At 40.7% G+C, this 64,093-nt stretch overlaps 2 protein-coding genes and 1 long non-coding RNA gene across 3 annotated transcripts; 2 read left to right on the plus strand and 1 right to left on the minus strand.

Moving 5' to 3' along the window:
- Positions 1-2,340: 2,340 nt before the first annotated feature.
- LOC146678965 (SUN domain-containing protein 2-like) lies at positions 2,341-4,809 on the plus strand. Its single transcript, XM_085411772.1, has 9 exons — positions 2,341-2,431; positions 2,846-2,936; positions 3,064-3,218; positions 3,321-3,376; positions 3,492-3,627; positions 3,715-3,842; positions 3,945-4,118; positions 4,214-4,303; positions 4,499-4,809. Exons 2-9 carry the CDS (start codon positions 2,848-2,850, stop codon positions 4,619-4,621), a joined length of 951 nt encoding a protein of 316 aa, XP_085267898.1. The 5' UTR covers positions 2,341-2,431; positions 2,846-2,847; the 3' UTR covers positions 4,622-4,809.
- Positions 4,810-20,697: 15,888 nt separating this feature from the next.
- On the plus strand, positions 20,698-51,356 carry LOC146678966 (SMAD family member 3). The gene is made up of 8 exons (XM_085405377.1): positions 20,698-21,341; positions 43,185-43,378; positions 43,711-43,845; positions 45,137-45,262; positions 46,102-46,314; positions 46,514-46,651; positions 47,510-47,654; positions 48,734-51,356. The coding sequence occupies exons 1-8, from the start codon at positions 21,139-21,141 to the stop codon at positions 48,855-48,857; spliced, it is 1,278 nt and encodes a 425-aa protein (XP_085261503.1). The 5' UTR covers positions 20,698-21,138; the 3' UTR covers positions 48,858-51,356.
- A 1,045-nt stretch (positions 51,357-52,401) lies between these two features.
- LOC146678967 (uncharacterized) lies at positions 52,402-54,327 on the minus strand. Its single transcript, XR_014912492.1, has 3 exons — positions 53,398-54,327; positions 52,911-53,039; positions 52,402-52,821 (listed from the first exon to the last, which is right to left on the minus strand). It is a non-coding gene; the product is annotated as an uncharacterized LOC146678967 (long non-coding RNA).
- Between the last annotated feature and the right edge of the window lie 9,766 nt (positions 54,328-64,093).

Raw genomic sequence — 64,093 nt, forward strand, 5'->3', positions numbered from 1 at the left:
CTGAACAGTGTCTGGGAGGCTGTGGTTGCTGCTGCACGCAATGTTGATAGTGAACAGATCAAAACACTGACAGAATCCATGGATGGCAGGCTTTTGAGTGTCCTTGCAAAGAAAGGTGGCTATATTGGTCGCTGATTTGTTTTTGTTTTGTTTTTGAATGTCAGAAATGTATATTTGTGAATGTGGAGATGTTATATTGGTTTCACTGGTAAAAATAAATAATTGAAATGGGTATATATTTGTTTTTTGTTAAGTTGCCTAATAATTATGCACAGTAATAGTCACCTGCACACAGATATCCCCCTAAAATAGCTAAAACTACAAACAAACTACAAACTACTTCCAAAAACATTCAGCTTTGATATTAATGAGTTTTTTGGGTTCATTGAGAACATGGTTGTTGTTCAATAATAAAATTATTCCTCAAAAATACAACTTGCCTAATAATTCTGCACTCCCTGTAGTGAGAAAATAACAAAAGAAACATGCAAACAACGCTGCTACAGCCCACAGAAGGCATTTATACTAGTGTATCCACTGGAAATAGATTTTTCTAAAAGGAGCAAAAGAAATGAATTTTTAAAAAATTTAATTCTTGTTAAACTTTATAATGTCTCTATTTAGAAATAGTTTCACTTGTTGTATAAACTAAACACAATCCAACCTTTAATAGTGTTGTTAGTAATACTTATGTTTACCTCTACTGTTTCATATCAAAATGCTGTCTAAGAAATGTTGATTCATGTAAATAGACACTGTTAGTGAGTTTTTATCTTTGTTCAGCAGGCACTTGCTGCTCACTGTGCAACTGGCGAGTTTTTGCTGCCACCATGTGGCACGAGTGTAATAAGGCATGTAATGTTTCCGTCTCAACAGCAGACCTGTGTGGTACACAAAAACAAAACAAAACATTGTTTAAGTGTATATCCATTTTCAACCTCTTACAGAATTTCCCAGATAAACCTTAACCCACAGCTGAGATTATAATTAAATTAACAGCTAAAACCTTGATATGAACATAACAATTAATAATATGTCACCACCTTCCCCATTAGGCATATAACAGCCCTGCACACTGGGCTTACATCATACTTTAATCAAGATATCATTATTATTTAATCACATTCGCTCAACAGTGTCACACAAATATGACACATACTTGAAGTGACCTGTTCAGCATTTCATAAATCTTTTTTTTTTTAAAACAAATCAAAATATAACAAAACATATTAAACATGAATATGTACCAGTTAGCATAACTTATATTTGGTTTTAATGAGAGTTAGGCATGCTCAATTGCTCAATACTGGCATGTTAAATAAAAAAATAAAGAAAAATAAATATGTTTCAGTTAACCAGTATAATGAATCAGAAACGGAACGGTGATTCTGATAACAGGCCTCGCTCAGAGCTTGTTCACAGTCTGATCTTGCTGTGTTTGGTTGGTCAGAGCAATATACTGGAGCCACTAATCTCAGAGAATGTCTGACTTATGAAATGTATGATTTAATAAAAGGAAGTTGCAAAAAATAAATATAAATAATTAATTGGTGTTTGACAAACACAGAGTGCTAAGAGTGCACTCACACTGAGGCATGTCAGCAGCCACAGATCTGAGTATTCCAACCAAATCGACAGCCTTTGTGAATAAAGAGAAAAAGGTACAATTGCACTACCAGCGGCTATTTTCCTTTATTACAATCATATAGACCTAACAATTTATCTTTCTGACAATGTAGGTTGCTTACTCAACCAAATAAAATATTATATATCTCATAAAGTAATTAAAGCTCATTAATCCTGAAAAATCTTAATCTTTTTTCTTCTCCTAAAGACGAACAACATACTTTATGTCTAAAGTCCTCCTACCCTGTGGGATTTTATGAGCATGTCTGCTGTACATCATACGCTGCAAACAGAAAAGTGGATGAGACTGAGAGTAAAATTCCAATGTGACTCATAATTGCACATTATGTCAAATATACCAGCCTGCTATTTGCATTTACAGGGCAACTAAAACCCTCAGAGAACATATGCATAGAAGAGCAAGCATTTCTTAGTGGCTGATATCAATTCTCACTCGCCTGAGCCCCATTCACACACTCATGACAATATGCAAACCACTGTATTGCTGCAGTTGAGCAATGCGAGAGGTATGAGCACTCTGGTTGTTGGAGTTGTTATCAGACTATATAAATCATGGACACAAACAAAAGAGATCTGCCTCATAAGGGTTCTGCATGGAAAAAAGAGGACACTAAATTGATTTCACAGCTCATCGCAATTTATTCCAACTTTTTTTCCTCTTTCCTGCTCGTAAACAAACGGTCACCTAGGCAACCGGAGCCTCGGACATCCGCATGGGACCGGCTGGCAGCTGCATAGCGATGTGCGAGGACCAAATAGCTTCCAGTGTGTACGCAGCTTAATGGTAAGTAGTGTCGAATCACGTCAACATAAGAGAGATTAAAGCTGGAACATTTGAAGAGCATTTCAACCCAACCCAGATATTGTACCTACCGTTAGCGGAGTTGTTTACCTTCTGTGCGCATGCGCTAGGAACACGTGTACGTCATAAGGTGGAAAGAGCAAAGCATTTCGTATGACGTCAAAAATTCGCAAGATTAACTTAGCAGCAAGAAGTCTCGATAGGACAGCATTAACTGCAACGAATCCCGTTTATCTGACTTTACTGATTATTCTGATTATTTGGTGAAAGTAAGTACCAAATCTTTAAAATATGATTTCCCAAAGAAGGCAACAAGGTCTGTAAGATTTTGTTGCACAATATATGTTCTATATTTGTATTTAAAAAAACAATTCTTTCCATATTTGTCTTTCACAGCTATGCTGAAAAGAAGCAGTCGGTTACAGTCTAATGACTATTATAATAGCACCGGCGAACCAGTCATCTCCTATAAGGAGAGACTGTATAGGTAAGTGTTTGTATGCATATTTTTTTGCTGTCAAACGTGTGTATACACCCATGTCATGTATGCTTTCATTAAACAGTCAGCAGTTCTCAAGCAGACTTTTGTTCTCATTTGGTTTTATTTCATTCAGAGTTTTCAAAAGGCGTCGATTTCATTTCCGAAACGGCGAAGAACGTCACTTTGAACATGACTTGGAGCATAAAATTTGCACAAGTGACGCGGAGCCTGGATGTGGCTCAACAAAAAGAAAGGCATTTCTCCTCATCTTTCTGGTCTTCTCTTTTGGTAAATGATCCCTTTCCACAAACCATTACATCCTCTCCAGTAGCAATATGTGATTTTCTTTTGAATTAACGTCTTATCACATGATTTCTCTTCATCCACCAGGTCTACTCTTCAGTCTGGCAGTTTTCACCGGCATCCCCTCTGTCATCATGACAAAGGTATGGCGTACTTATGCAGTTTAGAAGAACAATAAAAGGAAAACAATCCTGAACAGAAAGTAATATTGTAAAGGTGTTTACATTAAACATAAACAAATTTTTTTTGCAATTATAGATATTCACTACAAGCTCCAAGCAGGCTTGGAAACAACTCGAGGAGCTTCAAAGTGAACTGGCCAGTCTGAAAGAGAAAATAGACTTTCTAGTTCCGGTGGCAGACAGGATGCCAAACTTTGCCCTGGAGTCACTCGGTAAGTCAGAAACTCAAACTGTCAGTTAGGTCCAAAGAAAATATGTTGTTGTTTTGGAATTTCTTTCTCACTGTTTTTTATCTATAGGAGCTAGAATAATTTACGATAAGACGTCAGAAAGCTATCCCCCTGATAAACCGGTGCTACGAATCTTTGGTTTCACGTTGATTTGTCCCAACCAGCGACCATACAGAAGCCCAAGAATCCTTCTTGAGGTAAAAAAAACGTATTCCACAAAGCAAAATATGTCATGATATAACAGCCCGACTGCTTTGCCCTTTACTCAACTCTATTTTCCTTTTGGTTCCCCTCTTTAGGGCCGGGCACCAATGCTTCCAGGTCAGTGCTGGGCATTTGGTGGTAGCCAGGGACAGATTTCAATTGGCCTGGCCCAATACATCACGATCAGCCACGTTTCACTGGGGCACATACCACAGATGCTATCTCCATATCTGACCGTGTCAAGTGCGCCCAGGAAGTTTTCAGTATTTGTAAGTCACAGATTCCTCAGTACCACACGATTGAACTTCTGCATACATTACAGTGTGTTATAGAAAAACTTGATATGCATCTCTTTGTGTCTCAGGGAAATCAACATGCTGAGGATCCAGTCATTTATCTGGGTACCTTTCAATATGACCCAAAGGGAGGGCCGCTTCAAACATTTAAGATAGCCGTGAGTCCACTGTGTCATTGTTCACATGCACATACACTTTTTTTTTACCAACTTTTTAGAAAATAATAATTGTAGATTATCCCCTATATCCTCTTGTAGTAATGATAATATCTCTGATTTTACCATCTTGTCACCTTTTTAACAGTCACATTGGTTTTGTTCAACTAACTGTTATTTATCTTTCTTGTCTCACAGGAATCTAACATCAGTGTGGTGAAGTACGTGACACTACGGATTCATGACAACTGGGGCAACTCCCAGTACTCGTGTATCTACAGTTTTAGAGTTCATGGCAAACTAGCATGGCATGAACACTAAAACTGTGGAGACATGCAGGACTGTGGTGGAGTTAAGTATAAATGGAAAAAGAGAGAAACATCCGTCCTCCACGTAACTCTAGTTAACAGTTTGTAGTCTGATGCGCCTCACACCCAGCCGGTCGTCATATTGTTGGGGTTTTCTCTCTTTCCTTTTTCTTTTTTAATTAAATATTTTTCATTTCATTTCATTTCATTTCATTTATTTAATTTAATTTATTAAAACATTGCTTTAAAAAAAATCATGTGTGTCCTTTGAAAGTTCTTAAATGACTGTGTATATTATGATACAAAATTACTAATTACAAAACACCTCGAACAATCTGTTTAGATTTCACGTACTGAACAGTAAGACAGATGAAAAGCACTAGAGCCACACGGTTTTCCCCTTAATAAAATTCAAGTCTATGTTGAATGTGCTCTGATATGACAGACTTATACTGTGAAATAGGATTTAAGGATTAATGAGGAGACTTGAGGTTTGAATGGGTTTTCAGGTGTACAAAGGTGGCTTACTACTTACCCTGGGTACCACTGTTACCATCATAACTTTTGCTGCAGATTTATTCTAAACAATAAGAATTTATAGATGTATATATCACTAAAAACTGATATTTGATATGTATATCCACATAATTATGGATTATTATCATATATATATATAATATTATGCAAAAAGACAGACTGTATTTTAAAAGAAAATACGTGAAGAAACACATTATATTAGATTTTTATTTCAAATATGACAAAATGCTGATTTTACAGCAGTAAAATTATTCTATCTCTGCACTTTAAACATTTAATAGCCTTTCTTCCTTGCACAGAGTGGATAGTCAAACAAACTGACTAATCATAAATACATTTTATACAAAGTTATATTTATGTTATGAAGCTGCCAGTTTTAAATAATCTGAGGCTACGCCTTCTCAATTCAGACTGGCCTATAAAAGAGCTTCAACCGAGGCAGGGAAAATAAGATGGCCACCACAGAGGCAACCTGCGAACACTTTGCTGCATTAGTGCTTCTCAACAATTTATTACTTTATTTTTTTGTTTTTATTACTTTTTTATTATAGCACTAGGAATAAACAATAAGATAAGGATTCTGGATCTGGATCAGCACCATGATGCAAACTTGTGGTCAGAGTATTGACTGTGTTCTGGAGCAGGCATAAAATGTCACTGTGCATGTGTGCGTGCATCTCCACCACCACTATAACAAAGGTATGGCAAACAGACCCACTTTCTAATAAAATATATATATGTTCATAAAATTATTGACAATATAAGCATTTAAGCACAACTGGATCTAAAAAAGCACTTATCCCAGTGTTCCAAGTTGATGAAAATCACCCAACAGGAAAGCAGCTGGGCATTCAGAAATATGATGTTAATCAAATCCTTCTGAATTAACCATCTAACACGGCAAAAATGAGCAGATGAAAAGCCAAAAATTCCAGCAGGCGGTGCTGGACCAAGGCCAGGAAGATCGTGAAGGACCTCAGCCATCCCAACAACAGACTGTTCTCTCTGTTGAGGTCAGGAAAGCGATTCCGCTCCCTGAAGACCAACACAGAGAGACTGAGGAGGAGCTTCTTCCCGCAGGCGATACGGTCTCTCAATCACACCACCACACAGTACTGACCCACACATATGGTTCTTACACACACACTGGACATTCTGGACTTTGTTTTCACTTCATCACTTAAATCAAGACACAAATGTGGATTGCACAACACTGGACATTATATTTCTTCATTTCCATTTAATACTTGTACAGCTGTTGTTATTGTATATATATATATTTATATTTCTTCACACATTCTTATATACTTCTATACTGTGTATTGTGTATTTTGTTGTACAGTTATTTTATTTTCAACTTTAACTTATATATTTTATCTTATTCTTTCCCAGTTAAATTTACCCTTCATTCTAATTTGTGTTGTACAGTTATTTCATTTTTAACTTAAATTTTTATATTTTATTTTATTTTATTCCTTCCTAGTTAAATTTACCCTTTTTAATTTTCATATTTATTTCCTATCTTATTCATAGCCTTTTCTTTTTTTCTTTAGGTCACGAGCAGTTGTGTAAGCATTTCACTGCATATCGTACTGTGTATGACTGTGTACGTGACAAATAAAATTTGAATTTGAATTTGAAATCTATTCACAGGTTCACAATTTGGGCTGCGGTTCCCCCTGATTGTGCAACGGTGTTAACCATCAGCAAAACCACATATAAACCGCTCTGTGTTTAAGAATTGCAACGCTTATGCTATTCTTCTGATTTAGGATTATTTGGATGATGAGTTGGCGACACAGTTCTTATCTTCCTGCATTTCTCCAAAAACACACAAAACTGCCAAGGTTGAAGCTGGCACATGTACTCATACACACACACACCCTCAAACACTCAGACATTACAACAGCTATGTCTACTATTCAAACTGCTTTTCTCATACTGATCAAACATATTTTGATTTATATCCTTATGAATAAAATTTTTTCACTATTTGGAAATAGAGAAAAGCTCTATTTTAGCACTCTGATCATTTTTACTCACATAAGGCTGAATATTGAGACCTTTTACTGTCTCTTAGCTGTGATGTGGATGGGCGGGGACTTCAATCTCTTTCTACGCCTCTGTCAGTGCGCCCCAGGGCAGCTGTGGCTACAATGTAGCTTGCCATCACCAGTGTATGTGTGAATAGGTGGATGACGAAATGTAGTGTAAAGTGCTTTGGGGTCCATAGGGACTAAGCAAAGCGCTATACAAATACAGGCCATTTACCATTTACGCCAGGTCACATGACAAAATTAAACAGCTTGTGATGGACAGAGTTACCATAACAGACAAGACATAGAAAAACGTAATTTGTGCCAGTATAATTTTATTTTATGAGAAACAAATTAAAAATGTGACCAAGATACTAACATTAAACTAAAAACTGATCAGAACAGCTTTGGCTGAGCTCTTTACATTTATGTATGGGCTTTTTTTGTTAGGATGCCTGGGTCGTTGACCCAGGGTTTTTTAGTTTATTATGTTATTTATAATTTCTAGTCTTTGGGTTTTTGTTAGAGTTATGTCTTATGGTTTGTCTCTGTGTAATCCTTAGTTGCTGTCTCCCCTGTCCGCTATATCCCCGTGTCCAGTCAGTGTCTGTGTCTGCCCTGGTCCCACGTCTCTGTTCCCTCTGTTGTAGTGCCTGCATGTGAATCTGTGTCTTTGTTCAGTCTGTGTTATGTGTTTCCTGTTTTACTTTGAAGGTCTCTGTCTTATCTCAGTGTGTTCACTTTACGCTTCCTTGTCTTGTCAGTTCTGATTTGCCGCAGCTGTGTTTCCCTCCTGTTGTCCATTCCCTGATTGCTCCCTCTATGTATTTAAGCCCTGTGTTTCAGTTTGTCATTGTTGTGATCTACCTTTATCTTGCTGTGTGTTTTGGCTGCATAGGTGTATTTTGTAGTCTTAGTTTTTGTTACCCTTTTGAGTTCAGCATTAAAGCTGTTTTGAGTTACTTTCTGTCTCCGGAGTCTGCACTTTGGGTCCTTCTCCTGCCTGCACACAGCCGTCACATAACATTTTTGCTGTCATCATGTAGCTGAAGTGAAATAAGACATGTAATGTTTCAGCCTCAACAGCAGACCTGTGTGGTATAAACAAACAATTATTAAACATATTTTAAGAGGCCTGAAACACAGCTGGGGGGGTTGGTGAGGCCAAACGTCATAACGAGGTACTTAAAGTGTCCCAGGTGAGTGTTGAAAGCAGTTTTCCATTTATCCCCTTCTCGAAGGCAGACCAGATGATAGGCATTGTGGAGGTCGAGTTTAGAAAAGATTGTGGCACCTGCTGTAGCTCAAAGGCGTATGCTATCAGCTAGCACTTATTCTTAACAGTTTTTAATTTAACCCCCGAAAATCAATGCAGGAGCGCAGGGTTTTATCCTTCTTATCAACAAAGAAGAATCCCGCCCCGAGGGGAGATGTGGATTGCCGAATAATGCCTGCTGCAAGTGAGTCCGTTATATAGTGCTCCATAGCCCCGTGCTCAGGCTTTGAGAAACTGTACAAGCAACTGTTTGGAAAGGAAGCGCTAGGGAGAAGACCTATACAAAAGTAATAGGGATGGTGAGGCGGGAGCGGCAAGGCCCGATCCTTACTAAACACTTGGGAGAGAACATGGTATTCAGTGTGAACCGCAGAGAGGTCAGTGATAACCTCTGCTGGGTTAGTGGCTACAATGTTAGGTACAGCCAACCTTAAACACTGCTTGTAGCACCTAACACTCCACCCTTGCTGCTTTAGGGGCATTTAGTACTTACTTTCGCCAAATAATAAAAAATAATCAATCAAATAAATACAGAAAAACATGGATTTGTTGTAGTCAGTGCTCCTGCTGCTACTTACAGCTGACCGAACTTTGCACTGACATCATAGCCCAGAAGTCTTTGATACATCAAAGGCAAACGTATGATGTACACGTATTTCAAGCGCATGTGCGCAGGAGGTAAACAAATGCATCAGGTGTGAACAGATGACTGCGTTCGCTAACTGAAGGTACAGTATCTGGGTTGGGTTAAAATGCTCTTCAGATGTTCCAGCTTTAATCTCTTTGATGTGATTCGATACTAATTACCATTAAGCTTCATACACACTGGAAGCTATTTGCTCCTCACACATCCTTATGTAGCTGCCAGCTGGTCCCTTGCAGAATCCCAAGGCTCCAGTTCACTAGTTGACCCTCTCTTTACAAGCAGGTCACATGTCAATATTCTTCCCTGTTCTTGGCAGACTCTTCAGTCAGTCTGTTGAATGTTTTTGCCTGCTCAGTGTAGTGGGGAATGCAACTGCTTGACACTGAAATGTTCCTGCTTCCATTCTTGCTGGAGGCACAAAAGTATCCAGTCAAGCACGTAGACTGACTCCAGTTTTACAAGTAAGCACCCAAAAAAAGCTGCTACTATTAATCTTATTTATCTTAAATTGGTTAAACATCCATCTCGAGGAAAATTTTAGTTTAATGTCTTCTTTTTTGCATGTTTTTCGGTAATGCAGAACCCTTATTAAGCAGACCTCTTTTGTTCGTGTCCATGACTTATACGTTACACATTTTTAAAGGCTTATGGAGTCTGATAACAACTCCAACAACCAGAGTGCTCCTTCCTCTCGCATTGCTCAGCTGCAGCAATACAGTGTTAGCCCAGGGACATTCTTTGCATATTGTCATGGGGTGTGTGAATGGGGCTTAGGCGATTGAGAAATGATATCAGCCACAAAGAAAAGCAATGGTCTGTGACCAAATGCTTGCTCTTCTATGCATATGTTCTCTGAGATTGAGGGCTTTAGTTGCCATATAAATGCAAATAGCAGGCTGGTATATTTGACATAATGTGCAATTATGAGTCAAATTGGGATTTTACTCAGTCTCATCCACTTTTCTGTTTGCTGATGTGCATACTGGAGCATACTAAAATCCCACAGAGTAGCAGGACTTTAGACATAAAGATGGCTGATCGTCTTTAGGAGGAGAAAGAAAGATTAAGACCCTATGTCCAGGATTAATGAGCTTTAATTATTTTATGAGATAAAATACTGACGATGTGTGCTGCTGGTAAAGTTTCTGGGCTGCCTTTCCTCATAAAAGCCATCCCTCAAGATTCTCTCCATATAAAGCAATGCAATATCAGGGACTATAACATCTAGTCCTTTTACTGAATCATGAGATATATAATATTCTGTTTGGTTGAGTAAGTAGCCTACATTGTCAGAAAGATGGAAGATGTCGTCCCATCCAGAACAGTCAAATCCTTCCCAAATCAAAAACCCTGGATTAACGGAGATGTTCGCGCGGCACTGGCGGCACGGAGCACCGCCTTTGCCTCCGCGAACACATCGGACTACAAACACGCACATTACCAACTCCGGAAGACGATCAAAGCAGCCAAACGTGAGTACAGGGACAGGGTGGAACAACAGTTTGACAACCCTCGGAGTATGTGGCAGGGACTAAACACGATCACAGACTTTAGAGGGAAAACCAGCACACCGCAGACCACGGCCTCTCTATGTGAGGATCTAAACGTATTCTACGCTAGATTCGACACAGCGAACACCATGAGACCGGACAGTGTGCGCACCGCGGATGACGTCAGTGCGCACACTGTGTCTGAGGAGGATGTGCGGAAGTGCTTCAGGAAGGTGAACGCACGCAAAGCTACTGGTCCGGACGGGATTCCCGGCCGCGTCCTCAGGTCATGCGCGGCTCAGCTGGCTGGAGTGTTCACGCACATCTTCAACCTTTCCCTCTCTCTGTCTGTAGTCCCAGCCTGCTTCAAAATGGCCACCATCGTCCCTGTACCCAAATCCTCCACCATCTCCTCATTGAACGACTGGCGACCTGTAGCCCTGACCCCCATCGTAAGCAAATGCTTCGAGAAGCTGGTCAGGGACTTCATCTGCTCTGCACTACCCGACTCACTGGACCCTCTACAGTTTGCATACCGCCACAACAGGTCCACTGATGATGCCATAGCCCTGACACTACACACTGCCCTGTCACACCTGGAGAAGAGAGACACGTATGTGAGGATGCTGTTTGTAGATTACAGCTCAGCATTCAATACCATCGTTCCCTCGAAGCTGGACAGGAAACTGCAGGATCTAGGACTGAGCAGCTCCCTCTGCAGCTGGATCCTTAGCTTCCTGTCTGACAGACGCCAGGTGGTCAGACTGGGCAGCATCACCTCATCCCCCATCACACTGAACACTGGTGCTCCACAGGGATGTGTACTGAGCCCTCTCCTGTACTCACTCTACACCTACGACTGCACAGCCACTAACAGCTCCAACATCATTGTGAAGTTTGCGGACGACACTACAGTGGTGGGTCTTATCACCAACAGTGATGAGACAGCTTACAGGGAGGAGGTCAGCGCCCTGACCCACTGGTGTCAAGACAACCATCTCACCCTCAACGTCGCAAAGACAAAGGAGTTGATAGTGGACTTCCGGAGGTGCAGAGAAGTACACACCCCCATCACCATCAACGGCGCTGCTGTCGAGAGAGTGAGCAGCTTCCGGTTCCTTGGTGTACACCTGGCTGAGGATCTTACGTGGTCAGTACACACAAACAAAACAGTGAAGAAGGCGCAGCAGCGCCTCTTCTTTCTCAGGAGACTGAAAAGATTCGGCATGAGCCCCCGCATCCTCAGGACCTTCTATCACTGTGCCATTGAGAGCATCCTCACTGGATGCATCACCACCTGGTATGGCAACAGCACCGCCTACAACTGCAAAGCTCTCCAGCGAGTAGTGCGGTGCTCTGAACGGATAATTGGAGGTGAGCTTCCCTCCCTCCAAGACATCTACAGGAAGCGGTGCCTGAGGAAAGCGGGGAGGATCATCAAGGACTCCAGTCACCCCAGCCATAAACTGTTCAGACTACTTCCATCAGGAAGGAGGTTCTGCAGCATCCGGTCCCGTACCAGCAGACTGAGAGACAGCTTTTTCCTTTTTCCATCAGGCCATCAGACTGCTGAACACGTCATAGACACCTCAGCTTCACTACTGGAACTTCAACATTATGCACTCCACACTGTATATAAATGCCACTTGTTTTGCACATATTCAACTCTGTATATTTTATATATTTTATTATTATTATTATTATTTTATTTTATTTTTTTACTATTTAATTTGTAAAAATGTGTATACATACATACACACACACACACACACACACACACACACACACACACACACGTAGGAAAATATTTAGTATACACATCCAGAAATGCATACACTATTATATATTGTACATATATTTATTAGTTTCAGGTTGGCCATTCTTGTATTTTGCTCGTTTGTGTTGTTGTGTTTGCACATCTCTGTTGCTTGTGGGGCTCGCACACAAGAATTTCACTCGCATGTGCTGTGCCAGTGTGCCTGCACATGTGATGTGACAATAAAAAGTGATTTGATTTGATTTGATTTGAAAGATGATTTATTAGGTATATATGATTGTAATAATGGAAAATAACCTCTGGGTGGTGCAATTTCACCTTTTTCCACCCTCTGGTTAGAATACTCAGATCCTACTCTGTGTCAGGGATGAGTTGATGCCCGAAGTGGGGAACTTTAAGTAAGAGGGGAGCGGGAGATCGACAGACCGATTGGTGCTATGGCTGCAGTGACACGAATCCTGTACCAGTCCGTCATGGTAAAGAGAGCGCGAAGCTCTTAATTTAGCGGTCGGTCTGTGTCCCGGCCGTCACAAATGGCCATGAGCTCTGGGTAGTGACGGAAAGAACAAGATCAGGGATACAAGCGGCGGAAATGAGCTTTCTGCGAAGGATGACTGGCCACTTTCTTAGAGATAGGGTGATGTCCCACTGGGAGGAGGCCCCTAGGCAGACCCAGGAGAGATTATATCTCTCGGCTGGCCTGGGAACGCCTTGGTGTTGCTCCAGACAAGCCCGAGAAGGGAACTAGGGAGAGAAGTGGTCTGGCCTTCTCTGCTTAGGCTATTGCCCCCTGCGACCTGGTCCTATATAAGCTGAGGAAAATGGTTGGATGGAATTCGATGGTTTGATTTTGTCAGACCCTTAAAAGGCCAACCCTGGGTTTAAGTCCAAGAGCAGTGGTGCTGACTGAAGGAGTCATGGTTACTGAAATTAATTCTTGGATCTTTCTTTGTGCCCCCATTAATTTACACAGACTCACCAACATTGGACAGCAGGAGACTAGAAAAATGTTATCTGATGTGATGAGTCTCGATTTCTGTTCACTTGTTACTGCATCTCAGTTCAGTAGGGAGCTTTGAGTTGTGGTGGAGTGACAGGTTCACTTCCAACCCACAAATCTGTAGCAACTCTGTCATGCTGTCAATATGAAGAAAAATGTCTGAGGAAATGTTGTTGAATCTGTGCCACTAGCGTTCAAATGGTCGTTGAATGTAAGTCCCAAAGTCTGTAAAAACAGAATTTTTTCCTGGCAAAGCCAGTTAGTTTGATCATTTACTGCATTGTATTTTCCCATTTCGGCGCTACACTCTTGGTCTCCTGGTACCTTATTTCTGGTTTGTGGTGTCCGCATATGATGTCCACATATACCTCACTGAGGTGTCACTGTTGAGTAAAGTTGAAAAAAAAGACTTGGTTGAAGCAACAGCTGTTCAAGTGTTAATTATTAAGATTGCTGTGCTAAGGGCTCAACAGTTGCTTTACACTGGAGTAAATTTAGAGTCATTAGTGAAAGGAGCTGATGATAGGAGGACCAGAATCATGCTGTTATACTATATGCAGCAGTCATTTTAGACACATAGATCATTGAAAGCTGTTTAAACAATGGGAATTCGCTGACTGAGTCACTTCAAATCACCTCATGAGTCACAGAGTTAAGTTCATTTAATGTGAATAAACAAGTTCAATAAAGTGAATGATGACTGAAAAATTGTTCGCTTTACTCTGAGAAACATAAAATGCCATTTACTTCCTGTTATTATATCAGTTTAATGACCTACTTTTACATTTGCTACAAAGTACCTACTGCCTATTCTTTTTTAAACTACTTTATAGTAAGTACTACCTATTTACTATTACTTATAGGTGAAAAGTTCCTGCAGGAAACTGACTAAATGGAGAATATCATGTTCCCTTCATCCCTTTTGAAGTTTTCTGAACCCTCAAAATACACATCTGGTAATATAATCATCATGTTTCTTTTGAAACAGTATAGTTATCTGAGAAAAATGAGTTTAAGGATAACTGAGCTTTATACGTTGTAAAGGAGTATGAAAATAAGTCAGAATTCTAGATTAATCTGATTTTGCTCAAAGTAATACTTTTAGACTTAATTAAGAGAACTGATTAGTTCCTTCATTGAATATCAAGTATATGTGTTACACTGTGGGTATGTCAATATGATGAGAAATCGGTTGTAAAGCTTATTTTATCTGACTTTCTGTCATCAAATATGTCTACGTTCAGTGGATTATTCTTCCAATTATATTTGGCCACATACTCTGCTACTTATCAAGTTTAGCACATCCCGAATTACAAGTGAAAGTACTCTAATAAGGCTGTTAGAGGATACCTAATGACTCCGTGTGTCATATGGCACAGTATTCAGTACTCTTTGCCTCCAAACAGTGTCTCAAACTGAGTGACCTTAACTCAATATCCTGTCTGCTATCAATGAGATTATGCAGGCATGCTAACAAAAGGAAATTTGCTCTCACAGGGATTGACCAACAGCCATTTATAGTGACTCATGACTCAGAGGTAAGTCATGGCAGCGCTGCCTCAGACGACACTGTACAAGCTTGCATTTTATAATAAGTCATAGTAGGAACAACGGGTTATCACCAGGGCTACCGTTTTATACGGTGAGTCATAGCTCAAGTGGAGATAAACTTTTCACTGCAGATACAAAGACTAGGTTTACCACAGCTATATAAGGAAAGAGAAAAGACCCACCTGGACTGTGAGTCATGTGTGTTTATGTAGTACCAGGGAGAAGTCGTATGAGCAGAGTCACACAGTGCTGATGAGCAACAAACATGAGTCTGTGGTACCAGTCAGGACACTCACACGGACCCATTTCCCTGCAGGGTCATCCTGTCAATCCTACTTGAAAAACTAAAAGGAAATATTTATTACTGAGTTCCTATCCTTTGTTTTTCTGGGAATATCTAACAAATAGTTTAAAATTAAATATACTGAACTTTTATTTTGAGAAAAACAACAGCAGCTACTATTGGGCAGTAAAGTTCATAATTCAGCGGGTGTAGGGGGTAATATAAGCAGTTATTACCATTTTACATTTGCGCTGAGAGGAAATCTATCTCAGGAAGCTTGGCTTTATGGGAAATGTTCTTTGCTTCTGCTTTATTTTACCAATTTGAGTCATCGTGCCATCAGACAGTGAAGTTTTATTCCTATTGCCCATTTCAAACAAATAACATGCATTCAAAATGCCGTGGCTGGCAAAAAGAGACATTACAATGACTTTAATTTATTAATTTGATTTTTTAAATTCATAGCAGCAATATTGGGTTGTTCTGGGGTTTATTTGTCATCTAATGTAAACATTCTGTATAATAAAAAACTGCTTCTCTAGCAATGCAAAAATAAAGAAAGGCAACACAATCTCATAGGTTTTGGATGTTATGTGGAGCATGTTGCCTCATTAGAAGGTCCTGGGTTTGAATCCACGTTCTGGCCGTTACCTTTCTGTGTGGGGGTTGCATATTCTTTCCAGGTACTCGAGCGTCCTCACACAGTCCATAGACATGCAGTTAGTGTGAGCAAGTTAATTAGTGATTCTAAATCACCCGTAGGCGTGAATGGGAGCGTGAATGGTTGTCTCTCTCTGTGTAAGCCCTGCGACAGACTGGCAACCTAGCCAGGGTGTACCCTGCCTCATGCCTTATGGTAGCTGGGATAGGCTCCAGCCCTCCCGTGAGCCTAAATTGGATAAACAGAAGAGAATAGGCAAGCAGTCTTGTTGAACATATTGAGTAATAACTTACAGTACAAGATGTTTAAAAAAAAGACAGTCATTGTCGCAACAAATGTCCCTAGAGCTACTTGGCAGTTTCTCTAATTTAAGGAGATGAGATCAGACGTTAGGATTGCAGAAGTGTCGTTATAAAAAGGTGTCACTACAAAGCGTGCTCACTAAAAAAGTCCTACGACCAAGTTTAAAGTTTAACATGACTTTATTTGGAGGAAAAGTGGGTCTGCACACAATGGACGGATCAGCATACATTCAAAATTGTGTCCAGATTTTATTTAGGAGTATATGAGGAGAACCATAGTAAATGACCCCCCGTCCCCCCAAAAAACAAAACCCGCATGTTTTTGAATTATCAACTCAAGACTAAATTCTGACCCTTTAGCCCAACTAAAATACTATTGCCGGACCTGAAGACAGCTGCTCTATTAAGGCATTGCAGAAATAGTGAATTGAAACAGCTCTGCAAAAATGAACCTTCCTAATTTAATCATCATCAGTGTGCAATTCTCATAAGCAGCTACAGGAAATGGAGGTTGTTGCCGCTTTCTATGAGTTATATTGGCGAGAGTTCACTTGTGTGATTGTTTATTAACCTGCATTGTGTGTTAGTTCAGTCAGATTGAACGCTGCAAATATTTTAAAAAGAATGTACTCTCAAGTTTTTCTTGCAATTGTGTGATTCTAGTAACTGCAAACAACCAATAAGGGCATGCTTATGAAGACTGACTATGAAGATTTAGCCGAGTGACTGGCAATTAGACTGAGATGAAAAATAGCTGCCTTCCTGTTATTCATAGCAGAGTGACTTGCGCAACAGCACAAAGTTTCAAAAGATCTGTCACAAGGGATTTGGACCGAACACCATTTCCTGTGTTTGAGTAGATGAGCTGGTAAAAAGAGTGACGTCACACACAAAATAAGTGCCGGAACAAAACAATCTGTATACCAATGTGGAAACAGAGTCACTTTTGATGGGTCTGCATACAAAAGTGAAAGCACAAGCAGGCACAACGAACTGTCATTTATAGAGTAGTGAAGTGAGAAAGGAAGGGCCTACTGCATGTGGAAGGGTGTGTGTGGGTTTGCCTGGGTGTGCGTGATAGTTATGGTGTTGATTGGTACACCATGTGCTCGCTCTACCATCCCTGGAGGAGCTGTCATAAGCTGTTGAACGATTGATGGCTCTCTCAGAGGGAAAACACAGTGTCCTGTTATTGCCAAGAGGATCAGTGTTAACACTTTTATATGGCACCCCTGAGCTCTGTTCACTCATGAACTGGTATATGTCAAACACGCACAAACAAACGCATGCAGGCAGTCACGCCAACTTTGTATATGTTAGTGATTCTCAGGGGGAGAAGCTGGTGTGACGGATCAGGAGAAGGAATTTAAAAAAAAGGAAGTCAAAGAATATTGCACCATTTTTAAAACTAAAATTAAACTTGTTCCTTTTTCATTTTTAATAACAGAAAAAAAGGTTTTTGGAAGATTATATACGTTTTTTTTCTCTCTAGCAGGGCATGCCAAAAAAACTTTGAGAGTCTGTGGTGAAACAATGGTGAATGGTAGATTTTGCGCATTTAGTTTGAGAAAGATGTGTATAATCTTCATGGCCAGGTAAAATATTGTCTTTTAAAATTATTTATTTCGTTTTTAACACCTAAAAATGTGTAATCTTCTGACATAATAATTGTGGATTTTATTGTAAAATCATACACAGGGTTGTTATAAAGTGATCTTCTTTGACAAACTATGAACAGTAAAATATGTAACATTTGGAGCAATCACTCTATTTCATGGTCTGGTTTTACTAGTTTTATTAGTAATCCATTGCGTTCGAGCTGCAACACTTCTGTGAGGGGTTTTTAAGCAGGATTTGTGACATTTACCTACATTTTTTTGTGTATTTTTGTTGCTTTTCAAACATCTGTAGCAACTGTCAAATACAAAATTTTATATGTGATTATCCAAAACCAGGACCTTCTGAAAAAACTCTAAACAGTATATGTTACAAAAATCTGCAGAACATAACCAACAGAAAAAGATCTGTGTTTATTGTGTCCAATATATAACTTTTAAATTGATTTTTTTAATTTACTGAAATAAAAGTGTGCGATAATTTTAGATGTAGTTGGGGTTGGTACACATGAGCGATGAATTAAACTTTCTAGGGGATGCTGACTGTATTTAAGCAGTTATTTACATCTAAGTTCAAATGATAATCTTCAGCATCTGTCTTTTTAAAATTGGCTAATAACTGGTCATCTGCTTCCTTATCACATCCATCCAGACTCCCACAGTTTGAATGCCTCTCCACTGGGACATTATGACGTCAAAGACCCACCCACACCCACACACACACACACTGGACCAAGTCCCCTGAGGTTGCTGCCAGCACAATGTCATTATCATCCATCGGACTGCAGTGGCCACTGCCCATTGAGTCTCGCTGACGTTCCTTTTGTGCTCAGTAATTCTTCTCACAGAAGCCCACAACTCCACCCCCAACCCCCACCCGTACACCCGTCCTCCCGCCTGTCTACTGCGGCCCATCTGTAATCCCATCCCCCCGCCCCGCACCCCCATACCCGCTCCGTCTCGGCCTGCACTTCTCCAAAACAAACCAGCTGTCTTGGCCGGTCGTGTCCCTGGGGGCGTAAACAGGTGTCGAGAGGGCCGCGGGGCCTCAGCGTGTGACACACGGCCACACGCTCCTCCAGCCTTCTCCTCCAACCTGCCAACCCACCACAGAGCGAGAGAGTGGTGTGTTTTACACTTTTGTGGACTTGATTGTTACTACAGACAAGGAGCTGTTGATATCTGGGACTGCACATAAAACCTAATCTCTACAGGTCAAAGCAGCTGCTCACACTAAGTGCTTGTGATAGTTTCCTCACATTAATTGATCTGAGAAGTCCTTTGTTTATTTTTTAGAAAATCTTTGCTCAAGGGTGAGAATTCATTTAACAAAGATATCATGTATGAAGCAACCTTGACATGCCTGTAGCAGATATAAAAATACACACTGCTGTGCAACCAAAATAGATGAAAGGAGACGGGTATGTCCTGCTGAGCTTAAAGCCAGCTGTATTTTTAGCACAAACTTCACACTGTGCATAGGAGTGGAGGAGGGGGCTTGCTGGCTGAATGCAGGTCAATGCGCCTGTACACACATACCAAAATGGTAACAGCAGGTCAATGCCACTATAGTTGTATAATTCTGAACAGTCAGTGGAGGCAGTGAGCAAATATTGGCACCTCACTACCATCACTATCCTCATATATGCGTCCACTGTGGGCCATTTGAATTCCAGCTGTGTAAGTTCTTCTTCTGTGTGACTATAGAAAATTTGTAAACTAAATCCAAGCAAGTGCACCGGCTTCTTTGTGCAGAGCGTTCACATTTTACGACTCTTTCAAGTGCCTGCTAATAAGATACCCGACTTTGGAAACTGTGCTTGAAAGCAGTAAAGTCTTTCTTTTGAAGCTGCAGGAACAAAGGCAGCTTCACACCCTAAACAGTCCCGCTATCACTCTCTCTGCGGTGAGCTCAGCGGCACTGCACGGCCCATTGTACATCTGCCACTTGACTCCTTGACACTGAAACAGGGAGTGTGTGTGAAAGGTGGTGTGGTGGAGGTGTTTAGGCCTACATGTGCATGTGTCAAGCTGTACTTGTGCTTTAGTGGAGCTGAGCCAAGCTGCAAAGCCAAACTGCCACCTCGTTGATTCCTGTGTTCACATGTAAAACAAGCTGAGGCAAGTTAGTGGCTCATCTCTTGCATTCATGTACGACTCCTATCACCTTCCATCTTTACAGCAGCTCCAGAGTTATTCACCCATCTGGAGACAAAACAAGCCAGTAGCAATTACTGGAAACCCTTTGCGCTAGAGATGCTGAATGTCAAACCTCAAGCCTTTATTCAACAAAAACATAGGCACGGCTGTATTCTTATGCAACCTTGGTTATGTGGCTGACAGCCAGGCAATTAAGCATATGTGGATTTCTAAAAGTAAAATGGAAAAAGAAGCATAGAGTATGTTTTCCAGCTGAAGTTGGAAACCTACACTTATTTTTAAAAAGAACAGCTCTTTTGATTATAATTATGTCTCACAGTCCAAACTGAAACACAACAGAGCCAACGTTTTTTTATTTTATTTAGACAGCTCCACTGTCCTATACAGCCTACTGAAACAAAAGAAAAACAGAAGGAAAACAAGGACCTAATTTCATCAGAAATTTTGAAGTGAAGTCACATGCAAAAGAACAAAAACTGCCCAGTGTTACATAACTAAATCAAGTGATCTGTTGTGACTGCTTATTTAGACACAGCCACGTGGAGGTTTATCAGCAATAACAGGGAAAAGGATGGAGATTGCGCAATATCAGCGAAACACATTTGGCCAGCTGCAAACACTGGCCTTTCATGGGTCTGCTGTGCAGTCTAAAGTCTGAATTGAGACTCTCAGCAGCAGCTCATGCATTTGCATTTGATGCAGACTCTTAGCAGACTTCAGTCGGAGGCTCCAGCACCCGCGGATGACTCTGAACTTAACCAAAAACTTTGCTCGTGGAAGGCTAGAGCATTCAGAGACGTAAAAAACCTATCACGACGCTTTCGTTTCTGCCTTAGAGCTAGCGACGCAGTTTTGGGTGTGAGTCAAGTGAGGTGTGTTTAGACTAGCTCTGGCCTGAAAGAGTGCAGACGGAACTAGGTTTTCTGGCGGAGTAGCACTAAATCCACAGCGCAACAGACTACCGGTGCACAGTTCACCGCTGAGCTCGAGACAGACGGAGCGAGTCCGCTAAAAGTGGTCGGTGCGACTCCGAGATGTGTTTTGTGTGACATTAAAAACAACAACAACAGCAGCAGTTTGTCTTTACTCCCGTCGTCTCCACTACTCGGAGCGCTTTAGGGACAATTGTTCCTCCGTGTTTTTTCCAAACTGACGGACTTCTCGACACTGGACTGACTTCAGCTGAACTCAAAAGATGTCAATTTTGCCTTTCACTCCCCCCATTGTCAAACGACTTTTGGGCTGGAAGAAGGGAGAGCAGAACGGCCAGGAGGAGAAGTGGTGTGAAAAAGCGGTGAAGAGCCTGGTGAAGAAGCTGAAGAAGACGGGACAACTGGACGAACTGGAGAAAGCCATCACCACCCAGAATATCAACACGAAATGCATCACTATACCGCGGTAAGGAGAGTTTGAGCGTTGACCGTGAAATCAGCATCCTAGCTAGCTGTACACTTAGTAGCTTCCCCGGGGGGTTATTACTTCAGCTGATTTCATTACAGCTTTGTTACAGAAAACTCAAAAAGGTTTCTTCCCTGGTTTCTGTCATCCTCGGCGCCTTGCACATGTATGGCATCATTGCTCGACTTGAGAAGTTGACATTTCCACTTCCTTTCTGGCGTCAATATTTCAAACTGTTGATTTCCTTTACGTGTTTATTGTGCAGCAACATGGTGGCTAAGGTGCTGCTTAACGAGCTAGCGTTGGACCATGAGCAGAGCTAGCAGATCATGTCTGAAACATCTCGGTGGCGAGCTGCTGGGGCATCATGCTGTCATCGTGTGCACACTTCACTTTAAGCGAGCAGCCTTCAGCACTTTCTTATTATCACATCAGCATTCAGCTGAGGGTGTTTTGCTGAGAATAAAAAGGGTACAGTCCATGCATTAACTAGCCAGCAGAGCACATGCAGTGCAAAAGCATTAATGGAGTCCAAGTTATATAACTTGGCCTTAATCTGGGACGCTTTCTAGCGTTCTTAGTGCGTAGGCGAGCCCGTGGAGCTGGCTTCTTCTTGCTCTCAGTCTGCACAGCCATTTGTCCATCAACACATTATTTAGAACAAATAACCAACAGTGGCATTTGTCAGTAAATCACAGCTGGTAGCTTCTGTGAGTCACTTCTCTCCTGAGCAGTCATTCTCCTCCCTCGATGAGAGGCTGTGCTTGTAAAAGCCTCTGAGGTGCACAATGTAAACACAAATCATGGATTTTACCCCTGCCACTCTTTAAAATGTATGTGTGGTATTACTGCAGTGTTGATTTTTCAAGTAACTCTCAGTTGCCGGTTGTTTTAGTACACCTTAATCCACCCAATGAGCAGAGATTAACTGATTCGTCAACTTGAAAGTTCTTGTCCGTTACATGGATAATCAATTTGAGTCATTTTGCATACTCACATGTGTCAGCTTACGTGATGTGGTTTTTAAGGGGCATCCCTTTAAGATAAGATACTTGGCATATAATTAACACCCGTGTCAGTAATAAAAAGCTTTGTCAGTATCTACAGATGGAGAATGCCTCCAGTCTGTTGTGCAGAAGAAGCGAGTAGTCTGCAGCCTCCAAAATAGCTATAAAGAGCCTGTTACACGTCCCTATAACAGTTCTAAAAACTGAACATGATACATTTTGCTTTGGAGATGTCATATCAAATTGAATTAGTTTTAACCAGGTCCAACTGCAGCGAAAGAAAATGGATGGATGGACAGGTGGAACTTGTATTAAAAGTACAGTGTGTGCTCACATGTATTTTACTTCTTCTGCTTTCTCCACTTTTACAACTAAACTCTCCAGACCTTTGCTTGCATCTGCAAAATCTCACTAGTGTTTGTGGGCTATTCAGATTTAATAGCATACTGTCAGATGAAAATTGAGCCTCAGTGGGGCACTCCCACATTCTTCATTGCCACAAGTGTGCATATCACGGCTTGCACAGGCCTGGGCTAGCGTTTAGAATTAAGCCTACCCAGAAAGTTAAATAATGTTTGTCATGATCCAGGTTTCATATTTCCCACCACTAATGCAGAAGGGAAGAGGTGGAGTGCATTAAGATGACCCCAGATCAGAGCTGGCTGTCAGTGTTGGCTAACAGAGTCCCTGGAGAGCTGCTGTTTCTATTAATTCCCCCACGTTTTGGCTTGCTGACAGCAGCTGCTTGCATGTTCAGGCCTGTCCACAGGGAGGTCAGCTTCTATCTCTCTGACACATGAACTCCCTGTTCAAGCTCATTGCTACCCGTCTTAATGGTGGTTTGCAGTGATGCTGAGTCGAAGGAAGCGGGCTCTGTGTATATTGATTGAATCAATAGTTGTATATGGTGGGGGAATAGCAGGAAAATTATATCACATCTCAGTGGTGTACATTGAGATAGAGTTATGGGGAAAGAAAGGATCAGATCTCAGCGGGCCAAGTGACAGAATATTATATTGAAATCTCAAGTCTATTTTTTTTTTTCCTGTCGTGTCAAGCACACTTATTTCTTTTTGTGTATGTGAGTTTGGTCTGTCAGATGAATCTTCGAATCAGCTGGGGAGCTTTGGGAAAGACTAGTTGTTTTTGAATGGCTGCAATCTGCTAGATAACACTAGCACACAATTACAGGACTATCTGTGGAAACTGTATAACAGCTTGGTGAGTTTGGTGGTTAAGTTATTTTTGGGTTGGAGGTCATTGACGTGGTCAGTGGGGCTGCATGTAGGTGTAGGTGTGCCTTTATCTTATGAAAAAAACATTAGTCATGTTCCCAGTTGAGGTCAAAACAAAGTATTGCAGGCTTTGACTGTTACTCAGAGAGTGCCATTGCTCTACTTGCCTTTTAGTGGTTTTTGACAATGAGCAGCTTTACTCATTTAAGACGTAAGTAAAAGTTTAAACCTCTGTCCAAGTTCAAGCCTGACTCATTCAGCAACGAGCAGCTGTGGTACTGACCTACCCTCTTCTTTTCTCCATTGGCCCTATTAAAGTCCTGTCTTCCTGTGAGCTGTAAACTTGGGTTAGCCGAAAACACTAGTGTGTAAAGTGCGTCAAGCCACTATGAGTTTCTAATCCATGAGGGAAGGATGTGTAGTGTGACAGCCTGCTGTGTGAGTGTGACAAGATGACTAACAGATGTGTGTCCTGTTGTTTACCAAGACCTGTATCTATAAACAGGAGCCAAGTTGTGTTTCCGTTATACCAGGATAAACTGGGAGCAGAGTTAAATATAGTTACAAAGTCAGTATTGGGAGGAGGTCAGGTTGGTTGGATAGGTCAACAAAACCTCAGGCTTTGAGACCAAACATGTACGTATGCTTCCTGTTTCCTAAGCGTAGTAAATGTCGTTTTTCTTTTTTCTTTTCCTGAGTTATGGCCATGATTGTTTCCTAACGTCAACCAAGATTACGTAGGCTTTTTAGCCTTAAGGAAGTAGTTACTTTACCCAGACCACATTTTTAAAGCAAACTATTACATTTCACATTTTAACCTAAATCCCTGACCTTTTGCCAACCCTAACCAGGTCACGTTTTTTTCTCTCAAACTCCAACCATAGTGGTGTCCATTCTTGAGTGGTTTTCTGTTCAGAGAAGTGACTTGTTTTGTCACTGTTTTGGGAGACACTACCACATTTCACCCCCCCCCCCCCCCCAAATGAAAAAACTTTGTCAACCATTGCCACACAGTCAAACTTAGTGTAAACATTTAAACTTAAAGTTTTTGAGGGTGAATTTTAGGTGCAGGTAATTGGGAGGCAGTGGTTGAGCAAGTCAAACAGTTGCAAACAGTGTAACAAAAAATGCCATATTGATTAAAAACAATATAATCTCTTCCTGTACCTCCTTTAGAGATATATATTTATAGAAGGTATAAAAAAGGACATTGCTACCATAAGGTCACCTATTGGTTGCTTTAAACCCTTTTTGAAGCCTTTTGAGTGTTTCCTTCATTGCTATCTTGGTTGCAAAAAAAAAACAAAACAAAACAGATGTGATGAGGACAGGGGGTCTAACTATGGTACTACACACTCACAGGCTACTTTGCATAAATCATGGTGAAGTATAGAAAACTCTGTTCTTGTCATCTATGACTGGGAATCCATTCATAAACTAGAGAACACCAATGTATATAATTCCATACCCTAAACTAGCTGTTACTTTGAAATTTATTATTACTACAGCGTCCTTTTTTTTAAATTTGTTTTATTTGTGTTTTTTATGGATTGCATAGATTAGTCTACAAGCAAACAGTTGACCTTCACCACACACCATTTTTGCTGTTGTGAATAGGAGGATCTCTGAGACAGACCTTAGAGATGGACTGTCTTCTGTAAATACTAATGTGTGACTGTCAGTTAGGGCAACCACTAATAACTGTTGCCGTGTTGATCAATCTCTTAATGTTTTGGTTACTCAAGTAATTAAGATGATTTTTAAAATGATAGAAATAACAAAGATACACTTTGTTTGTGCAGTCCGAGTTGACACTTTCAGATAGGTTTTGTTTAGAAGCGTATAGCATATAGATTATAATAAAATAAATGAAATTAAGACAAAAAGTGTTGGTTTTTGGGAAGCTGGAATCAGATATCGGCTTGAAGTTTTTTGAAATGACCAATTATACAAGTTGTCATTGGAGGAATCAGTAGTTCCTGTAAGTACAGTATAATGTGTGAACTAATCACAAACAAAACTTGTAGAAGATACTGTGCTGCTTTTGACCTGATTGTACTTTGTGTATGATAGTTGTTGTGACAATAGGTAGACAACATCACACTAACTCAATCTGTTGTCTAGTTGTTTGTGCCAAATGTTTAATAATTATGACACAATCATGCACCTGTGCATATAGGGTCTGTCATGTGTGAACAGAGGTAACTTTTCAATGACAAAACTTAATGGGAGTTAAATATTCCTTAGAAAGACACACTCATCAAAGTTGCGTCTTCTGTGTGTGTGCTTAAAAATATATATTTGGGGTTAATGAGTTCCAACAGTTGCACACTGGCATCAAAAAGACATTGAGACATTTTCTATTATCTTAATATCATGTGTGATACGTGTACTGTGGACAGTGAGTTTTATATTCACAGAGCCTGGGGAAGTGGATTCCTCACCTTTTTATCTTAATTTTCTCTGACTTTGTGCAAGGGGTGGTGAGAGGGTTTGTCTTATGTACACACATCTCTCCTGGCACTAAGGTTACAGTCTGATTCACACTGCATGTTGGGGCAGGAGGGAGTGTAGGATCTTCAAGTTCAGATGTAAAAGATGGGATAAAATGAGAAAGACAGGGACTGGACCAAGAGTGAGAAGGACTGCATCCACACTGCTGTTTCTTTATACATCACTGTTGAAAGTACTTCAACAATACAGTTCTTGATTAAGGAAATTCATTTTGTTGACTTTTGTCAGACCATCATGTTTTCCACCTTATCAGTGTGCAGCAGTTATGTAAAGATGGCTTTGTGATCCACATCAGCAGAATTTAATCCTGAAATGTAGACTGAAAACAAACAGATTTACTTTTGCTGTATACTTGGTGTCTTTTTATATTTGCTACTTTTGGTTAATAGTCCTTCCGGTTAGTCAATAGAATTAAAGCAGTATTTATTTTTTGCCTCATTATAAAAGCTGTGGACACTTGCACTGAAAGAGAGATGTAGAGGGAAAAAAAGTGCAGAAGAGAAGTATGGAATTCCCAGTGTTGCAAGGAAGTTGTTGTTATAATGGGGAAAATGTGCTTTAATGAGGGAAGATGAGACATCAATGGGTGAACAAAAACACAGTTGACAAATGAGAAAAGTATAAAAGTAGAAGGTAACAGAAAGTCAAGGGTTGAGATGAAAGACACTGAGGAAGCAGTCTCTTTGGCAAGCTGCAGCGTCTTGAATTCTCAGGCTTATCAGAGGGAGACAGTGGTTAGTGGGATTCACACACACACACACAAAAAAAATATACCGGCTAATAGATGAAATAGAACTGGTTTGTTTACCTTCTAGACAGCATTTGAACATCAAAAGAGATGTCTGCATGTGTCTGGATGACAGACTAGACTTCATTAAATGCACACTGACACACACTGCCAAACTCATACAGTGTGCACCTCGGCCCTGTCATGTCATTGTGCTGTTGTCATATTCAGAGTTAATTTTGTCTCATTCAAATCATCTGGTGATTTTGTAAGCGTAGGCCAGTGTCACTACAGAGGAGCAAGCATGTTGATGATCAGTCCGATGTGTCTGAGGTGGGAGCACAAAAGTGAAAACATAATGAGCCTTCGTGGTTTGGGATCTTGTCTGTTAGAGAGAGATGTGGTGCAGTTTTTAAAGTGAAACAACAACAGAGCTGGTATTTGCTCATTCTTGTGCTAATTATATGAGCAGAGCAGGTAAAACTACTCTAGAAGCGTGCTAAAAGCACTTTATGGACGTGTCTTAAACAACTTTACTGCTGCACACTTTGCAAAGATGATATGGAGCTGCCAGACACCTGAGCAGAACCAGGGAGATCTTTTCATGAAATTACCAGTCAGTATGTTGCTTCATAATAAAAGTTTGAGTGCACAGCTACCTTCCAGAATACAAAGCACGCCAGGCTACAGAATTGTGCAGTACATTTTTCCCTCCTACAAACAACCTGTCCAGAGTTCTTTGGGACTGGATTAAGTAAGACAGCTAAAATAACTAAAGCTGAATGGACTTGAGCCTCTTATGAAGGTTCTGGTTGTTCTATTCTGCACTTTAGTGTGATTGCCTGCTCAATGAAATCGCAGCACAGGGGAAACCCTAACTAAAGGGCATGAGTGTGAAAGCACCCACAGAGGTTTGTGCCTGCTAAACTTTTGTTTTGGTAGTTCCGTTCTGATTCCTCTCGTTCTCAAATAATAATTTTGTAATTTTCTGTTTATTTAGCTACTTATATTCTCACATAATCAAATCAACTGTGTGGTTTGTATAATTTCAGAACTGTAAGAAGTTCATCTTTTTTTATGCAATTAAAAATCCAACCCCGCCTCAAGGAAATCAAACTTTTTAGAAAGTTATGAGAATGAAGAACACCAAGTTTTCAAGGTAGGAAGCTGAAAGCTAAAATGACAAATGAATGTAAAACATTAGATTGATATTGTAGGCGTGATTTAACAAAATGCGTCATCACTTTGTTAAATGAGCACACACACTTTGTCATTCACTTTCATGTCAAGTATCACACCTGGGTCACCCGAGACAGTGTTGTTCAACAGGACTCTGTTCAAGACGGGTCACAGAGAGTTTATGTGTGTTGTCTGTCTGTGTGTGGTTGGCGTCTCTAATGACAGTGACAAGTCTGCTTCTTCAGGATTGGGTTCAGGATTCCTGTCATTGTTTGATTTACTTGACTGAAAGGGATTGCTGCTGTGAGTCATGACTGAAGTCTGTTTGTAGACAGTAGTAACTGTGTTGTTGTGCTTACTTTGTTTGGACCTTAAAAACAAAAGAGTTTAGTGTCCTCGCTACTGTTGGACAGTAATTTCTTAGTTAAGTCACATGGTGATGTCATCCTAATATTGTTGCATTTTTGTTGAGGGTATCATTGGTTGTACAAACAATAACAGAATTTATTTAAGATCCTGATCAATTATAAGTCTAGTGTATATGCCATGCCTGAAGCTTGGTGTTCATCGTGCTTCTGTTTTCTGTTCCTTCAAAGGAAATAAACAGAATACTGACTGTAGAATTCAGGCTACTTAACCATACGTTAATAGATATAAATATATTTATGCCATTGTACATGACTCTGTGTGCGTGTGTGCATGTAGTTAGTCAGCTTAGAGGAATGCTCTTTCAGACTGCTGGGGCCTTGAGGAGGGTGTGGGCTGCTGTTTGGTTTGTGGCTTGCACCACGGGTGGAAGGGTTAGAGACACAGCTCTGCCTCGACTTGGCCCTAGCCTGTCTCACTATCTGCGGGGGAGTGCACATGCAGAAACACACACACACACACAGACGTGTTCTCCAGACAACAAATGCGCCTTTGTGCTCCACTGGCCACTGCCACCACCACTGCTGCCGCTGCTGCTGCTTCAGGTGCTAGGGTAAAGCTGGGTATGTGGGGGAAGGTCAGCTGATTGGAAGGAGTAGGGGTTTTTAAGCAGGGAGAGGAAGTACAGGTGAAAGTCATAAAATACAGAAATTACGCAATGACTTTTCAAGGAGGTTGTGTGATAAGTGTTTCTTACTGAAGTTGCCATAGTCGTTCAGGACTTGCTGAAAACACAAGAAACAGGAAAGAAACATGAGTCTTTCTTGGCCACAGGGCCACAATTTGTAAGGTTTGATAGGCTGAAACATTTTATCACGATAAGCGGTGACTGTGAGGTCTTCTTACACTTTACTGTCAATGACACCTGAAATAGTGACACGAGAAACTTTGGGCAGAAACATGATAAGAAATGCTTTAGATATTGTATCGTGTGTCTAGATGGATATATTATGCTATAATTGTACCAAGTGTTGGGATTATATGTCTTGATGCATTCTCAATCATCCAGGAAAGTAAATCTCCAAAAGTTGGTTCTGTTCATCTGTAGCGTTTTGTGGGAGAAATGTTTCGTCACTCATCCAAGTGACTTCTTCAGTCTCAGCTGACTGCAGTTTTCCCCAATCTTATAAACAGTACATTTGCATAATGACTGAAACCAGTCCACTGATGGAACAATGGGCTGGGAGGTCAGTTCCTTAATCTTAATTATGCAAATTCTCATGACCATTGATCAACAACCACTGACCAAAACCCACTGATCAATGGCCATGAGTACCATTCACAGAGAGTTGGGGAATGGCTGCAATCACAGCATTGTGAGATGGCGAAAGATGTACCCTTAGGGCCCCTCCTCGATTCAGAGATGGACTTTCCCTTTTCACGTAAATGGCCTCCTTGACTCCGCGCTCAAACCAGCGTTCCTCCCTGTCCAAGATGTGTACATCCTCATCCTTGAAATAGTGTCCACTGGCCTGTAGGTGTAAATAGACTGCAGAGTCCTGGCCTGACGAGGTAGCTCTTCTGTGTGGGTGAAGAATTTGTCTGACAGACAGCTCACCCAAACAGAGACAAAACATCCTTGCTAAAGGGAATTTTGCTGTCACACTGAGACAAATCCCGCTAGTGGAGCTGATCACAGCCACAGAAACAGCAATTTGCAACAACAATATTGCAGAAGTGGAAGCAGAGCAACTATGGAAAGTTTCGGCCTGTCTCAGCAATGCAAAGCCCCCAGCATCCAACATCACCATGGAGGAGAGGAAGGCACTCACATCACTTAGTGATGACAACAACATTATCATCCTTCCGGCAGACAAGGGTAGGTGCACAGTATTGCTAAACCAGAAAGACTATCATGAGAAAATTTTGTCACTACTCAGTGATGAAAATACTTATGAGCCCCTGAAACGAGACCCAGGAAGTGGCTACAGGAAGAGGGTGATAGACTATCTGAAGCAGTTAGAACAAGACAAGGCTATTGACCGGACCTCATACCACAGGCTATCCGGTTGTTCAGTCTGACGTCACTAGCCGTGTCTGGGTCTAAACTCCGCTGCAGGTCCATATATCAAACGATCACTATGGCATTACTGAGAGTCGAAAAACTGTCTAAAGTCTTTCATCTTTAATAAAATGATCAGCGTTCTGCTCTACCAGGTGTAACAATTGAGTTTAACATCTAGGCATCCATGAAAACGGAATTTATGACATTTAACGGAGTTAGAAGTTAGAAGCTAGCGAGCTAACTTCCTGCTATCTAAATACAATATAGCATGTCCTGACTGTGGGGTTTTGGAAACAAATTAAAACGTACAGCTCTGTTATCACTTCCAGCATAAATGAAGACAGAAAACTAAACAGCAGTGACGTTTGTAGGGTTACTGAAGTTGGGCTAGCTGGTATATAATGATGTGCTACGTGACTGCTAGCGACACAGCATAATGTTAGCATAATATAAACAAGCTAACTTTTTTCCCACTCGATAAAAGTTACCGTGAGTGTTCTCGGTGGTCAGGAACAAATGTAATCGCATGGCAGGATGCTTTAAAAGGACCAAACTTCAGCCAGGAGAACAACTGAGATAATCCATCCACAATACGAGGTTAGTCATTCATATACTGCTGCATGGGCTGGGCTGTAGTTACATCCTAAGGTTTTAAAAACTGAGCTTAAATAAATGATTAGCGGTAATAAAAGCCGAGGGAGGTCAACAGGGATCACTGACTGTTTTAGGAGCTTTTTGAGATTAAATAGAAGAAAATACATAACATTAAACATGTTAACAACACAAAAGCCATATTAAACCAGACTACTTTAGACCCGGAAGTAAGATTCGTCGCGTCATCACTGAACAACCGGATACCCAGGGGAGTCCACACCAAGTCTGTATGGTTTACTGAAAATACATAAACAGGGTGCACCTTTAAGACCGACTGTCTGCATGATCGACTCTGTCACCTATAACATCTCCAAGTTTCTGCCTTCCATCCTCAACCCGCTGGTGGGCAGCTCTGAACACCAAATCCAGAACAACCTGGATTTTGTTGAGAAGGTGAGAGATGTCATCATGGAGGCAGATGAAACCATGGTCTTGTACGACGTTACATCTCTCTTCACTTGCATCCCAGTCACGGAAGCGTTGGAGGTAGTCTGTAAGAGATTACAGGATGACACCAACCTCAGCAACAGGACCACTCTCAGCATCGACCAAGTGTGTTTGCTTTTGGAACTGTGTCTTCATTTCACCTACTTCACATACAAGGGTCAGTTCTACAGGCAGAAACATGAGTGTGCCATGGGCTCCCCAGTTTCACCCATTGTGGCCAATTTGTACATGGAAGAAGTGGGAAAGAGGGCTTTGCTATCCTACCCTGGAACACCACCAAGCCATTGGTTCAGATATGTGGATGACACCTGGGTGAAAATCAAATCTACGCATCAAATTCACCAGGGAGGATATGAAAAGTGGCAGGTTAGCCTTCTTAGACTGTGAGATTTCCATCAGTAATGGGGGACATCTAAAAGCTGATGTGTACCGTAAACCTACACATACGGATCGGTATCTAAGGTTTGACTCTCATCATCCACTGGCGTACAAACTGGGTGTCATTACGACGCTACAATACAGAGCGAACACCATCCCCACTGACACAGCGGCCAGGGAGGCAGAAGAACACCACATCAAGAAGGCCCTGAGTAAATGTGGTTATCCCAGCTGGACTTTTGTCAAAGCTGGAAAGGCACCTAAAGAAAGCTCCAGCCGATCCAGGAGAGAAGGACAACCGCTGCCCAAGCGAAAACCTGTAGTGATCCTGTATGTATCAGGAGTATCAGAGCAGTTGAGACGCATTTTTTCTAAAAGTCTCTGTGGCTTTTAAACCCCCAAAACACGCTGCGCCAAAAACTGGTCCACCCCAAGGATCGGATCCCCCGACACAAACTGAGTAACATAGTGTACGCTGTTAAGTGCCAAGAGGATTGCCAGGATTTATACATCGGGGAAACCAAACAACCTCTGGCGAAGCGGATGGCACAACACAGAAGAGCTACCTCGTCAGGCCAGGACTCTGCAGTCTGTTTACATCTACAGGCCAGCGGACACTCTTTCAAGGATGAGGATGTACACATCTTGGACAGGGAGGAACGCTGGTTTGAGCACGGAGTCAAGGAGGCCATTTACGTGAAAAGGGAAAGACCATCTCTGAATCGAGGAGGGGGCCTAAGGGTACATCTTTCGCCATCTTACAATGAATTCTAATCGAAAGCCTAATAAAGAATAAGCAGTCAGGATAACAGACAAATATCCAGCATCTTTTAAACAATTCTGACATGTATGAATTCGAGCACACAGGTTTCTAACTTTGGCGAGGAAAGCATCCAGGGTTCACGGCACACACATGCACCGTAATGACCTTAATTTATCTTAGTTACCCAGTTCTGAGCTTTAATTATATCATCATTTGGATTTTTGCCACTGAAGAATCAACAAGTTAAGGTCAGTTGTGAAATTTGTGAATTTTTTTTATAGTGGAAATTTCTCTTTGAGGGATATCAGGCTGACACAGCATGGGGGTATGTTTTTAAGAATAAACATTAATTTTTCATGAGAGGTAAACCAGCCTACACTCTGCCCTTCCCTACGAAAAAATGCAACTAGACTGTAGAGAGAAATTTATTGATGACTTGCATCTGGAATATTCTCTGTAATTCATCATCATGCTTCAGAAAGAGAGAGACATACTGCTCTGCTCATTGACTGTTTGCAGTAAAACTAATGGCTCCCAGTCCTCCATTGTCTCCCCAGATTTTTGGAGTCCAGACTCTGTTATTTGTCGTCTAGCCCTGCCAGTCGTTTGTCTGCTGGTTTTGTATTTCACTTTAGGCCCTCCTTCACTGGTCCCAGCACACTTCAGCCCTATGATATCACCTATGGGCCAGACACCCCCTCCTTTCCTCCTTCCTCCACCTTTGTTAGAAATAGAGAAGTCTGATGGCTTTTCCAGAGAGAGTGGGAGGTTGGTGTGTGTCTTTGTGTGTTTTTCCGCCCGAGCCTCATCACTGCTGGACTGCTGCAAGTCCATATATGTTTAGACATCAGTGATTAAATGTATGTAAACTAAAGCATTTGGATGAAGACAAACTCAACTCAAGAAAAAGGTCATTTACAGCAATTTCTGATTGTTCACTTAATTGTTTAGGCTATAAAATGTCTTGTTTTGTAGCTCAAACCACTTTGCAAAACATGAAAGTTACCAGACTTTACAACCCATGAATGTTCAGAGACTTAGCTTGAAACTGAAATAACTGGTCAGCTATGAAATTAGTTAGCTAACACATTTCTATTTGTTGACTAAAAAATTATTATTTCAGCTGTACTAAGTACACTATTTAATTCAATTCAATTTTATTTATATAGCGCCAAATCACAACATAAGTCGCCTCAAGGCGCTTCATAGATGCAGAGAAAAACCCAACAATCATATGACCCCCTATGAGCAAGCACTTTGGCAACAGTGGGAAGGAAAAACTCCCTTTTAACAGGAAGAAACCTCCGGCAGAACCAGGCTCAGGGAGGGGCGGCCATCTGCTGCGACCGGTTGGGGTGAGAGAAGGAAGACAGGATAAAAGACATGCTGTGGAAGGGAGACAGAGGTTAATAACAGATTTAGTCTTGATTTTAAAAAAACAAAAAAAACCATGGTGAAATCTGTTTCTGTAGTTTTTTTTTTTAAATTTGCAGCTGACAGTTGTTTTAGCAAACCAGAATAGATTAACCAACCACAGAAAGTATTATGTGGCAAGTAGGGTCAGATGATATCAGGATATGTAAAGTAAAATAAGGAAAACTTTTTGCAGAAGTGTTGCAATACCTCTAATGTCGACACAGTTCACATGGTTGCATATATTGTGTTTATCTGGATGATTAGAGCATATCCACTACTGGAGAGATTGGGACTTAATTATCCCAGTCCAAATTTGAAATATCTTCCATGTGAACACTGGAGGTTGTTGCATTATTGCTGATGTGGAGATGGTGGCAGAGAAACTGGGCATCTCAGTTATACATGAACTTCTCTTCCAAACTCTACAGTGATCCAGAATCGCTGCTTTTCTTACTTTATAATATTGCCTGCCCCGGTCATGTTGTGAGCTGTATTTTTAGCAGTTGGCATAAGTTTTTCAGGACATTAGTAACCACACTCTCAAGGAATACCATTGTGCACATGTGGGCTTGTAGTTCAAACAAGTATATTAGTGAACTAGCAATATGTCTGTGAAGGTTCTCAGTCATCCAGGTCATCGTAGTCAAAGGAGCTTGCAAAGAAAAGCGTCTGGACTTCTTTAAGTTACTTGAAGATGTTTCACCTCTCATCCGAGAAGCTTCTTCAGTTCTAAGGTCAAATGGTGGAGAGTCCCAGATATAAACCTAGTGGGAGTATCCCCCCACAGAGGGACAAAGGACCCCCTGATGATCATCTAATCGTCTGAGCCAAGGTGTGAAACTGGGTGTGGGTCCCAATCAGCCAGAGTTTCGGGTGAACTAGCAATTTAGAAATTTGTTATTCTGGATGATCCTTCGTGGATTATTTAATTTTCTTTCAGTTATCTAAAAGATAATGCTGCATTCTCCCTCGTATCGGCTGGCATTGGCCAAGGAAGACAAAGAGACTTTACAAAGAGGTTGGTTGCAGAGACAGTCCAGATTGTAACCAACTTTATTTTCCCAGTTGTGTTATGTTGTTGACTCTGTGTGATTCTGCAGTTTCAGATCCTTAAACTGTTGGGATAGTGAAGGATTAATCTGTGATGACGCTTGCACAGAAACAGCTACTACAGGGAAAAGCAAATTAAACAATTTTTCGCTTCATCACAGGGCTAACAAAAAATTATTTAAAGGTCACAGACTGCTGAGTTAGTCGTGTCTAACCGAAGGTAGAATTGGTGAATGATTTGTCTCTTTACATGTTGTTGTTGTTGTTGTTGGTGTTGTTGTTGGAAGGCACCAGCCTCTGCTAAATGTCACCAGATTGTAGCCCTGTTGGTCGGGGTTCAACAGACTGGCCACAGACTTTATGAAAGGCACAAAGGCCATATCAGCCCAATAGCCCCTCACCCCCACCGCCCTCATCCCGCACTCAGCACTGCAATGGAGGCTGTGAGATCAGCATAGTGGGACAGACGGAGGAGAAGGAAAGGGGGGGTTTAGGGGTTCAGTCACAGACACTCTGAGCTACCCTGAGCTGTTGAGATGGTCTGGCAGACCTGTTGTGCAGCTGCAGCCCTCCTTTCTTTATCCATCACCCACTTTGTCCTCTACCCTTGCATGCTTTTAAAGGACAGACTGTGACTGATCCTGATCTTTGTGATGTGTTTGCAGGCACCTTAAAATGGTGAAAATATTCTACTTTTAAAGTTAAACATGCAAGTTTAGTTACATAGTTAATAACCAGCATTGGATGAGAAAAATTTTTTCTCCAAGGCCTTCAGTTTCTAACTGTATGTGCTGGCATCTTCTTAGCGAGGTAAGGCTTTCAGTAAGAGAGTAAAAAAAGTCCATGTTAAGCCCACAAGGAAGGCGTGTGTGTGTTCAACACTTCTCGGACTGTTGCCAGCCTGGACACACACACAGTGTATATGTTTGTGTCTCTGAGCGTAACTGGGTATGCCTCAGGGTGTTTGTTTTGCCCCCTCCCCCTTCCCCAGCTTAGTGAAGCTCAATCTGCTCTGTCTGAGTCAGCCAAAAGCGCACATATTCAAAATTTATGTATGTACTAACCTTCACAGCCACTAACATCTGCTTATATATTTTTTTTTATTTCACTACTTTTGCTACACTGGCAAATACTAAATTAATGCATACTTCAAATGTAAAGTTACCTTAATTATTTTATATCCCTTCTGTTCTTACATTTCTCTGTACGTGTGTCCATCTGTGGAGCTCTACCATTCACGCAAACATACATGCTGGATGGATGTAAAGCTCATGTTCAGTCTCAGCTTTGGATCATGAGCCAAAATGATGTTGACACATTTACCCCTCTGGCAAAAATCTATACCTATTTATCCCTTTATTTTTAGACATCAGTTCCGGTCTATATTCTGAGATCAACATCAGCTTGCATGAAAAAACACAAATATTGCCCCAGATTTCATGGGGCAATATTTGGGGCAGGCGAACTGTAGGCAAAGGAAGAATACATATGGATCTGAATCACTTTATTTTAAATTTTGTGCTCCAGGATTGGCCTTGCTGAAGGAAATGCTCCCCCTCTGAAGTTAACTTTCAGCTGAATTTAGTTTTCTTTTTAGATAATTGAATTATTACACAGCCAATGTTGTTTTTTTTTTTTTTTTTTTTTAAAGAACCAAAAATCCATTATAATTTTTTCATTGTACTTCCTTCAATAGAAACCTGATTTGACGATTTTCTTGATTATGTTATGTAACAGCAAAATATACACCCACTGGTTTTATTTGATTTTTTAAAAAGAGTTATCTAATACTTAATGTAGTTGATAGATTTAAGAAATCTTAGCCATTTTTAACAAAATTTTATTTAAAATTTAAGGTCAAATTAACCTGTAGAGCTAGAACTTGATAACCAGGCCAATCAATCATGGCTTTTCAGGGGTAGGCAACTCCAGGCCTCAAGTGCCGGTGTCCTGCAGGTTTTAGATGTGTCCTTGATCAAACACAGCTGATTCAAATGGCTAAATTACCTCCTCAACATGTCTTGAAGTTCTCCAGGGGGCTGGTAATGAACTAATCATTTGATTCAGGTGTGTTGACACAGGGTGAGATCTAAAACCTGCAGGACACCGGCACTCGAGGCCTGGCGTTGCCTACCCCTGGTTTATAGCATTATGGTATTGGATATACTGTAAAAATAGAATTATGTTGTGATATATTGTTAAATGTGACTCCCCTAGCTTTGGATGCATTCACTGTCAATAATGCTATTCATTCATTTTAAGTGCCCATGTTCACTTTTTCAATTCACATTTTGGTTTTGTAGATAAAATCAGTCAGTGCTGATTTGATTAGTTTCTGATCCTGTAGAGAGAAGCTGAAGAGTGAAAAATGTCCTGTATAAAGTCTTGAAGGCCCCACCCATGGACTTCAGATCTTCAGTTTGGAACACACACGCAGAGGTCAGCCCAGCTGGGAATTTGGGGTCATGATTATTCTCCCCTCAGCTACCTCCTGCCTCATGTCTGGAGTATTTTGAGGTCCAGATCTTTTTTTTTTTTTCTTCAATATCTGAGGTTGGCTGTTTAAATAGAGCTACTACTGCCACTAAACAACAAACTGAGGCTTGATGGTTTCACAGGAGTGGTTTTTGCTGTCAGAGCAGGGTTTCTCATTTGTCTCATTCAGTGGGCCATCGTAAATCTCTGAAGTGAGTCACTCTCATTGAGCAGGATATAATGTGTCTTGACTTGTCTCATACGCAATACTGTCTGTTGCTGATAGCGTTGGTTTACGTTTAAATCATACAAACACCTTTGTAGGAGAGTTAGTTGACCTTGCCTGTCAGCAGTGCAGAGTAATGATCTAATGCTTGTTTACCCTCAGTTGTTCATCTGCTAAAGAAGAGTTTGCTGATCCTATTCGCTGACCTTTGTTCAAGTAAAATTCAACCTGGATCCCTTGTTTATTGTTAATAATTTATATAAAAACTGTGGAATGTGAGCTTTTTGTTCCGGGTTTAGAAGAAGCGAAAGGGTTGAGAACCACAGAGTTGAGCTCAGTAGCTATCGTGGACTAAATGATTCATCACAGTTTGAAGTACACTGACTGTGATTTGGTGCTCTCCCACATGTATAACCTATCTGACTTACTCTTCATGCAGAAACTGGGTGATAAACTCTCTGGTGTAGTAATAGAGATAGTGAGAGCTGTGCCCATATAAGTAATTCACTGATTAATTTGGTAATTAAACAGCAGATCAGGTGACAAAGAAATTACTTTCTTTTATGTGGAAATTGATGTTAGACATAGATATAATCATTTATGATGTAATGGACTATAATGATGTGGTGAGTGTGGTGTTTGGCTGAGGTGCAGCTCTGCATAGACTGTTTGTGGCAAAGAGAAAAAACACTGGGGAGTTTATTTCTTAATTTACAGCCTGTAACAGCAAGAGGGCATCAAGTCTCAGTTAATGTTGTTGATGGGTAGCAAAGATTGATGCAAACTAACGTGATTAGTGGATATACACTATCAGTCAAAAGTCTGGACACGCCTTCTCATTTAATGTTTTTTTTATTTATTTTTATTAGTTTCTACATTATAGATGCGTACTAAAGACACCAAATGTATGAAGCAAGATATATGGAATTATGTAGCAAAGAAAAAATTGATTAACTCTAAAAATGCCGTATATTTTATATCTTCAAAGTAGCAGCCCTTTGCTTTGTTGACAGTGCTGCAAACCTTTGGCGGACTCTCAATGACCTTCATGATGTAGTCACCTGAAATGGGTTTTCACTTCACAGGTGTGCCTTGTCAGGGTTTATTTGTGGAATTTCTTGCCTTCTTAATGGAGTTGGGAACATCAGTTGTGTGTTGTGCAGAAGTCAGGTTGGTAAACAGCTGACAGCCCTATTTGACAAGTGCAAGAATCCCTGTTATGGCCAGAACCAATCAGCCATTTCAGGTGACTACCTCATGAAGCACATCGAGAGAATGCCAAGAGTGTGCAAAGCAGTAATCAAAGCTTTTGACTGGCAGTGTAGGTGGGCAGAAACTTGACAAGTGAAACAGCATCAACTCACAACTACTGCCAGATATGGTTTAGTATTACTCTTTTAAATCTCTTACTTCATTTTTCTTTGAGGTGTATTTGTATGTATTTGTAAAACAGCTGGCAGCAGTAGTAGGTTCATACATTTCAGTTACTAACTAAACAGTTGTAGCTTCTGTATTAGGAAAAAAAATTCCCCAGTGCCTGAGTATGCTTGAGTAGGAGGTCAACTTAGACCAGGATGGACTTGGCACAAACTTTGATCTGCATCTGATTTCAGTTCTTGGTTGGGAGGTGTTGAGGCTCCTGTCAACAAATCGTGCATTTTTAAATGAGAGGTCTCGGGCCTAGGTGGGAGATAATTGTCCTGGTTATCCAGGCTGATTTGCCCTGTGTCTTATTGAGCAGAGGAGAGTTCAATATGAATCTCTTTCTCCGGCCTCTGTGAATGTAAGTTGTGATTACACATTTCTAGTACATATGTGCCCACTCCAGGTCAGGGATGAGTTACTACTACAGATGGAGGAGTTGGGGTATCTTAGGGTCTTGTTCACAAAAGAGGGGAGAGTGGTGCTTGAGATTGACAGAAAGATTGGAGCGATGCTGTATCAGTTTCGTTATGGTGAAGAGAAAGATGAGCATAAAAATGAACCTGTTGATTTACTGGTCAGTCTATGCCTCAACTGTGGTCACAAGCTCTTAGTAACTGAAAGAACAAGGTCGTGGATCCAAGCTTCAGAAATGGGTGTCCTTTAAAGGTGGCAGGGCTCTCCCTTAGTGACCCATTGAAGAGCTCGGTCATTCGGCTCAGCGTAAAACAGCTGCTCCTCCACATTAAAAGAACCCAGTTGAGGTGGTATGGGCCTCTGGTAGGATGCCTCCTACTGGTGGTCAGTGCTGGGAGAAAAGTTATTTAGTGGCACATGTAACAACCACAAGATCATCATCTCAACACAAATCAGCAATTGCACTGTCTATAGCAGTAGGAAAATCTATGTTACACGTCTAAATAAAACTGGTTAGTTTATACAACATTGTATCATCCAGCCTTTTAACTTCAGGGTGCTAAATCAGGATGACGTAGAGCCATAAAAAAGTGTTATTCCTACACCAAAAGCCATGCGCACTTTAAATATAGAGTAGAAGCCAGTGTTAAAAGTTATATTAAGGGTGTTTTCACAGCTATAGTTTGTTTACTCTGGTTTTAATCAGTTGATGAGTTTGTGAACTTGTAGCTTTTCCTTATGATTTGGTTTGTTTTCACACAAGAAAATTCCAAGTGGACTCCAAGCAAACCAAAATGTGTCACTACAGACCGCCTGAAAATGTTCGGCATGCTTATTGGCCAGATGTGAGCACTAGTGTTTTTTCACAAAAGACATAGCATGCCAGCTCATAGTTTAATTCTAAGTTTTTCATTATGTCTCTCAGTAATGACTAAAAGCCTGCTTGACATTTTCTTCTTGTCCTGACTTTTATTACTTCACTCCTTTTTTCTTTCTGGTTTATAAACTGTTGCTTTTGTAACTGTTTATAAACCGTGTCCATGGACTCACAATGTCCATGTCACTGAGACATTGTTCAGCACATATATACTATAAATCAAATAACTTCAACTGACTATTAGTTAATGCCTGCCTATACATAGGTGATGTCTCTTGTAATTACTGCAGTATAAAGTCATATACCCTTTTCCTGGTTGAAGTTATTACTGTGGCTGATATATTATTATACATTATAACTATTTTCTTATTTAAAAAAAACCCAAACAAAACTGAATGGAAACGGGGACAGTAAGTAGGGCACCAAATGACCAGTAGATTTTGTATGTCTGTCTGAGCCCACACAGTCCCACCCACCCAGTAGCAGACATACCAGTGACATCACATCAGCCCTCTCTCACGATTCAACACATCCACAGTGAAAAATGTCACATTCACGTGCCTACATGTGAATGTGGTTTCCTTGTAGATGCACTTTCCATGCATTTCCTTCATGTCATCATCACTGTTGGTTAATTTACAGTGATTCACTATTTCAGCATAAGCTCTGTGTAACATTAAGTTTTTCCCAAGTTGTTTATTGAATGAGGGTGCGTGGTTAAGTTGTTTAATAGAGGTCTAACAGCAGTCTAAGTGACTTCTTGATGCGTGGCTTTATGCAGTATGGTAAAAGGAAGCAGCCACAATAAGTCATGACAATAAATGCCAACACAGGAAAACCGCAAAAGAAAAGAGGAACTGTGTTTGCAAGCAGACCCCCATAGAATCAAGATTATGCAAAATCTGGCTTAACATTACTATAGATTGCTATATAGCTTTGATAAACAGGTTCTTTCAGCTGCTCTCTTGTTCAGGGGTTGCTCCAGCACACTTGAATTGGCAGATCTTTACACCGGATGCTTTTCTGGTCACAATCCTGCCGGGGATAGATTCCTCCAAAAAGGGGATCTTTTACATGTTGGGTGTTAAACAGTGCACTGTGGAGTCACCCACTATAGATCTTGTTGACTAAATGAAAACTGGTATATTCAGAAAGCAATATTGAACAAATGGTTTTCTATTCAATTTGCATAGTAACCCAGAGATCTTTGTTTGCTGTTTAAATTGCCAGGTCTTTGTAATTTTCTATGTTTAATTCTCAACACTTTTTAAAAATAAAGTTTTAGAAGTTATTTGATCAGACATTTGCTTCGTTTCATAGCTCTCGACTTCTGCATGGGAAACAATAAAAGCTTCTGTCGTTGCTTTCCCAGTTCCAGTATGATACCAGTATCTTGGTTTTGGGTATCTGCCAATACACACCACATCACACCATACACCATTCACTTGCCCGATGTGCCGTGGTTGACCTAGATGAGGCTCAACTGAGCTTTCCGCAGTTGGGCGTGGCCTTGTTTTTATTTAGAGAGTCATATTTGTCCTTCTAAAGGGCTTTATCTTAAGCCTTTGACCCTTACTCTGTGTGAGAGAGTGAGTGGGTGGGACACAGAAAATGAGGGGACGTATGTGACTGCTGCCTCTTGCGTAAGATGTTGTGCAGGGTTTTTTAGTTTTGTTTTGGAGGTTTTTTTGTTTGTTTGTTTTTTCCCCTCTGTCAAGGGTTATTGTGCTCCAAGATTACAGCCTTTAACCTTATTATGACAGTCCACAATGTCAAACTGTCGCTCATTACTATCTGCCGGCCTAAATCATCATCCTGCCAGAAGCATGCCAGATGAGTGCAGATGTTATACAACACAATGAAATTCCTTTTAAACATACTGTAATGTCATTGCCGATTGTTTATTATTAGACATGACCTCATATCGCCTCTGCACTAACAGCTGGGACCCTCGTCATGGGGAAGTAGTTGCATAGCACAGTAGTGAGCACCAAATCCAGCATTTGATAACATTTAGAGGACAGAGCAGCGTACAGTGAATTTTTGCTTGAAAACCAGTTTAAAAAAAGAAGAAATATATTTTAGTTGTTCAGGACTGTCAAGGCAAAGACTGTATACCCATAATTTGGATATCATCAAGTACCAAAAATACTGTAACAATTAATCAAAAGGAGCGGTGTCACACAATTACTACTTGATGACAACAATGGATGAGAATATTTAATTTTAGGTTCATGAATTTGTTTTTATAAACAAAAGGTCACAGCAGGGGAAGGGACAGGTGGATCAAACCGTAACCAGCCTCAGAGTGGTAGTACCGACATAGCCCTTTCAGAAAAATGACATCAGAGCCAGATGCTATCAAGAAACAAATTCAGCAGTTCTTCTTTTTAGTAACTATTCTATTTTCTGTTTTCAGTTGGAGGTTTCAGATATTTTTCTGCTGGCAAGTATAAGGTCGTGCCCAGGCACACTTCCCTCTCATTTTAGTCACAACACACACTCTGACACGCAGCAGAAAACAATATAAGCCTACACAAAAAGAAAAAAAAAAAAGCGGTGGATAACTGGAAAGTCAAACCAAATGTCTCAAACTTATGCTTCTTCCTCTTCGTGTATTTACAGATCTTTGGATGGCCGTCTTCAAGTTTCCCACAGAAAAGGTCTGCCCCACGTCATCTACTGCCGTCTGTGGCGCTGGCCCGACCTGCAGTCCCACCACGAGCTGCGGGCGGTGGAGCTGTGCGAGTACGCCTTCCACACGAAGAAGGATGAAGTGTGTGTCAACCCATACCACTATCAGAGAGTAGAGACACCAGGTATGACAGCTCGGACAAACAGAGTTCTTTCTTTGTTCACTGTTGTGTTGTTTGAAGAAAATAGTTACGTACATTTCCAGTGTGTTCTAATGGGTCTTGGTTAGTGGAATAGGTTTTGTTTTTTTGTTTTTTGTTTTTCTCCCACTGGATGTTTTTATAGGTTTATTTGTATCCACAGGGTTTGTGAAACACATTTCCTCTTATCAGCTGATCAACGGTTTATTAATTTCTGTTCCAATAAATATTTACTTTATCCATACATGAAATCAGTCATTGCTTTATTACTATATTCTGAGAAAAATACTTTCTGTGTGTTTGTGTCTGTTATGCAGTACTCCCACCAGTGCTGGTCCCCAGACACACAGAAATCCCCACTGAGTTCCCACCTCTGGATGACTACAGCCATTCAATCCCTGAAAACACCAACTTCCCTGCTGGCATCGAGCCCCAGAGCAACTATATACCAGGTACCAGCGTGCCTCCTAGCATGACTCACACAAAGTACCTCCTTATGGTTTATGCTTTGTGAGAACTAGTTTGTAAGGTGGGCTGTTTATGCTGTACTGAAGAGTTTGGTGAAAACTGACTGTAACAGAGAAGGAGTAGTAGTAAAGTACTTAAAATATGAGGATGATGGTGCACGCTTGTGGGTTGTTTGTCACAAAAAAGGCGGAAGTACAGCTCTTGGAAGAGACCTACCTAGTTTGTGATTGCAAAGGTGTGTGTGTGTGTGTGTGTGTGTGTGTGTGTGTGTGTGTGTGTGTGTGTGTGTGTGTGTGTGTGTGTGTGTGTGTGTGTGTGTGTGTGTGTGTGTGTGTGTGTGTGTGTGTGTGTGTGTGTGTGTGTAATTAAACTAGTTTTACTATAATTTTCCTTTTGAATCTTGAGTTGGATGAAAAGCTTTTACAACATCGTCCCAGGACAGGACCATCAAACATAGGACGTGGGGTCAGAATTGGCCTGACAAAGACTCCAATCTGGTCCTATGGAAAGCTTGGAATATGTGAAGAAGGGCACAAACATTGGACTTCCTAACTGCATTTTCATACTTTTTACACTTTTTCATACTGTTTAGGGCCTCCCCTTCTCTTTATATGGAGAGATCGGGCAACTGCATGACTGGCCCACATAAGGTCAAAGCGTGCTTCATGTGGGCCACAATGTACAATAAGTTTGGTGTTTCTGTTTCAAGATTAAGCTTTTAACATTATAAATAAACATACAGCCACATTTATAATGTGGCTGTATGTTTATTGTCAACCGGTAGCTGTTGAAGTGTTATTGATCCTTTTGATTTACTTTTCTTTTGGCTTTTCTGTTCAAAAGTCGAGTTCTGATGTATTGTGAGAGAATTGAGAAAATGGCCTTTTGACTATGAATTTAGGAAGGGATTTACTTACATAAGCTGTTTTTCAACAGGTTAACGATTATTAAATTTTAAACACTTTCACTCATTCACTCACCGACTAGAACCTTCTCACTATTTAGGAAGTTCTGTGTAGGTGATTGTACGGTCACTCTTTGCGTCGTTAATTATGTTGTACTTCAGAATAATTAAAGCACAGCAGGCCAACTGTAATAATAGTAGTAACACATACTGGATTTAATCAAATTATTAAATACAAGTACTTTTGGGCTACTCTCATTCCTCATCTCTATCTGTTATTTTTCCCTCAGTGCAGCAACAATGCTTGGTTAGTGATCAGGGGCCACCAACATTTCAGTATGAGTGAGTGTTTGTGTCTTTGCTTGTCTCAGAAACACCTCCACCAGGCTACCTCAGTGAGGATGGAGAAACCAGTGATCACCAGATGACTCATAGCATGGACACAAGCTCCCCAAATCTGTCACCTAACCCAGTTTCACCCACACACAATAACTTGGGTAAGAAATGCGTGTGTCTGTTTGTGTACTTTTCTGTTTGTCTGCCTTGATTTGCAAACAAATGTTTCAGCAGCGTATCTCCCCAGTGGGAATTCTCTGTTTGGTTTAACTCATTTCTGTAAGAGGAAACCAGATGATGAAAGAAGCCTTTGTGTTCCCCGCTCACCATGTGAACTTTTGAACAGGTCAAGACACCACGCAGCCCACACTAACATCAATAACAATATCCTAGGTTTATTCTATCAAGACGGAAAAGCGCCAGGAGGCTTGGCTGGAACGCAGTTGGTGAAATAATAAAGCAACAACAGTTTCATTTGGCAGTGCTGTCCGGTTGTGTTCTGGACTTCAAAGCAAAGGACAGAATGTTTCTCAGCTGGTAGAGGGGGACAAAAAGGAGCAAATTACCAGAAACAGTTGAATTTACTGAAGAGTACCATGGACAAGTCCAACTGGGCTGCAGAATCCTTCAAGTGAGGGTTGAGTTTCCACATTTTGTCTGGTTAAAGCTTCTGGGAAACAGTGTATGGGTTTGACATTTTGTGACGCAGGCTCTCTCCGTGTTTTTGTTGGTTTTCTCTTTTTTTTTTTCCTCTGTCTGCAGCCTCTCAGCCCTTTTCTCCATATATTTGCCTCTTCTTTGTTATCACTGCTCTTAATGTATGTTTTCTTTACCATCTGAATAATTTTCTGTCTATTAATTCTGTGATTTCTGTCTTACTATTCTACTACTTTGACTTTGAGAATACATTCAAACATTGCATTAGTTTAATTGTTCTGCACTGTATTAGCAACAGTATTGAACTCAGTTCTTTCCTTTTTGGGGTCCTCCTCTGTCTCAGACCTCCAGCCAGTGACGTATTGTGAGCCGGCCTTCTGGTGCTCTATTTCTTACTATGAGCTGAATCAGCGAGTCGGGGAGACCTTCCACGCCTCGCAGCCCTCGCTGACAGTGGACGGCTTTACGGACCCGTCCAACTCAGAGAGATTCTGCCTGGGTCTTCTGTCCAATGTCAACCGCAACGCAGCTGTGGAGCTGACACGCAGACACATTGGTAGGCCTTATGACTCCATTTGGATAATATCTCCTTTGCCTTCTCAGAACACTTTTATTCACTTGATTTCTTGAAAGACTATTGGCTTATTAACAAACATGATTACGTATTGCTTTAGACCTGTTATTCAACATTGTACTTTTAATTATTGTTGTTGCTGACTTGTTTCGGCTCTCTGCCTCTCACTCTTTACCTCAAGGTCGTGGCGTAAGACTGTATTACATTGGTGGAGAAGTGTTTGCAGAATGTCTCAGTGACAGTGCAATCTTTGTCCAGAGCCCCAACTGTAATCAACGTTATGGTTGGCATCCTGCTACAGTCTGCAAGATCCCTCCAGGTATGTGTCCAGCTAACACTGGGAGCATCGAGAGACATACAGGACAGGGAAAGGGAGTAAGACAAATGAGTAGGACGGAAGACAGTGCAATAGAGAAAGACCAAAGTTTACTTTTCATAGAATTGGCAGTTCGATCCCCAAAACTTGTGTGTGTGTGTGTGTGTGTGTGTGTGTGTGTGTGTGTGTGTGTGTGTGTGTGTGTGTGTGTGTGTGTGTGTGTAAATGGTTGAATGTAAAGTAATTTGGGATTGAAGTGCTATATGATTCCATTCAGTTTTCCAAAGAGAGGCAGAGGCCAATATACACAAAAACAAATTGATTGATGATTCAGAAATGATTCCCTGAGGCTCAATCATCAAATGAGGCTACAACACATCGCGTACCTCATCACCAGCCAGCCTGTCAATGTCTCCTTTGGCTAAACTGTGGTCGGGTTAAAAATAAGGTGTTTTTCCTTTCCTCACTGGTCTCTTTATTTTTACCACATAATCGGTTTGGATTGTTAAAAGCTTTCCCCAAGCACATCTGTAAATGTTAACAGTTTGTTGTCTGAAACAAGATGTTTATACAATCATTGCAGCATTTAGTTGAGTCAGTGACGCATTCAAGTACACATTCCTTTAATTTGGCTGTTTTCATCCAAGTCACTGCAATCTGATTCGGTAGGACCACGAAAGATATTTCTCCACTTTTAACACAAGTCTGTGTGGAAAGCCATCAGATTAATAATGTTAGTTTGACTACTCTCATGTAAGATAAATTTAAATTGTTTGTTTTGTAGAAGCTAGAGATCAGCTTCATCTTGATTTTTTTTTTTCTAGCACCTCTAATTGATCTATTGTTTGTTGTTCTCATCAGGATGTAACCTAAAGATCTTCAACAACCAGGAGTTTGCTGCACTGCTCGCACAGTCAGTAAACCAGGGCTTCGAGGCTGTGTACCAGCTCACCAGGATGTGCACCATCCGCATGAGCTTTGTGAAGGGCTGGGGAGCCGAGTACAGGTAAGCTGCAGCTCTGAGTTAATGCTAGCCACTTTCTCGTCTCCTGTTTCTGCAACAGTGTAGCAGTGTAAAATCCATACGAGGTCTGCATGTAAACGAAGACAATAGACACAAACAGATTGTGAATTACATCCCACAATCCACCCGCCCCCGCTCGCTGGCATGTGCACACACTGGTGAATCCGGTCAATGATGTCACAGAGCTCTCGTCTATAGAAACGGGCCCCAGTTGGCAAACCAGACTATTTTTAAGCAAACACACATGTGGTGTGTCAAAAAGAGATGTCAGACTTTCCCTCTTCCATTCCCTCCCCTTTTTCCACACAGTCTGACTCACTGATAGTAAGAAAGGAAGAGATGGAATTAAAGGCAAGCAGATGATTGGCTGAAAGTTGGCCGTGCTCAGGCGGTTTCCACAAGGGAGAAACCTTTGAGCTGGGAGTGACTGCTAAGCAGTCCTGTCCAGACCAAATGCTCACATGTGGAGACACTTAAACACAGGATTCAGGTTACTGGAGTAGCCAGGCCCTCCTTCTCTACCTCCACCTTCACCTCACTCTCACTGCCTGTTTCCATTGTTGGCTGTGTCTGTTTAACTCTTTAGTCCCTTGTGTCTGTTCACTTCTCTCTGCTGTGAGAAAAGCAGTAAAGGAAAAAATGTTATGGCCCCTTTTTTGTCTTTAGTGAGAAAAAAAAATTAAAGAAAAAGCTTAAGAAACTGCATCATTTTGTAGTTTTAGGGTTTTTTTTGCAGTTGCTGCAAGTCTTCCAAATGATTTCTTTATTTGAACTGTACAAATTCAAGAAGTATGTGTCATTGATTAGAACTACAAATACATATCTTAAGAGGTCAAAATCAATAGTTGCCGTTGTTGGTTTTTCAGTCAGTAGAATTTTTGCATTCTATCTTTAGTGACACAGTGTGTTAAAGTGTAACTCAAAGAAGCTGTGAAAGTTGTCTGTCTTACATCAACACTGTAATGAAAGCAGAGCAATGTGACTTTGTAAGTTTGCCCACACTCTTTAACAGCTGTGTCTGTTTACCTCACATCCCTTTGTGCCTCTTTGGTCTCTCCCAGGCGACAGACAGTGACCAGCACCCCCTGCTGGATCGAGCTGCACTTGAACGGGCCCCTGCAGTGGCTGGACAAGGTGCTCACACAAATGGGCTCCCCGAGTCTCCGCTGCTCCAGCGTCTCTTAGGGAGACCATTCACCTGCTCATTTCCTGTCAATGACTAGAAACACACAAACTGCACACGGACGAGAACGGCTACACAAGTACTGAAAGATGACGAACCCCCTCATTCAGCCACTGTTACTTTGTTCTTCCTCCCCACCAGCTGTCAGTAGCACTTTTTATTTACTTGTCTGTTTTGAAAGGGGCCGAGTGCATTAAAACAGTTAAATGTTAGAAGGATCTCTAAATTTGACGTCTGTAATTATCCTTTGTTACCTAAAGGACTGAAGTTATTGCTACACGAGCTTCTTCCTGTCTGGTCGTGTTTGTTTAAACATTAGTCTCATAGTTTTTACCTGTTTTGTACAGATGTTAAAGAAAACGGCTGATCCAAAAAAACATTTTAAAAAAAGATTTAATTTTTAACCATTACTTTTGAATTTGTAATGCATGTGTATGTGCATGTTAAATGCATTTTACATGATTTTGTTTCTGTTTTTGGGCATTTAATACTTTATGAAAATGTGACCCAGTCAGATGGCTTGAAAAAGAATTGTATAGTGGGAATAGTCAACCAACATTTATAAAAAATACAGCGTGAAGGAATGGGAATATATTTCTGTCTGGGTGAATAACAGGATGTTTTAGCTTCACAGTCAAACTTCAAACGGAAACAAAGGAAAGCAAAGCTTCAGTCAAACTTGCTGCCATTCAGGTGGTTCTTAATCAAGTGCTGATTTGAACTACTACCTGAATCACAGTTACATATCTCACATGTGGGATCATTCAGGGTGGTGCACTTTTATAAAATGTTGATTCTCCGGTAAAGTGTTGTTGCAGCAGCTGAGGTGGTGCTTTATCAGTGAAATGTATTCTGCACTCATTTCTGGAAGCTTTGCCAATTTATATTGTAGTGTGTCACACATGCAGACTTGAAAACATCTCACATACTGTACATTTCTGCATTGTTAAAGGGGACCGGTTATGCTTATTTCTGCTTCCAGGTTTTTATTGTTGAGCTCAGTGGTCAAAATAATCCTCATTTTTGTCACTCTGATCCTGCATCCAGCAGCTCTGGTTATGCTTTGTCAGGAGCAGACTGTTACCTCCTCTACTCTCGAGGTCACCTTTCTTCTGATTGGCTGACCTTTGCAAACTGAAGGTTTGAATAGGAGGCGCTTAAGAGCTTTCTGCTTGAGATTACCTATTGTGTGCTATTACAGGATCTGAAGTAATGGCCATGTTTAATAACAGCATGCAGCACTGTAAAGGTACGTGTGTATAACAAAAATATAAAAGGTCCCCTTTGAACTGCAGATTGAACAGACTTGTTTATGTATCTGCAGAACGCTTTGAAGTGCAAGGGGAGCAAAGGGATGCCTTTGCTTTCGCTGATATTCTCAGCCATACATAATATTGGTCTTAAAATTAGCCATGCTGACTTTGTGCACTCAGGACTGTAAAAGAACAAAAAAAAAACCAGAATAATATACAGAAACCAATGAAAAGAGGAGATGTATGACCTTTGAGACTTTTTAGTCTATTTTGCTATCAATTAGGGTTGTAACATGATACAGTGGAAAATAACTGCTGGCAGGTCTGGGGGGGGTAGTAGCCCTTTAAATATATATATATATATTTTCTTAATAATCTGTGAGGATAAGACAGTTTAAGTACAAAGCACAGCTTTTAACAAAGGGACTTGTTGAGATAAATAAGAGGCATGTAAATACCAATAGCTTCTCAAAATTCCCTTTTTCTTTTTTTTTGTCTTTTCTTTTTAGGCCTGTACATATAGTATATACGTGTGTTTTAATAATGTGGCCATTAGCCTTTATAATGTTGATCGTTTTGGAAACAGAAGAAGAAAAAAAGATCAAAAACTGAAGAAAAACAAATGTTGGGAAAAGCGATGGCAGAAATAGAAAGACAGTCAAAGCTTTAGTCCCGTTTCCTTTCAGCCACCCACTGTGATGGAAGTGGAACCATTTCCTTCTTGTTCTCTAACACTAGACAAAGACTCAGTGGGTGAGCATGAAAAATATTTTAAATCTTTGTACTGTGCTTATTTACATTGTCCAGGCTCTTGATGTTAACAGCAGCCCAGTGGTGCTAGTCTTTAACATTTTAGGGACTGAAGAGTAAACAACAAAGGCCCGAGAGTTTACCATCAACGCTGGTAGATTTTGATCTCTTTGGAATGATGATGACTTTTAAACCTGCAAACTTTAGTGGGATGGTTTCAGAAACAGTAGCATCTACCAATCTGAGACGAGCCAGCTCTTTGTAGAGCTTCTAGTGTCCTCGAATGCAGTAGTCCTGATTCTGATGGGCTCATAGTCATTGTATTTACCCGGTAGGGATTATTTTTAAAGCAAATTTGTCATTTTTATACATTCTGCTTGTGTTTAGTTTAGTTTTGTTTGTTTTTTTATCCCCTTTGTTTAAATCTCACCCTGTAATCGCTATTATTAGTTGTGATTTCTGCTTCTGTGCTCTGAATTGGTCTTTTTAGATGTCTTGTACAAAACCCTTTTATTTTTCTCTGCTTATGAAGAGTTGATGTGATGCTTTATATTTCTGTGTATTATTGTTGTTTCGAAAATAAAATATATATCTTGTGGTGATACGTGAGCCTATGTGCTAAGTACGAAAGAAACTGAGGCTGGGTGGAACTAATCTTACATGACAAACTGCATCTTTATTTCTTGACTGTGCATAATTATTCTAACATCGGAACAAATCAACATTATGAATCACAGTTAGCTGAGTTTTGTAGTTAAACGAGATTTGCTCGCATGAAATGTACTTAAAGCCCTTTATTAACATTTCCTTCAGTGTGGGGAATTCCTTGTCTGCGGTGGATAATTTCATACTGTCTTCAGAAGCAGACAGAGACGGTAATTACAGGCCCACAGCAGCCCTCTCTTGTTTCTTTACTTACTGCTACGTTACGAGCTAATTCAAACCATAAACATTTGTGCCGTCACAGAGGCGCGGCGCGGCTTTGAACATGAAGGCAGGCTTTGTTGTTGATGCCCTCAAGGGGAAAAGGGCCGGAACAAGCTGCTTGTCGCTGCAGAGACCTTGCTGCTGTGGTGACGAATAGTTTGTGTGGAAGGACCAAAGCTGGCTCACAAAAGTCTGCTGTATGTGCATGCATTTGAAAGGCAGTCAGCGCAGCAGTGAGGCTTCATTATTAATTGTTTCTTCGCGATTGTATAAGAGGAGACAGACAAAGAGCTGAGTGGATGTCTGTCTCCACCATAACCTTCTACCTGAGCAGGAGAGCAAAGTATGTGATACAAAATGAATTTGTGCAGACAATTAAGCCCTCTGTTAAACATCCTGTTTCACATTTATCTGAACTATACCTGAAGGCAGATAATTATAAACTAGTTTCAGGTCAAACCACATGAAAAACTTGAATGGATTAATATAGAAACTAGAGAGTGCTGCTTGTGTCTGAGCACTGATAATCACTTTTCGTCATGATCTGATTCTGGAACAAGTCATTTAAAAAGAAATGAATATGTGTGAGCGTAACTTAGAAAGCTTTTTTGTTTGTTTTTAATAGTAAATTTGCTGATTGTACAGAACATACAGTTGAATGGAAAGACATTGAAAGGACATTCAAGAGACGATATAAAAATCAAAGGTATGTACAATAGAGGCAGTATTGCAAATATAGTAAGACATGGGCATATAATATAGATATAAATAGAGCAGTTTGTGACATGTACATGGACAGTGGTGCGAATGCTTGTAGCAAAATGCCAAAAACAGTCGGCAGCATTAAAAGATTTGAATGTACTGGGTCCTTGTGTGGAACCAGCTAACACAGAGTTGTGGTAGTGTGTTATAGGAGCAAGCCATCAACACAAGATCCATGGAGGCTGGGGTTTTCCACACCAGGCAAGACCTCAGGTGCAGGCTGTGTAAAGATGCCCCTGAGACAATCCAGCACGTAACAGCAGGGTGTAAGATGCTAGCAGACAGGACATAGAATGAACATCATGACCAAGTATACTTGAACATCTGTGCAGAGTATGGCCGGGAAGGTGAAAATGTGACTACCAAGCTGGGCGAGTGGCTCCAGCAGATCCCAGGAACAACATCCGAGATCTCTGTCCAGAGGAGCGCAGTCCTAGGAATAGCAAAGATACTGCGCAGGACCCTCAAGCTCCCAGGCCACTGGTAGAGCACCTGACAGGGAAATTTACATTTTTTTAATGTGTAAAAAAATAAAGTCTTCACAGGGCTTGCTAACCAAGCACCTCAATAAAAATAAAAACCCTGAAGATCTGTCAGTCTGCTGGTGTAAACATTCAGATGTGTTACCACAGTTATCCCAGGAGTGAAGAGTGAATATCCAAACAAATTCACCCCAAGGTCAGACCATGTTCAGCGAAACTACAATACCCAAGAGCTGCATCTCAGACTCTACAGGGCTGTGTTAAAAGGTTAAAGTTAATGGAATTAAAACTACTGCTTCTTTGAGTCTCGTGGTAGCACGGTTTCAGTTTACAAAAGAGCATCTGAACAAACCACAAAGAAATGTTACCTGTAGCCACCAAGGTTGTGGTGGGACGTTAAGAGAGCTGTGCCCACAAACCTGAATGAGCGACGCTGCAAAGAAGAGCGGGCCAAAATGAGTTTATATGATTTCATCACACACACAGAAGAAGTGCACCCGCAATGAAATGAGTACCCTAACAGATATAATAAGCGGTCACAGACTGGAATATTTTAAGACGTACTCTCGGGTCGGTAATAATAAACAGTTTTAGCTCAACACTGCCACCTATTGCTCGCACAGAATAATAGCAGGCCAGATACATTGTTCTATTGATTTATTTCAATCTTTTCGCCTTTATTTTCCATCTTTCACACGCAATGTAGAAAGAATATTTTTGTCTCGATTTATATAAAACTGATCAGGAGATTTTGCACTTAACTATTAAACCTTTGAACTTAAAACAGCTGGACGCAGTCTGCTCGCGGGGCACGGCAAACCACGTGACTTTATCAGGCGGGAAAACAAAGGGCACTTACTTTGCATGTGATAAAATTAAGACTTATGCTGTGAGACAGCACACACAACATATTCAGGTGTAGATTAGTGCCACACTGAGGTAATTTCATTCAGATGTTGTTAGGGAAATGGATCGTTTGGGGCTGCCTGCTTACAGCTAACAATGATTAAATGAAGATGAATACGTTCAGCAGAGAGAAAGGGCTCGGTACATCGCCCAGCACAGCAGAAATGAGGTGTCCCAGTGATTTAGGGCGCAAAGATGGGAACAGATGAGTGGCATCAGCTCCGTCTCTGTGTGAAGGTCACCGTGACGCAGGTTTCGACAGTGTGAATGTTTGTTGGTAAACAAATCCATCTTGACAAAGGTCACCATTTGTTTCCTACTCTCCTTTTTTATTACTATTATCAGGGTTCGTACGTGTGCTTGAAATCCTTGAAAAATGCTTGAATTTTAATGTTGCCTTTTGAAGGTTTGAAAGGTGCTTGGATTTCAGATGTTGTGCTTCAAAGTGCTTGAAAGTGTAACTGTATTTCATTCACCACAAATAACTATCTGATTGAATAGTTTTCTTATCAGATAGAGAAATAAAATGAGTCGCAAAATGTAGAGGCAAAATTTGTATAGGTATGAGTGGCTAACATACCTGTAGGGTGCTGTTTTAATGAGTGTTTGATGGAAAACAACAATGGCGGAGTTTGCGCTTTCCAGTCGCATGATAGGTGAGTCCTAGTAAATAATTTTCCAGTACGTGTACGTTACACATGCTATTTTTAAAAAATTATGATTATTTTGCTAGCTATCAAACTCGCTGGAGAAATGACTGAAATGCACTGAGTGTGATGCAGTATGGCAGCGCTATTATGGAATATGCTGTGAACTTAGCTAACATTACTTAGCAGTGATATCAGTTACTTTGCTCAAGTGAAAGCTTTAAACATTAGCCTGATACATAACTAGCTAACTTAAGGCTTTCTGATTAACCCTCTGGTTAATCAGAAAGTCTCCATTTCAACTTGGGTGAAACGTGCGGACTTCAAACTATACACCAGTGTTTAAATTGTGTTGATAGGCCACCTAAAACCAGTGATTTTTGTTTTTAATAAAACAGTGGTGTTTACTCCGGGAAGAAACTGTTAAAACGGCATTTTCTAAGGAGAGCGCTAGCAAACACGCTTGAGTGAAAAACAACAGTTGTCACTACCCGATCCGTACCGGAAACCCGATCGGTACCCCGCATGCGCGAAAGGTTTCTACTTCCGGTCGTAGTGTTTTACGATAGTTACAGGTCAGAGTATCTGTTAAGATGTTAAGAATAACAAGTATATCTTAAAATGTTTGCAATAATGAAGCATTTCAGTACAATGTAGACAAAAATAAAAAGATAGTTACGGATCAGGACTCCCCGATCCTTACTGCGCATGTGTAAAGTCTGACCGTACAAATCCAAGAGCACCTGGCTGCAGCCACTGTGGAGCTTGCTCCACTACAGGTCACTCCCCCGGATGTGTTACATTCTTCTCTTGGCAATGTTTGCTTTTCCTCTCATAAGTCTATAAATACCAAAATAAGATCTCTCTTTCAGGATGCAATGGTCTCTGTTCCATCAGCCATATTTTATTGGGCCAATTTTGTAACAGATATTGAATGGAAAAAAGTTTGGACTTTACCACAAAGGTTTTTCTTGACAAACAAAATTAAAGAGATTTCTTTTAAGTTGATTCATAAGTTTTACCCTACCAAACAATATTTGTCCAAATTTATGGCTGAAATAAATGTAAATTGTACTTTCTGTCAAGAGCAACCTGAAACAGTTTCTCATCTGTTTTGGTCATGTAAATTTACGTGTAAATTCTGGAAGGATTTCCACAAGTTTATTACTGACTTTGTTCTCCCTAATCTTCAACTGTACTATAAGGATGTTATCTTTGGCTATTATAATTTTAAAGACAAGGACAATGATGCTTTCTTTTTTTATAAATTTGGTTTTATTTTTGGCAAAATTTCATATACACAAAAGCAAAGTCCTCGGCAGAAAGCCTGAACTTCTTGTATTAAAAATGCAACTTGCACAATATATAAGGACAATCTCCTCATCAAAAAACACGAAGGCTCTCAAGACTGTTAACATCTGTAACCGATTGAAACTGCTAACTTGATTTTGGCTCTTGCAAACTTTTGTTTATTTATGTTCCCCTTAATTTATTTTATTTTTTGTACTCACTTTTGTCTCACTGTCTTTGTCACTCTTTCTGTTCCTCATTGTACTACCACAATGTTATCTTTTATGTGATCCCTGTTTTACCTGACTGTATGTCTATAATGTGATAAATAAAGTTTAAAAAAAAAAAGAAAAAAGACCCTTCTCTACAAATCGGGTCTACCCGATCCGTACTGCGCATGTGCAGATGTTTTCTTCTTCTTCTGTTCGTTTAATGGCAGTGTACTCCCCAGTGTACGAGGATACCGCCACCTGCTGACCGAGCGAATAAACCCTATTATAAACTGAATTAGCGTCATTACAAACGTGTGTTAAATTTGATTTAGCGATAGTCGAGTGTGTTTATGCTTGTCTGTGAGGAGAGGATTGTTGGAATAGTGATGATGATGTGCGCTATCACTGTCAATTGTCAGTAAACACTTCATCTGGCTGATGAATCTACACCTGAGATATTACAAAGTCTGCATTATTAACTCTGTAATTAGGCGCCATTCTTCTTATTTTACGGCGCTGTTGCTCAATCTGGGGACGCTCTCTGTTGAGGAGAAAAGCATGAATTTCTTTGTATACGGATTATCCATTGTTTAAATGTCCCGGGCAGTCGAAAAGGAGGCAGAGCTGTTGAGAAATGCTAGGAGCTAACTGGGCGCTAACCGCATCATTCAAATATATTGAATGTCACAAAGAGAGGAAGTGACGTAAGATTTGCGCATGCGGGGTACCGATCGGGTTTCCGGTACGGATCGGGTAGTGACAACAGTCATTGGTGAAAAAAGAAAAAAACACTCCTTCCCTATTGGTGGAAAAATGTACCATGTCGACCAATCAAAAAAATGATATGGCAACATGTGGCATTTGGTTGTTTGGGAAGAGAGGGACGTTTTAGGAGTGACCGGCGAGAGAGAGAGAGAGAGAGAGAGGCGGTTTTGATATGTGAGAAATTTGTGAGGTTTACCGTGTTTGGAGTCTCAAGTTAGTGTGTTGTCTTGTGTAGTTAGTGTGTAGTGTAGTCATTGTTTTGTTTTGTTTTGTGTGTCAGTTCTACTAGTGAATGTGACAGTTGCTGCAAAAAAGCCACCAAAGGCAGATTGCAGTGTAAACGCTGAGTGACACACCTGCTGTCAGACCTGCAGGTTTATCCCTGTGCTGTTCTCATCTGTGTTAGAGTGGACACAAACTATTTTTTGGAGTTGCATCAATAATTTGTGTGCCTTCTTATTTGATGCAGAACACCTGATTGTTCTGTAAATAGTTTTAAATGGTTATGTAAAAAACGTCTGAGCATTTTTAGGTAAATAGTACCATATAACTTTGTTGTTTGCAAAGCTTGTGCATATTTTTAAAAATGTACAATTTCTATTTGCATTTCAAGTTATGAAAATGATTCGTTAAACATGCCTGTGGTTTTTACAGTCAAAAATATCACTTTCTACTCGTATTTTAAATTTTGTCTGAATTTAGATAAATTGTGCTGATACAGTATGTCAAAATGAGAAAATAACAGATTGGCAAGATAAACAGTTTTTAAAGGTGAAATATAGAGGCCAAATCAAAAGTAGTCAAAAACGGCCAATTATACCCTGGACCCCAGCTTTTTGGAGTATTTGAAATAATGGTAATATGAGTGATCCATATGGTCACAAAGAATAGCCACTTGTTTCTGTGCTACCAAAGTTCCCCGGCTTTCATTCAAAATGTGTTTATCTTCAGCATCTGCACATTAAACTACTTAAAACTCATAAATGTCTTCAAGCTCACACTGAGGCCTGTGGGGCACTATCAGCCGCTCAAACGGTACACACATTTATATGTGTATTTGTATATGAATATTTCATACTTTAAGGCTGCCTGTTTATTTAAGGGAGATGAACAAAATACATTGGAATTGTACATAATAATATCACAGATGATGAATTCAATAGATTTTAAGTAGATGCTTGTGCATTCTTAAAGTCTTATATCGTTAGCTTCATAGCATAAGTGCCTAAGTCATTGACTTAGTCAAATGACTTAGGCAATTATGCTATGAAGCTAACGATATGTTGAATTGAACTATGTGATCTATTCAAAGCCTCCCAGTCAGTGCTGTTCTCCATGCCTGTCTGACTGTACATGATGTTATTAGCACAAACACTTTAAAGGTGATTTACTTCAACAATAATACAGACAGCAATGTAGTTAGCAATAAAACAGTTTTATTGGGAATTAACTTAAAAAACAAACAAACATCTGTCTCCTATTTTTTGTCACACAGGAAAAAAGCATCAATTTCTGAGGAGAAGACTTATTTATTTCTTTTTTGGGGGGGTAGTTCGTTTTTCTATTTCTTAACAAAAGGCGAACAAAGGTGTTTAAGTTCACCTAGGATGATTTGTTTTAATTTTCACATGGTCTTACTGAGGTGATGCGAATTGAAACATGCATTCTTTTTTTGGGGGGGGGATGTGCTGGAAAAGCTTGAAAGGGGACCTTGAAAGTGCCTAAAAGTGCTTGAATTTGACCCTGAAAAAGGCGTATGAACCCTGTATTATTATTTTTTAATCTTTCATCTAGGGCTGCACGATTAATCGTTAGAAAATCGCGATCTCGATTCATACTTATGTGCGATCTCATTTCCAAATGACAACGATTTAAAAAAAAAAAAAAAAAGAAAAAAAAAAAAGAAAAGATGATGACGACGATTGTACCGCATTTTGATCCGGGACGTAATCTGCATGAAAACAAGCGCTCACTCTTCCTGCTCAACAAATGACAAGGGCGGAGCCTTATACCACGTGATACAGAAGCTGTGCCGTGTGATGCTAAAATTAGCAGGGAAAAAACAACGGACAGCACGTCAGGGAAGACGAGAAAGTGACGGGAGAATCCGTCCCGGTCAACCACCCAAACATCAATAACGGGAACCTTATACAGCGCTTCCCTATACCCGTCGAACTCCCGCAGGCACAAAGAAATTACGGAGGCTATCACTTAACACCTGACCAAAGATATGACTCCCATCAACACTGTGCAAAACGAGGGATTTAGGAAAATGATCAACACCCTAGACAAACGCTACACAGTGCCGTCCCGCAACTATTTTTCTATTGTTGCACTACCTGCTCTATACACGCAGTGTGAGCAACGGTGGAGACGGAATTTCAAGCAGTACAACATTTTGCGGCAACAACAAAACGTGAGACATTTGTTGTTTTTATGTTCAGTCTCAACTGTTACGAAGTTGATGTGGAGTTAATAAGTGCAATAAATATTTATACTGGAAAAGAGAATCGTGATCTCAATTCTAAGCCAAAAAATCGTGATTCTCATTTTATGCAAAATCGTGCAGCCCTACTTTCATCCCCTTCACTGTCATGTACTCACTCTCTCCCATCTCTGGCTCCTGCCCGACTTCTTTCCACACGTTCATTGTCTGCCTCTCTCTGTAAAGAAAAGCGCAGACCGCGCTATTATCAGCGCTCAGACGCCTCCAACCTGATTGCACTTCCATGGGTGGCTACGCTACAGCTGTCTCTGGACAGCAGCAGGTACCCAGAACTGCATGCCAGCAGAGATGGGCACCCATTTCTCCAACTGGCTGCTGTTGGCCCTCTGCCTGCTCGTCACCCTGCGTGCAAAGCTAGCCAGCACTCATCCCCCGCTCCCCCGTCAGCTGTGCCACCCTATGCAGGAGAGGAAACTGTCACACTCCCTCAACTGAGTAGACGGTTCATTCAAAAGCACCTGGCCAACACTTATGTTCAGTGAAGAAAAAAAACATGCATATAAAATGTTCAGATGCAAGCTAGCTGTGAGAGAATGTTTGGTGTAGAAGGAAACGAGCGAAAAAAGTTTAATTTTGTGCCTCGAAGCAATTTTCTGCTCCTTGGCACTACTTGCTTTTTCTGCCAATATGCTTCAGTTTGTCTCCCGAAGCAAAACTTTGCACTTAAGAGCACAAATATCTGTTTTTCTGTCTCGTGCGGGGAAGTTTCTTTGTTAAACCCTTTGTTATAATTAATAAAAAGTCAATGTTACACAGCGGAAAAGCGCAGGGGAGAGAGTGGGGAAGAAAAGTGGCGGAAAAGGAGGCGGTGAGGGAAACATATTTACTGACATCCATGGGCTGTCACCGCTCTGATTAATGGTGGCTGGAATCCCTGCCTGGTGAAAAGGTGTTGTTGGGGTGTAGAGAAAGCCCGGGCTCTGACCCAGAACTAATAGCATTCGACTTGAACAAGCTGTCCAACCTGAGAGAGTGAGTTTCTGCTGCTGCCAGTGTGCGCTGCAAAGAAGCTGAAATAACAAAAGTCAGAAATGTGGAGGGGGTAGACACTGCATCTAAGTTTACACTGCAGCCTTTGAACTTGGAACAGCTGGCCTCAATGGCGCGTGCCTGGCCTCACTTTGGTCCTAACTTAATACATGAGGAATAGTTCCTCAAGTTTTGAGCAACAAATAAAAATTTGGGATACTTGGGAATTAATCATTAGACACCATCTGAGGCTGAAAGAAAAGGTGGTTTAAATGCAATAACATGTAAACGTGTAAAGCCTGATTCTGAGAACCAGTATACAAGATTAGTTGAGAACTATACTTTTTATTGCACGGCAAAAATACATTAAGTTCACAGTTTCACAGATAGGCTGTATTGAGACATGGTGCTTAAATGTTGATTCACGTTGATTCACATCAAGTCAATTCTTTTATTATTTATTTAGCCCCAAATCACAACAACAATGGCCTTAATGAGCTTTATACACTAAGATAAAGACCATACAATGATACAGAGAAAGTCCCACGCAATCAGAGGACACCTATGAGCAAGCAATTGGTGACTGTGGGAAGGAAAAACTCTCTTTTGAAAGGAAGAAACCTTCAGCAGGACTAGGCTCAGGGAGGGGGAGTCATCAGCCAGAACTGCTTGGGGGTGAGGGGACAGGACAAAAGACATCGTGGAAGAAATGAAAAAAGTGAGTTTTAACTTTTCCAGTTATGTGATTAGACATCCAATTTTGGTTAAGCCACGACTTTGACTTTGGCCACGAGGGCTCTTTTGTATGCTGTTGACATGAAAGTAGAATGTGGGTTGTCTTGCTTAAATAAGCGAGGCTTTATTTAAGCAAGGTTACATCATCTGCATACATGGTTCAGACCTGTGCCATCCATCCTAAATGGGTCATACTAATATCTGGGCTTTTTTGTTTGTTTGTTTTGCATTGTCGATTTTTAACTTATATTTTGGATGCGTTTTTCAGCATTACAGTAACTCCCACTACAGAATTGTATCTGATTTTAATGCAGTGCTCCCTGAAGGGTCACAGCGATTCATTAGTCGTGGTTTTTTTGGCCTTGAAATTTCTCTTCTTTTGATTCTTTTAATGCTGTTATGTACCGTATATAATGAAATCCTCTAACTCTCAGCTCTTTCATGTTGAGACATATTATTCTTAATTTGCTAAACAATTTGCCCTCACAATCTTCAGACTGACAAACCCCCTCCCCGTGACAGTCTTTTTGCTTGAGAAGATTCCCTACCAATTGAAATGACGTGAAAGTAGCAGCTGTGTCCTGGTTGAATTCTCTAAATGCTGAGAAATTGTGCTTCATTGCTACCTTTCTTATGTCCTTAAGATCCTGATGAATGGGTCATCCTTTAAGAAAGAAAAGGAGATAATTAAGTTTGCCAGACTAACAAATACTGTACTTGTATTCTCTTAGTTACAAAGGCTACAATGTATTTTCCTGCAGTTGCAGTCCTGAATTCTCTTTCCTTGACCTCAGCGAGTAACATACAATGTGGAGTGTTTAGGAAAAGACAGAGAATGCAATCATTGTTTGTTTGTTTTGTTTTGTTTTTTTTTGGGGGGGGGGCTATTTAAATTCAATCTCAGCCTTGCAGGGATATTATTTTACAGTTAGATCGATGTGTTTTGAACAATGACAGCACCACAGAGTATTTTAAGTCAAACAATCTGCATGGGATTTTAGTACCTTCAGCTTTTATTTGAGGATCTTCTGTTCTTTTTCATCCTTAGATTTACTATGTTGAATCACTGCCATGTTTGCATTTCTACTTGTGTGCTGTGTGAAATTGAACTGTTCATGTTGGTCTTGGAGTTTCTTTTGCTGAGAAGCAGGAACAGAAGACTTGAGAACCGAATCAGAGTCTGTGCACGGGCTCTAAGAGCTGCGGAAATGAGAAAAACAGCAGCTGAGCTATTATATAAGGAAAATAAGTGAGCTGGTTACAGTTACAATCAATTTATGTTTGTTTAGTCCTATATTACTATCAAACTGATCCATCACCATTGTTGAAGTCTGATTTGAACGTTAGATTACAGTGTAAGGTAACGCAGTACTATATGAGGCATGACTGTGGCCAGATCTTTGACCCCAAACCCAGAACCAGTGCAGACCGCTCCTGATTTTTTCCACAAAGAAGTATTTCACACAAAGGTAACTTAACAAAGGGCATTAACAGAGCTCTGGGAGAATGCATGGGTCGTGGAGAATTGTCCACAAAGATGAGAAGCGACTGGTCCAGATTGCTTGATTTTACAGAAGCAGATGTCCAGGAGCGGTTTGGGTCCACAGGGTTATGACTGGAGTAGTGAGTATTCAGTGAGGGTCCAGATTATGAGGTTGTGGGAACAGGTGAGCATTCAGCAGCAGGTCCACTTCCACAGCCAACGAGGAGATGGAAGTGGAAGAAGAAGGAATGTTAAATTACATAATACACAAATCCTAAACAGTCAATGTGATATTTTTGTCAATCCCTTTAATTAAAACCAAAATCTGCACTTCGGTTACATGTTGATTGTTTGACCTGTCATTAAACCTGTTGCCTGTTAATCTAACCAGCTGTTGTGAGGTGTCTCACAAGGACTTGATATGGGTTAGTGTCATGAAATTTAAATTGAGCTTATAGTATTTTTTTAAAGATATTTTTGAAATTTTTACAGTAATATGAGGTAATGGGGTTGCATTTACTGTTTTTAGGAAATAGGGGAGTATTTCAGTCAGTACTATTATGTGGGGTATGATGCCACTGCCACCCCTACAGTGTAATGTTTTTGAACAAAGCACTGGGACTGTTCCATTTCTGCATTTTGTCTGAAGGCATTAAGTGAGGATTAGGACTTGGGAAGTGAAAGTAGCCGTAGCTACCTCCCTGTTCTCCTCTTAAAAAATGCCACATAAAAAGGGTCTTCGCTTCAAATAATCTGCAGCATACTTGCCAGGAACATCATCCTGCCGAGGCTGTTTCTTTGCTGAGGGTAACAGCAAGCCCAACAGCTGGGACATAATGAAGCTTTCAGGCACTTGTTCTCCCATCGTGTAGCACCAGCCCCTGTCTGCTTCCACCAGATGTTCCCTGCTTTCCTTCCAAAAGGCTCTGCTGCCAAAATGGGTACGGAAACCAGCTAACTCCACAGTCAGTTCATGATTGTAGGGTGATAGTTGGGTTAATTGCTTGTTTCGTGTCTACTGGGCAATGCCCTGCCACTTTGTTGTCATCTTGTATGTAGCTGGGAAAATTAGTTTGATGGTAACCCGAGCTGCTGTTGTCGGGCTCTTTGGTCCGGAGTCAGCTGGGAGCAGATAAACCCGATGCTATTGACTTACTTTCGGGGGAGCTGCCATTATGAATGACTATTGTCTGAGTTTTGATGGAGGACGTGTCACTGTGTGTCCTAAAAAGCACACAGTCCTCTTTGCCACCAAATCAAATGAAGATGTTAGGGGGACATGGGTGTGACTGAGCACTGATCAGATGCTGCTCACCTCCTCGGAAAACTCGGGAATATCTCTTCACCAACCGCACAGTTGTATGCTCAGGAATCTACCTGCAATGAAAAAGAGGCCTCTGAAACCTTATTAGAGGTTCAAACAAGTTTATATCTGCATGTGTTTGGACATTAGCAAGCTCTATATGCAAACAACCAAATTTCAGGTTGAAGAATTGGTCGAAATGTATGGCTAGTTTCAACTCAATGCCTTCTGAAGTAACAAAAACACAA

Source organism: Rhamphochromis longiceps, linkage group LG1 (assembly GCF_057381845.1).
Source record: "Rhamphochromis longiceps isolate RC_006_pf linkage group LG1, R_longiceps_female_GT1.1, whole genome shotgun sequence".
Lineage (NCBI taxonomy): Eukaryota > Metazoa > Chordata > Actinopteri > Cichliformes > Cichlidae > Rhamphochromis > Rhamphochromis longiceps.

What these genes read in the sequence shown, in the direction of transcription:
- LOC146678965 (XM_085411772.1), top strand. Translation starts at nt 2,848, where the DNA reads ATGCTGAAAAGAAGCAGTCGGTTACAGTCTAATGACTATTATAATAGC. An exon ending in CTTTGCCCTGGAGTCACTCG is followed by an intron (nt 3,628 to 3,714) that starts GTAAGTCAGAAA and finishes TTTTATCTATAG; the next exon opens with GAGCTAGAATAATTTACGAT. An exon ending in TTCAAACATTTAAGATAGCC is followed by an intron (nt 4,304 to 4,498) that starts GTGAGTCCACTG and finishes CTTGTCTCACAG; the next exon opens with GAATCTAACATCAGTGTGGT.
- LOC146678966 (XM_085405377.1), top strand. Translation starts at nt 21,139, where the DNA reads ATGTCAATTTTGCCTTTCACTCCCCCCATTGTCAAACGACTTTTGGGC. An exon ending in AAATGCATCACTATACCGCG is followed by an intron (nt 21,342 to 43,184) that starts GTAAGGAGAGTT and finishes GTGTATTTACAG; the next exon opens with ATCTTTGGATGGCCGTCTTC. An exon ending in AGTCTGCAAGATCCCTCCAG is followed by an intron (nt 46,652 to 47,509) that starts GTATGTGTCCAG and finishes TGTTCTCATCAG; the next exon opens with GATGTAACCTAAAGATCTTC.